Genomic DNA, 70778 nt, shown 5'->3' with positions numbered 1-70778 from the left:
TACACTCAACTCCTCCCAGAGCAGAAAACACAGACTGCAGTGCTATCATCACACTGATAGAAATAGTCCTGCTTTGATGTTATCTGGGATGTGAAAGGCGATGGCAAGAAATGCATAGATAGTGCCGGCTCAGACCTTAGCCTCTTCAATTAGACACTGTCAGATTTTAAAGCTCTCCTCCAGCCCCTGGTATCAGGTGAGAGTTAGCAGGTCTGCAGACAGTGTCGCTCTCGGCCTGCTGTTTTGCAATGGGCAAAGTACATATCATCACATTCCCAGAAAAGGACAGCATGACGCTTAAATAGGCAGCAGGCCCAATGCAACCGTTCCTATACATCTGTGCTCATCCACGTCTGTCATTGACAAATAGGCCCTAAGCCTCTATATATTCAAAGTATGTTACGTGTGGAACCTTGAACCACCATGAGTTGAGCTGAGTTGGCTGAGGCAGAGTGGTTAGATTCTGTCAGACCATCCTCATTGAGTAGAGTAATAATAGCAAGCTGATCTCCGCAGCAGCCAGTCATATGCTGTGAAGTCTGTTGATGTTGCGTGTGTGTGTGTGTGTGTGTGTGTGTGTGTGTGTGTGTGTGTGTGTGTGTGTGTGTGTGTGTGTGTGTGTGTGTGTGTGTGTGTGTGTGTGTGTGTGTGTGTGTGTGCATATCTGTGCACATGTTTGCATAATTTCTAAAGAAATCTATTGAGCAGTTCCCCCAAGTAAATGAATAAAATGACTGTATGGTATGTAAGGCTGGGGTTTTAGGTTTGACATTGTGGGTGACACACTTCACGCTTCTGTGACAAAAGCTTCTCAAGTGTTGAAGTGTAGTTTATTGCCCATGTCAGTTGTTGATGAGTCCAATCAATTTGAGGTTCACGGAAGACCCAAAACAACCAACAACCAAACTATGGAAACACATCACTAAATAGATAGCAGAAAGGCAGTAGTGGAAAGAACAAGCTGTGGCTAAACTCTCAGTGCAGCGTATAATTGTGGCGCCCAGCAAACAGCAGCAGAGCAGAGACACTGAGTCAGAGAGACTCAGGGATTTGACTCTTGCATCCAGGGGTCAGAGGTCAGACAGATCTGTGATGGAGCTGCCCTCCCCCCCTCCTCGCAGCTGTCCCAGGGCCCCCTTTTTCACTGTGCTGCTCTGAGCCTCCTTATGGGGGAGACTCAGCTTCTCTCTGTAGTCTCAGGGAGCTTGTCACTTTGAATTCACACTCTTAGGATATCTACACCACTGAGCATGTGGCTTCTTCAACTTAAGGAGCAATATTTCTCCGTTGTGAGCGGGCAGGCAGTTCTTTGAGAATACCAGCCAGTCTGTCAAATGCATGACACCTGGCAAATCTTGCTGGTGCGCCCCTGTGCTCAACACGTGATATATCTCAGCGAGAGCGTCCCTCGCCAAAATCCCCCCCCAAGAGGAGGAGTGATCATGAGCTGATCTTGTCATGGACAACAGCTGAGCTCCTGCCTCAGCCAGATACAGGGCAGGCCCCTCACTTAGCAGCTCTTCCTACTATAGCATCACTCCATTGTCTCTACGAGTCTGAAGGCTGCACATACACAGATACTGTAGTCCATCAAAGGAACGTTCAAATTTTAAGATACCCCTCAGTGTGGGGTTATACTTCCTATGGTATGGCTATGGTTTACTGTAATGAATGGATGTATACTATGCACATTACTCTACTGGTGCAGGGATACATGTCTCTTTAAGGCAAAGTAGTGACAGCCTAATGAGACATGGCTATTGGACTGACCTTGTTTCATATCAAGAGTCTAATAATAGCATGAATCTGGAGCTGTGCAGCAACCGGTAATGGGTTAGAGCTAAAAGCTCAAATTAGTCACTCCGACAGAGCAAACCATGGAAAAAGACGCCTGCCTATCCATTGTTTATTGTCATAAAAGGTTAACAACATACACGCCATTGGTGAGGCGGTGTATTAAGGTGATGGAGTGTGTTTAGTCTCTCTACCAAACAGCTGACCTGTCCACTCCTATGGGCTGCTAATTATTACCATGGCAACATTGGCACTGGCAGCTTCATCAAGAGCCCAGTGGACGAGAGGCACTCTCAGCTGTCTACTCCTCCATTTGTGTCTATTGGCTTATTAACAGCAGGAGGATTTGCTGTTCCTTATTTTTCTTGTCACTTCCTCATTGTCTGTCTGTCTGTCTGTCTGTCTGTCTGTCTGTCTGTCTGTCTGTCTGTCTGTCTGTCTGTCTGTCTGTCTGTCTGTCTGTCTGTCTGTCTGTCTGTCTGTCTGTCTGTCTGTCTGTCTGTCTGTCTGTCTGTCTGTCTGTCTGTCTGTCTGTCTGTCTGTCTGTCTGTCTGTCTGTCTGTCTGTCTGTCTGTCTGTCTGTCTGTCTGTCTGTAATTTCCTCAATTTCTCCATGACAGTAGACATATCAGTGGTTAACATTAATGAGTGGTTGATAATGGAGAATATATCAGAAAGCCTCTTGACTTCAAAGAGTCAAATATATCTCTGGGACAAAGAGACTGGAGCTTTCCCCTTTAGAGTTACTATTGGTTATATCTCCTATCCAGACTCCATTCCATTTAGCCTACCTTCATGACAACCATGTGATGAAAAGGGCAGCCACGTGATCGATCACTCAACCTGAGGGCTGTCGGGTCTTCAACCCTCAGTTGGAACTGAACCCAAACCCTTTTGATGATCAGTGGATGGGAGCCCAGTGGAGACATCTCTATCTCAGGGTTCACAGTTCACCAGACCAGCCCATTTGCCATGAACAGGACTTCAAGGCAGTCAAATCTGCATGCAGACAGGTTCACGTTTCACTTAACAGGTGTCATATATCTTGTTTCCCATCGGCCTCATATCCCCCATGACCCCAGAGTAAAACAACTAGTTACAGGAAATTAGTATTATCCATCCACAACATTGTAGCCAGTGTTAGTTGACAAACTACAGAGCGAATAGGAGCCCAGACCAAAAATACTGTAGATAGACAACCAGAGCCTCTGGCCATTGAAGACATAATCCTCCTTAAACCTAGTCCGCCATGGTTACCACTGTGGAGAGTTGGCACATGTACAGTGAGAGACCCTCCATTTTACACAGGAAGCCCTGGAGCAGCAGTGTTGAGTATCTGCAAGATGAAGCAAACAGAATAGACCCTCCAACCAGAGTTATAAATGGAGCTGTGTTCCTCAACTCTTCCCCCTCTATTTACACTGGAGACACTCATTATTAGGGTTTATGTTGCAGCTCTCCACTCACCAGAATCAGAAGACCAGTGAGGAGGTAAGAATCATGCTGCTGAGCTGAAACAAAACTATTATTTTAGCACACAATACAGTTGGTTTATAAGTTAACACAGGTGACCTGAAGTATACAATATACACACGTAGAAGGAGATGGCATTGGCATTAACATTGCAGGATTAATGCATTCATGTATTATCATAAAATGCAATAATAATTCAATGAGAGTGATTCTGCTTTGGTGAGATGAGGGCGTGGTGTCACAGGTGTGAATATGAATATTCAGCATCCAGGGAAGCTTTGCTGAGACCTGCATTTCTAACAAGAGTAGAATTACTCAGCTGTGTTGACTTATCACAGACAGACGTTCTCTCATTAAACAAATAGAGTGAAATAGCTCATCAAGCTTGTTGTAATCCTATTCCAAACACAGCCAGTGTCCCTCTCTCGCCTTGCCCTTCATGACCAGACAACTGTGTCGTACGTCTGCCCTCTGACAGACTCCAAGGCCAATCTACACCCACAGTAAGCATTTCAGCATAGCTGCTAATGGTCAATGATTTTGACCATGGAACTAGACTATGGTGGTTATGTCACCGAGCGACGAGCTACCACGACGGCTTTCTGGGATGCGCTTTAAATTTAGAGTAACAAATTAGGTCAAGGTCAGCTGAATGTCTAAAGTCAGCCCACTGCACTGGTCCCACTGGTCCCACTCCATCCTAGGCCCAGAGATAGTAAAAACTAAATGGCTGCCAATATACAATCTATTGGTATGGATGTGCTATTTTCTATACTTTAGAACCGGAACCCCCAACAGAAGCTAGCCAGCTAACTAGCTACTAGCTAGTAGTCAGTTGGCCACTGCTAGCGGTCATCAGCTAACCTCAGCACGGTCAGCTCCTGCCAGTCTGCACTGCGCGATTCAACCCAGAGCATACCGGACGGCTTTTTCTTCACATCTCCGGATTCCTACCGCAAGCTCTGAATCTTTTCACCTATCCGAGTGGCTATCCCTAGCTAACGTCTCTGTCCTGAAGCAAGCAAGAGCCAGTTAGCCTGGAACTAGCCTCGTGCTAGGCCCATCTCCCGGCTAGCTGAAGAGGTCCATCAGCCACTCCTTGAGCTACAATACCTATTTTGCCAATTGGCCTGGCCCATTTTACTGCAAAAAACGGTGCCCCGTCAAGGGTTTCAACAGGCTCCTCCGTCGCGACGTCCCCGAAGGCCCATCTGCTAGCCTGCTAGCCGTGGCCCGCTAGCTGTCTAGAGCAGCATATCGGACTGTTAGCTGAAGAGGTCCATCAGCCAATTTCTTGGGCTACAATACCTATTTTTCCAATTGGCCTGGACCCTTTTACTGCCTACACAGAGCCATGCCGATCCATCACGACTGGTCTGGCGACGTAACCGTCCGAGGGGGCTGCAACAGACTCTTGCGTTGTGACGTCCCCCTAAGGCCCTTCTGCTAGCCTGCTAGCCCCAGCCCGCCAGCTGTCTGAATTGCCGTGTCTCCAGCTCACCTAGCTACCCACTGGTCCCTATGATCACTCGGCTACGCATGCCTCTCCCTAATGTCAATATGCCTTGTCCATTGCTGTTTTGGTTAGTGATTATTGTCTTACTTCACTGTAGAGCCTCCAGCCCTACTCAATATGCCTTAGCTTACCCTTTTGTTTCACCTCCCACACATGTGGTGACCTCACCTGGTTTAAATGATGTCTCTAGAGACAAAACCTCTCTCATCGTCACTCAATGCCTAGGTTTACCTCCACTGTATTCACATCCTACCATACCCTTGTCTGTTATGCCTTGAATCTATTCTTCCATGCCCAGAAACCTGCTCCTTTACTCTCTGTTCCGAACACACTGGACGACCAGTTCTTATAGCCTTAAGAACCTTATCCTACTCCTACTCTGTTCCTCTGGTGATGTAGAGGTTAACCCAGGCCCTGTAGCCCCCAGCACTACACCTATTCCCCAGGCGCTCTCATTTGTTGACTTCTGTAACCGTAAAAGCCTTGGTTTCATGCATGTTAACATCAGAAGCCTCCTCCCTAAGTTTGTTTTATTCACTGCTTTAGCACACGCTGCCAACCCAGATGTCTTAGCCGTGTCTGAATCCTAGCTTAGGAAGGCCACCAAAAATCCTGAAATTTCCATCCCTAACTACAATATTTTCCGACAAGATAGAACTGCCAAAGGGGGTGGAGTTGCAATCTACTGCAGAGATAGCCAGCAGAGTTATGTTATACAATCCAGGTCTGTGCACAAACAATTCGAGCTTCTTCTTCTAAAATCCGCCTTTCCAGAAACAAGTCCCTCCCTGTTGCTGCTTGTTATAGACCACCTTCTGCTCCCAGCTGTGCCCTGGACAACATATGTGAATTGATTGCCCCCCCCCCAGCTTGTACTGTAAGATGACGTAAACTGGGACATGCTTAACACCCTGGCCGTCCAACAATCTAAGCTAGATGCCCTCAATCTCACACAAATTATCAATGAACCTACCAGGTACAACCCCAAATCTGTAAACATGGGCACCCTCATAGATATCATCCTGACAAACCTACCCTCTAAATACACCTCTGCTGTCTTCAACCAGGATCTCAGCGATCACTGCCTCATTGCCTGCGTCCATAATGGCTCTGCGGTCAAACGACCACCCCTCATCACTGTTAAACGCTCCCTAAAACACTTCAGTTAGCAGGCCTTTCTAATCGACCTGGAAGGATATTGACCTCATTCCGTCAGTAGAGGATGCCTGGTTATTCTTTAAAAGTGCTTTCCTCACCATTTTAAATAAGCATGCCCCATTCAAAAAATGTAGAACCAGGAACAGATATAGCCCTTGGTTCACTCCAGACCTGATTGCCCTTGACCAGCTTAAAAACATCCTGTGGCGTACTGCATTAGCATCGAATAGCCCCTGCGATATGCAACTTTTCAGGGAAGTTAGGAACCAATATACACAGGCAGTTAGGAAAGCAAAGGCTAGCTTTTTCAAACAGAAATTTGCATCCTGTTGCACAAACTCCAAAACAGTCCTGGACACTGTAAAGTCCATGGAGAATAAGAGCACCTCCTCCCAGCTGCCCACTGCACCGAGGCTAGGAAACACTGTCACCACTGAAAAATCCACTATAATTGAGAATTTCAATAAGCATTTTTCTACGGCTGGCCATGCTTTCCACCTGGCTACCCCTACCCCGGTCAACAGCCCTGCACCCCCCACAGAAACTTGCCCAAGCCTCCCCGATTTCTCCTTCACCCAAATCCAGATAGCTGATGTTCTGAAAGAGCTGCAAAATCTAGACCCCTACAAATCAGCTGGGCTAGACAATCTGGACCCTCTCTTTCTAAAATGATCCACCGCAATTGTTGCAACCCCTATTACTAGCCTTTCTAAGGTCTTCAAAAGCGAAGTTAACAAACAGATCACTGACCATTTCGTATCCCACCGTACCTTCTCCGCTATGTAATCTGGTTTCCGAGCTGGTCATGGGTGCACCTCATCCACGCTCAAGGTCCTAAACGATATCATAACCGCCATCGATAAAAGACAATACTGTGCAGCCGTATTCATCGACCTGGCCAAGGCTTTCGACTCTGTCAATCACCACATTCTTATCGGCAGACTCAACAGCCTTGGTTTCTCAAATGACTGCCTCGCCTGGTTCACCAACTACTTCTTAGACAGAATTCAGTGTGTCAAATCAAATAGCCCATCCAACTACCTCATCCCCATATTGTTCTTTTTTTTTTGCTTCTTTGCACCCCAGTACCTCCACTTGCACATTCATCTTCTGCACATCTATCACTCCAGTGTTTAATTGCTAAATTGTAATTACTTTGCCACTACGGTCTATTTATTGCCTTACCTCCCTAATCTTACTTCATTTGCACTCACTGTATATAGATTTTTTATTTTGTGTTATTCGTTGTACGTTTGTTTATTCCATGTGTAACTCTTTGTTGTTGTTTGTGTCGCACTGCTTTGCTTTATCTTGGCCAGGTCGCAGTTGTAAATGAGAACTTGCTCTCAACTTGCCTACCTGGTTAAATAAAGGTGAAATAAAATTAAAATAAAAAAAATATTGAGAGACAATGGAAAATGTATAGCGTATTTTGCAGGTATATATTACAAAGTGTTGAGTTTTATAGTGTAGAATACAACAAGCCAGTCTGAATGGGTATTCTCTCCTGCTACATGATGATGAGGTAATGTCAGTGCTGTCTCTGAACTATTAGGCTGGACGGCGAGGTGTGCTGTGTCAGAGAAGACAAGCCGACGACTGACGCTGTTCATCATGTGGAAATTGTCATCAGCCCGTGACCAGTGCTCACGCATTACATGTACCAAAGACTGTCTATTATATTGACAAGATAGTCAAGTGACCTCTCTAACAGTGGTAATACATGTCCTCAAAGATGGAAGGCAGGCGGGAGGAGGCGAGATCAGGTGGGACCATTCTAGCCCATAAGAGGGCAGATACTTACGTGGAAGACAGGCGATAGAGATAGAAAGATGACTCATCTTTGTATCTGTGCCATTATAGCATCTGTGAAAGCATAGGCAGTCCCTTTGAGGCTATCTCTATTTTAACATCATCCATTTTCTTTTTCTTCATTGGCTGATATCGCCCAACTCTTTGGAATCCCCACCCAGTTGACTACTTTAAAATGGTGGAAGCTCTCAATGGCAATGTCCATGCTAAAACAGGTTATATCCATGATGTGTCCTTTATCTATCTCTATGACAACAGGCACTGCTTCGATATAAAGTTGCGAAATGCCACGTGCGTTCACTTATATCAGTGCATTCGTAACAACCTAACCATTATGAAACTTCTATTCAATCAAATAAACCTCACATAGAAAATTCCTCACATTGTGGTATTATTTTCATGGACAGATTCCCTGTAGCTCAGTTGGTAGAGCATGGTGTTTGCAACGCCAGGGTTGTGGGTTTGATTCCCACGGGGGGCCAACACAGAAAAAAAAAAATGTATGAAATGTATGCATTCACTACTGTAAGTCGCTCTGGATAAGAGCATCTGCTAAATGACTAAAATGTAAAATCTCTCGCTTCCTCTCTGCCTGTACTAAGGGTAGGGTGGAGGACATAAGGTGTATTTTTGTGTATGAGAGGGAGGGATGACATGCAGCTTGTGGAGCCAGTCACTGTGTACCTCCCAGACACCCCTGGGCTCATGTCAGAGCTTCCCTAAATCAGATTTAGTCAAACACATTTACCTGTCACCCCAGATCAACTCAGCCTGCATGGTTTGATGCCTCTCTCTACACACACACACACATACAGGTCTCCCACGTGTTAATGTGTGCATGTAATCTCACACTCCCTCACAGGAGAGCATATACATCTCTCATGGCATGCTGTTTTCAGGATGTAATCATTACATAATGGACTTGTTATCTATTAAAAATAGGGGTACAATAATATAATATATCTACCGATAGAGAAAGTGACAACTAAACTAAAGCAGGGAAGTACTTATCATCCAATTCATATGACATGGAAATCATCCAGCCCATTAATGCTTGGCATATTTTCTGGTTACAGTTTTACATATGAATTTCATGCATCACCTCCAGGGAACTGAATATCAGCTGACTCCAATCGAGATCTACGCTATCCTGGAGCTAGACTTCCACATTATCATTGGAAAAGACACAGCAAAAGCAACCATTTTCAGGTTCTCAGCTCTGAAAATGGTTCCAATCCACACACCACATTATCCTCCGATCAACTCCGCATTTGGAAATCGTTCAAGGAAATGTCCTTGGAACTGTGACCAGCCTGCATGGAAGCCATCAAAAAATGCAGTTTAACAGACATGTAAACACAAACAGACTTGACATGGAAAGCCGGCGGGAGGTGCAACCTAAGACAAACAAACTGATTTATTTTCAGAGCCTGTGTGACATCATAATAACAACCTCCAGCAGCGGGGCCGGTGTCTAAAAATAGGGAAGACGTCAAAGCGCTGGTACATATATGTCCATAAAGTGTGCAGCACATTCCTCAGATAACAGCAGATGGCTCACAGATTTGGACGTTGCGGTGAGAGGAGGAACAGCCCACACACCCTTCAAACTAGGCATCACAGGCCCTTTGGTGCGGCGATTCACCGCGGAGAAAGCGAAGAGTGGAGACAGGGCTCCCAAATTGTTCTGTGTGGAGGAAAACGGGTTTAAAAGGGACCCTGGGTTCGGCCATGTTGTAGCATTGTGTACATGAAGCAGTCCTTGACCCCTATCAGTGAGGTCCTGGTGGAAAAAGTTGGACCCTCTGAGAGGCCAACAGCTGTTGTCTGAAGAAGACATCCGCTACTGAACATGTTCTGTGTTTTTTAATTAGTTGTTAGGGTCAAGATGTAGCTAAAGAGCCTTCCTGGTAACGGCATGAGAATTTCATAGCATGGAAATTATCACTTGATACATCTTGCTGATATTTGTATTGTTGGCCTAGATTAACACATACATACATGGTAGTTGATGAAATGTTTCTATTTTTCGTAGAAGGGGAACCAGCTATTGTTCCCATATATTTCTTGGCTCACTCCATGATCTTGTTTTTCTCTCCATCTTCAGTGGCCCCAAGACTGAACCATGCACATTAACAGGGGTGTCATACGGATGACAGTTGAATTAATGACACCCTTCTCCAGAGCCTTCAGCAGACTGTAAATGGTCCATAATGCTTGAGAACCCTGCCTCGGCGCATCATGTTGTCAACCATGTTCATGTCACATTCTATCAAAGTGGACAGCCCTCTCTTCCTCTCTCTTCTTCACTCTCTCCTTTAAACATGCCCTATCATGGAGAAACACGTACCTTTTGTGAGGAAGAGGAGGAGACAATTAGATTGCATTGCTGGAAATAACAGTTTTATACTACTCAGGGATTTATTGTACTTTTCTAATATCTAATAGAGACAAATATAAACATTGCCCCATTGAACGACTACACATACTGTAGCAATTTGTCCAATAAACCCATGGTCTCTGTGTGCACCAGTCAGAATATGATGGACATGAGGCTTACGTACTCCAGCCCTCTGAAGTCATCGATGTTGTGTGTGTATCTGATGTGCACGACGAGTTTCACAAAGCCTGCTGCTAGGCTTCTCTCCTCTTTAAGAAGGAAAGAAAAAAAATGAAAAGAAAAGAGTCCACAACGACATCATTCATCCTGGCCTTTTAAGGAGTGCTCCTGTGGAGGCCTTGTGAGCGCTGTGCTGGCCCACTTTCCCAGCAGCAGCAGCAGCAGCACACAGCTCCCAGCCCCATCCTATCTTCTCCTGGGGAGCCAGGAGCACAGACACTGACTGTACTGAGACACAGACACACACGGTGACGATACAAAGACGGTTACACAGAGACACTCCGTCAGGCTGCTTATGTCAGGGGTGTACAACCTCAGTCCTAAAGGGCCTCAGTCCTGATGGAGTTATTTTTGGTTTGGGAACTATATTGTTGATGATGTCATTGATTAGCTATGGTGAGGACAGAAAATGGCATACATTGCAGGCCTCGTGGATCGGAGACACCTATCCTATAGACACGCAGACATGCACCGGACTATAAACACAAAAACGCTGTACATTATGCAGAGGAACAGACAGTAAATCACACTGAGCATATGCATGCAGCCATACTACACAGACAGACACTAACAGAAAAACCCAAAAAATGAGACATAGACCAAAATGTATTTCCATGCATCTATTCAATCAAAACGCATCTCATTCAATAATTGATTTATAATGGTGGTCCATTATGCAACTGAGGTAGAGCAATAACACTACCGCTATCACTGTATGATTCAGTCTGGTGTTCATCAGCAAGGCCATGTTCAGAGTGTGGTGGTGGTGGTGGTGGGGGAAAGAACCTCCATGGTTCTGGCAGCAGTATTCATCATTGTATTTTCTCTCAGGTCCAGCAGATGTTGTCCAGGCTGCAGCCACTGTCCCAGAGCCCATCAGATAGACAGAGACGGACTGGAGAGGGACTGTGCTGTGGTGGCCCTCCCTGCCCTGACCCGAGCGCTGCTGATTGCCCCCACACACCCTCCACACTCTGCCTCTTGCATGAACCCTTACCAGAACCACAAAAGGAGGACAAAGGAGTGGGAGGGGGAGAGAGAGGAGGGGGGGAGAGAGGAGGGAGAGTGTGTGTGTGTGTGAGAGAGAGAGAGCGAGAGAGAGAGAGAAAAAAGAAAGTGAAAGGCTGAGAGAGAGGAGGAGAAAGATTGTGAATGTGACAGAGAGACAGTGAGGGAATGACTACTGCGTTGGCAAGTTTAGTTACTTTCCCATTATGCTTTGCTCTATTGCCAGGTCAACTTAATGTTTTCAATGTTTCAAGTATAGCTTTAAGACAGAACATTTGAATGATCCAGCCACTCTATAAACAATAACCCATTCTAAAATACATAATGACACTTTACGAGAAAGTGGGATGAAGAAATGTAGTTTATGTGAACAGAACACATTGGATATCACCTTAATGTCATGGCCGTTTCATCGCGCTAGCTTTTAACTCAATATTACAGTAGGGGAGGGTGGGGTAAGTTTATTATTTAAACAATTTTAACATAGGCCAGACCCTGTTGTTATCTCATATTCCAGTGATAATGCCTTGCATTACACCTGGGAAGAAAACATTTAAATTTGCTCAACAATAAAAATGTACTATCTTGAGCTCATATGCATGACACGTTCCAAAATATTATGCATATTATGCATTAAACTGACAAAATTGTATTATAATTTGTATGGAGTATGGTGGCCATTGGCTCAACTTACCTCAAGGCAAACATTTTGACTATATTAGCCCACAGAGCTACAAGGATGCACTTTCATGCTAGGTTTAGGACCTCATTTTGAAGCTTATCGAGACCCCAACTGATGTATAAAACAATCTTCAAAGTATCTACTTTTGTTCAGATACAAGCATCATGAAACCTCTAAAACAATACATTTATTTGACTTTGTGAAAATAATTTTTGGGGACCGAACTTACCACTTTTTCCATGTGGTTACTTCCTTCACAGACTCAATAGCATGATGACTTCCTAAATATTTGGTCAAATTATTCATTTTGTGTATGGTTTACTAGAAACAAGTGTGTCTCAACTTACCTCTTTGGCTCAACTTACCCCACTCTCCCCTACGTGCCTCTTCTCAAACATCTAGATGTTTACAAATGGCAGTTAAACATTACCCTGTTAATTAACCATAACATCCTCTTTAAGATTTTGGTCTTGGACACAATTTTCCCTACATTATAAAGCTAAAAAGCCAATCCGATTCACAGGCAGTGAACGACAGTGGTGACATTAACCACACATACACACACACACACTCTCTCTCTCTCTCTCTCTCTCTCTCTCTCTCTCTCTTTCTTTCTCTCTCTGCTGAAAAAGCAGTGTGTGAAATCAGTGTGTGTGAGTCTCTGTCTCTTCCTGGAACCTAATGCTCTGTCTAATGATGAGCATCTGGTCCTGTGTACAGGCCAGGGGACAATGCCTCCCACCCCAGTGGGCCAGAGGACAGCTGTCTGCAAGGCCCGCCACTATGCAGCCGATGCCTGCTAAAATAGCCAAATTAATGGAAGAGGCTCAAGTCCAAACGAGGGTTTAATACCAGGACACATTTTACCGGCCTGAGCTGTCACACACAGCAGCAGACATCAATATTTACCGCTGCCATGGCACAACGGTAAGAGGTGGAGATGGAGTGACGGCCATTTTGGTTGCCCTCCAGGGTAACTTTATACTGTGGTAAAGGGTGAGGAAATCCCCCCTTCAGTGGCCCACCGCTATGCACCCCTGGGGTTGGTGCTTCTAAGAAAGAGGTTGGAGGGGGCCAAACATACTGTAAATAACTGTCACTCAGAGATGTGTTAGTCCCTGGGATGTTGTGTAACGTGATAGCCTATCAGCATGTACACAACTGACACTGAGAAGCTCATACAATGTTTCTATGGACAAGCAAGAAAAGTGTTTAGATTATTTAGCAATATGATTCCACTTAAAAATTGTGGATGCATACAGTAAGTAGCCTATAAGTAGACTACTATTATGTCACATTGACAGACCTGTGCGTCACACAGTGATGTCATTTTGAATATTGAATAGCTCCCCGTGTGTTTATGCTAAAGACTTACTGTTTCTTGTTGTGGCTGCAGCTCAATCCCTTCTTTCCACCGATATAGAGTTTGAGCCTATTCCATAACGTGGGTTTGTGAAAGCGGTCTTTTTCTCTGCATGACAGGATCCAGACAAGAAAATCATCACGAAATCATGTGTAAAACCCGAAAGGATTGAGCTACAAACTAGTGTCACCACCATCGAAAAATGAGACTCACGAACACAACGGTTGTTCCACTCTACGACATCCACAAGCTTTACGTCAGTTGTCTGAACTTTCTGTCGCGGACATCCTCATTTCGAAGAGATCTTCTCACAGAACAAGTTGTCCAGACCGAACCATTGGAGCTACAAAATAATATGTCACCAATATAGAAAAGGGAGACTCTCACAAAGTTCTTATATTTCTCAGAAATAGGACAGACACCGTCTGTTTGCCATGTACAAATGTGTTATTCAATGCGTTTCTATGGGCTATAGCAGTAAAGGCCAAATTCAATGTTTTATCAAATATAGGTATATTTTTTTTATACCTGCAGGGGTCCTTAAAACAATTCCATATATTTGCTTAGTAGATATTGCGCTCTAAGGGCTTAGACCTAAAGGGGTTAATTGCATTGGAGTAAAGTTTTAAGGCTAGGCATTATGGGAAAATATATGGTTTGGATAGCTGTGTGCGTCAACTAAACAAGTCACATGCACACAGCTAGAGGAGGGTGGCCTGGTCATGTCGCTGTTACATCAACTGTCATTTTCCTCTTTTGTCTGACTAATCACAACCTAATCTTGGATGGCCTGCCTTTTACGCAGTGGAACAAGTCATTATGATGAAACTGGGAAAGTTGATGCATGTGACTTCTTTAAAGAGGAGGATGTAGGGTGAAGAGTGGGAATGACAGGGCCTATTCATGGACCCACAGACAGAGATATGAAAGGTAAGACCTGTGGCTCTAATCGTTATTTCCCTTGGCAGACAGGCAGACAGGCAGGCAGGCAGGCGCTGTATTCACTGCCCTCGCTGCGACCGTCGCTTTTCTTCTTCATAAGCAAGCCCTGAAGAATGCTTCCCTGTCTCCATGGCAACCGTACTACTGTATTCCTCACAAAACTCCAAAGAACCCCTCTCGCCCCCTCACCACCAGCACCCAGGGCTTGGCAGCCCTCTCTCTCCCTCTGCTCAGGGAAACTTCAATTACCAGCAACACTTTTTCTACCTCGCCTTTTCTACCTCGCCTCAACCTATTATGGTCAAATGAGAGTATAATATAACTTCGACCCGAAAAGCCCGCTCCTTTGCTGTAAATCTGCGAGCCATTGTCTCATGCTCGGGGTGCTGTGACAAGATAAGGTTACGGGGTTACACCTCCAGGTGATGTGTTTCCATAAGGCTGTGGAGAGGAAATGCACATATATGGTATTGTCTTTATTTAATGCCTGTTCCCTGGCTTTACTGCATGACTGGCTACAGACTCTTCACTCCCAGAGTCCTGCACTTCTGTTCTGACACAGTACAGTGGAGACTCAGCTAACTCGTCTAGCAATGCAGGTTTTAGTTAACCAACTCCAACACATTTACGTATGAAAAATGCCATTCTTTAACCTGTTATGAAGTAGTGCTGAGGTGATTCTGCAGGCCCCCGGTACCCTACAAATGCTGTGCTTGAAATACCATACCCAAGGCAGTAATCTGAGAGCGTTTAACTTGAGATCGCGGAGTGGCCTGGACAATGTAAGGAGAACTTGACAGTTGTGAACACAAAGGGATTGTGTGCTTTAGCGGGCCGCTGAGCGAAGCAGGAAATCGAGGACGATTCTGTGGCCCTAACGTGTTTCCTATGCAGACGGCGAGGGGGGCCCCAGCAACCCTCAACACGACCACACAGGTCTATCTGTCCTGCTTGATGTCCAGCCTGGGTCCTCTCCTCGCACAGCGTTTCCTCTGTCTGACACTGGGGTGTAGACATTGGCACGCTTACATGGTAGAGGAACATCCCTCCGAGTTATCTGTAGGCTGATTACTCTATGGGTTTGTCACGCATGAACCATGGCTGCAGCCCTGATGGAAAGAGCACAGTGAGCCACAGTGAACGGGGTTTGGAATCATACCTACCCCCTTAAGACATCTCACACACCACATACAGTGTTGACTGTGAAACTGAGTCCATCACATTATAACCCAGAAGTCAAACACATACTGTACGTCCTCATTCACTTTAACTGTCACTCTAAAACACAGAGGGCCTCTTTTCATTCCTCTCATCCAACTCCAACACACTGCATGAGAATAGCAGGCCCCTGGATTAAAAGTGGACGTATCCCAACTCAGAGGAGGGAAAAAAAACGCAATTTAAAAATGTCTGCATATGGTCCCCCTTTGCCGCCTGTGTGCCTAAATGGGAGAGCGGTGATGGTGCTATGAATAGACTGGAGACTGGTGAGGACATTGGCTGACTTAAAGCTGGCATGACTGGCACAGCTATGCCAACTCTACAGGAAATGTACAATCGAAATGTGTTGAAAAAATATTTATTGTAAGCAAACGCAAAAATATGGTTTGAAATGCATTTTTAGTTTGCATGTTTTTCACCACATATATTTAAAATATATTAACACATTGGAATGGCAAATGTAATTTATTCATCTTGTGTAAAATTTTCAGTAGGGTAACCAGAGCCAAGTTGAAGAGGACCCTAAGTGGAGGTCAGTCTAGGAGAAGTGAGGGGAACATCCGAGACCATCATTACCATCACTACACATCCACACTGCACTGGGTCATTGGAGCGGGGAAGTGGGAATTCTCCCTGACAATAAAAGAAGCCAGGTGCCTGTTCACCCGCGTCCGGCATTGTAAACACCACTCTCCCTGCTGTAAATGTCAGGCATAGGTAGGCGCTGCACAGCACTCGCATGACTCATGCCACTGTATACAGATTCCCAAGACGCTATTTATCTTCAGCCCTCCCCTGCCCCGGGTATGGCCTGACCGTTTCCCTCCTTTAAGGGTAAGAGTATGACAAGACGCAGACTCTACTTTCCTCTCTTCTCTCTGGTTCCAGACAGACAGAGTTGTCATTCATATAGGCTGTTCCACTGCTCTGTGTAATGTAACCTTCCATTCTGCCTTGTCATGTGCTCTGTTCCATACAACAGTGTGGTAACAAAGTGCCCAGGCCCAAAGTCACTGCGTTTACACAGGCAGCCCGTTTCTGATATCTTTTTCCACTAATTGGTCGTTTGACCAATCATATCAGATATTTTTTTCAGAGCTGATGTGATTGGTCAAAAGACCAATTAGTGGGCATTTGCATTTATTTATTGGGCTGCCTGTGTAAACGCAGCCTGTGAGTCTTCACACAATAAATGCTTCTGGTGTCAGTAGCAGAAAACACAGATTAACAAATTCTATAAAACCACTCTGACTGTTTATTTCTGTTGACATGCTGCTCTGTCAACTGCAATGCCACGATAAATCATGGGAAAGCAAACAACCACAGACTCAACCAATACACTGCAGGTCGGACGGTCGGATGCTTGATGTCAAAGAGGCTCCCCACTTCCTCTATCCCACGTGAACAGCAGGCCCATTCCCATCATCCCCAGGCCCAAAGCTTCTCGACACCACTGAGTCATGTGGCTCTCTGTGGTCAGCACTGACCTAAAGGCCAAATCTGATGGACATTCAACTGCTTGCAACAAATATGGTGGGAACACATCACTTTATGTAACTGTACTGAGTTTGCAATTTAGAGGTGTTTTTCTCTCATTATAAAAGTGACATTTTAGAATGTCAAAGGTTGAATGTGCTAATTGGTTGATCGTTTTCATCTTTGTCAATTGTCAGTCTGAACGTTGACGTCGCTGCTCAATTGTGTTTTCACCTTTATATTCTAGCCTGAGGATGCTGTTGAGCAGAGCTTTATAGCCGTGGATGAGATTAACCATTTTAGTGATTGAGAGACTTAACGTTATCAGTGCATTTGAAAGATAGACACTGATACGACCAGGGTTCCAAAAGATTTACACTGTTCTATAACCCAAGCAAGGTACTGCTACACATGGAATATTGCAACTAGGCAACCCGTTTCGTCTTTATCTTTGTTTATTTTGACTCGTGCGTCAAAGTTTAGTGTGCCTCATCTGGATTGCTCAGACTGTACAGGATGCCCTGTATCAGATCAACAAGGTATGTGCGTCAACATCCCAAATAAATAGATGTTGTGGCTGTTTTTCATTACACACATTGACATCTCTGTTCAATGACTAAGAGTCATTTCCTTATGCAACATTACTCCTTCAGGTTTTCTTTCTGAGCTTTTCTCACTGCTACTAGGCAGCAGTGTGTGTTTATATGTATGTGTGCGTGTGTGTGTGTGTGTGTGTGTGTGTGTGTGTGTGTGTGTGTGTGGGGGGGCTACCTAGTTGGTAAAGAGCTACCTCCTAATTCTATGAAAAAAATGAATTTAAAAAGTGTTAAAGACACAATCTAGTGGCTAGGCAAAGGGAGATGTAGAATAATGTATCTCAACGAAGCGTTGATGCAGGACATTGGATAATAAGGACTCCCTTTACACGCCTCTGTCTGGGACGCACGACTGCCTTTCATCAACTCAGTTTTGGAAGCAGCTAATTTCCCCTGGTCTCTGTGGAGTTCTGACCTCATTTCTCCCACAATGAATTGGACTGCTCTCTTTGCTTTGTCATCAAATGGGTTACGGGGAACTAAGGACAGACACACTGAAAAAATAAACATTACAGTAGGCTACTACAATGTCTGCACAATGTTGAAACTTGACGTGTACGTATATAGACGACCGCAGCAGTACATTCCAGTAATAGACACACTTTCTGTCTATGATGACCACTATCCTTAATCCAAATTGCAAACTCAATTGCCACAATCATTGCATGCACTCCTGTAACTGGAGCAATACAAATAAATGATGCTCAACATGCACACAGACAAATCAGAAATTGTCAGAATGTTTTTTTTTTTTTATTGGAAAATTGAATGCATCCCATAGAAGAGAGACATTTAGAGGACATTTTTGTGAGAAAGAGAAAGGCAAATGAGATGAACCCTAAACGCAGCAACATATTTTTTGCTTAAAAGCACCAATGGGGTCATTTTTGAGAGACACTGTCTGCCAAGCAGTAACACTTTTTCTTTTATTAACCTTTTGTAACACAAGTAAATGGTTTAAATCCCCCAAAATAAGTATATATTTAAAAAATGTCACATTTATAGTGAAATCTAATAATTCTAAATAAACGTTTTTGTATGTTTTGAACAGATAATTTGATCAATTTCATCCATAGACAATTGTTATGAACATTTGTCTGTTATTCATTCAAAGTGTTGTGTTTCTGTGATATTCAGAGGCAGTGGCAGAACTAGAGTTTTCTACATGGGGTGGCCAAGGCTACTTCAGTGGGTCCATAGACCATGACAACAAAATTACTGTGTAACCCTAACCTGGCATCTAAGGAGCATTAATGAATCCTATGATTGCTGATTAGAGGTAGAAGTGATAATTCACTTAACCCGGAGTTCTTCAATGTGGCAGATAGTGTGGTCCAAAAGGGTTACTTCACTAGAATCCTTTAACATACTATGAATAGTCAGTGTCTCTACCTCGGAACTGCAGCTCAATTTCTTACTCCTAGGTAGATTTAAAACAGAATAATTCTGCTGTTCTGGTGAGAACTGGCTAAATGTTTCACAAACTCATCCATACTGAGGGAGCGTGCTCACCTTGACTCAACACTGAGAATTCCAAGGTGACTTAACCTGTCATCAACCATTGTTGTCCTAAGGTGGGTTTTAATCCGATTTAAAGCTGAGAAGCTTCTCGCAAAAAGCACAGGTGTAACAGAAACCATCACTTTGGTCACTATTTTTCACAGTGCTCATCATCAATGAGTCGTGAAATTTTAAGCTTGTTTTAGGCTGTCTTTTACACACTGTTTGTAAACTTATTTTGCAGTGCTCTGCAATCTCTCTCAATAGTTCTCCAAAGTAACCCTCACTGTCTGTAAGGGCACCGACTAGATCCACAGCCCTTGCTAGGTCAAGAGAGCTTGATTGGAGCATGTCAGAAAGACATTTGGCATCACCAAGCACTTAACAAAAGGTAACCAAAAGCCCTATGTAATGTAAATCTATCTGAGAAAGAAGGCCCCTTGCCTCCACTGATCTATCACCTATAAGGGCACAAGGCGAGGCCCAGATGCAGACACGGGAGGCAGATGGTTTGAGTCTTTGATATTTATTGTATCCAAAAGGGGTAGGCAAGAGAATTGTCATGGACAGGCAAAAGGTCAAAACCAGTTCAGAGTCCAGGAGGTATAGTGAGGCAGGTAGGCTCGAGGTCAGGGCAAGCAGAATGGTCAGGCAGGCAGGTACAGAGTCCAGAAAACCGGCAAGGGTCAAAACCAGGAGGACTAGTAAAAGAGAATAGAAAAGGCAGGAGCACAGGAAAAACACGCTGGTTGACTTGGAACATACAAGACGAACTGGCACAGCGAGACAGGGGAAACAGGGATATATATACCAGGGATAACAAGCAACACCTGGAGGGGGTGGAGAAAATAACAAGGACAGGTGAAACTGATCAGGGTGTGACATCACCACTATTTTCAAGTGTGATATCCTGTAGCACTCTCAGAACTGCTGGAAGCCTGTCCCTCAGATTATGGCATGCCATGTATCTGCATGCCCACCTTACATCCGTAAGTCTCTGTAGTTCCCTGGGCTGCTGCTGTGGATACAGCTCTTTCTGAACGGTAAGTCACTTGAGATGAACGTACGAGCCAGATACAAAGTGATAAAGCTTCTGCAGGAGAGCAAAAAAGTGAACTGCCTCAGGCACTGATTTTACAGCATCGACAAGAACCAAATTCAAACAATGTGCATTACAGTGCACATGAAATGAAAATCTTGCACTGTTTTTAATCCGTGCAGACACACCAGAATGCTTTCCGCTCATGACGGATGCAGTGTCACAGCCTTGCCCCACAAGATTATTTCTGTAGTCCAGACCATGTTTTTCAAGGCAATCAATGATCATTTTTGTGAGGCCTGCTGCATCTAAGCTTTCAGCTGACTGAAAGTGTAAAAATCTTTCGTGGATGGCCCCATTTTAATAGTACTAAATACATTATTTCACTTTTACCATCTCAGCTAAGCCCTCAAGAACTTCGTTCTGGATTTGGTGGCTTGTGTACTTAGCATTGCCACATGCATTCATTCTTTTCTCTATGAGAGGGTCAAAATTACCCTTGTTGTGAGAGTCATCAGACTCTCGATGACTGCGCTATATTTTGAGTGGCAGTTAATAGGAGCACATCTGCAATTGTTTTAATGTAAGTACAGTTTTCCTCCTTTCTTTTTCCAGTCCTCATTTATGACATCTAACATTGATGAGTTGCTGGCACTAGCCCTTTTATGCTGATTCCAAGCATACATAGCATTGATATGATGCTCTGCCTTCGAATGGAGCTTAAATCCAGAATCTTTAAACAGCGCCAACAATAAGTCGTTATCTTGACATACAGAATATTCCAGTCATGAATTGTCCTTATACCAGGAGCTGTTGAAAGCCCTTTTCCTAGTACCATGCTGAGTTCTGGGAAATGTTTTCAAACACGGCTGTACAGGACCCTCTTCTCTGGATCTTGAAACGTCTGAAATACACGTTAAATAATGTGTCATATCTCTATGGAAATGTAGAATTAAGAGATTCACAAGATTAGATACTAACAGCTGCTAAATAAAATGTGTAGTAGGCCTGGCCTACCACTGGGTCCTTTTGGAACAGCATATCTGGTGCTTGATGCAGTTGGGAGGGGCTCGATGACATCTCCTGGCAGCTCTGGCTCACTGCGTTGCTCAGAGCCAGATGTCTCTGTCATCCCTTGATACATCTATTACATTAAAATAACACAAGAACCATTAGTGTATAATCACAATACAAATGACACAGCCATCAAAACAAGAACACACAAGAATCAACAACCAACATTTTAAAGTGAGGCTTAATCTGACAAAATCATCTGTTACAAGCTGAAGCTAAATTTAAACTCTGAACTGGGCATGTGACTGATGCTCTGACCTGGTGGTGGTAGACTGGGTCCTTGTGAAGTCTGACCACACTGACTCTGACTAGCTTCAGGTAGGGAGCTGCTCTGGGGTCCAGTGGTGATGCAAGGGCTGGGGTCTGTTTGCACCTGATCTGCCTGTTTGTGCTTCTTTAAAAAGAAGTTTGATATCTCTCCCTTTCTTTTCATGTTTAATTGACCCTATGCAAAAATAAGACCGTCTATGGATACATCTAAGCATCCAATCCACATTTTAGTCCAATCTCAATTACAAATCCCCATTATCATAACTGTACCTTAAAACCAACTACCAGCCTAAGTTACTAGATAGATCATGCCAAGGTTAGCCCTACTCTGCAGTAAGTAACTTAGCTAGCTATAATTTCTTACACATTTACGATAGCAAACAGGCTATCTGCAAATTCTGGTCAACTTTTGAGTAACGTTAACAGATTGATAATAACGATTGTTCGTTTTGAGTTCAAGTACAAAAATCGAACTGAGTTAATGGATTTCAAATGACAGGGGTGTCCAATGCCACCCCGACACCCCTCTGGCTCCGCCCCTGCTCAAAAACTAAGACGTTGGTGCTTGAGCTAACCTGACATACAGGTATGACCCTAACCCTAAAATGGCCACCGATATGGGCGATATGTTCAAATCCCAGAGCCAACTAGGTGTGGGAAAATCTGCCAATGTGCCCTAGTGCAAGGCACTTAGCCTTAATTGCGCCATGGTTGCAGTTGATAATGTCAGACCCTAACTGTGACCCAGACCTGGCGGCGAACAAATCAGTTCGACGAGCCTTTGATTTCCATAGAGGGCGTGTTTTTTCACGGGACTTAACGTCTGTAATAGGCAACTCGTGAGTTTCAGGTTTGGGGAAGTTAGTTACCATACCATTTCTACCGTTATGATTATTTTTATATGCACATTTTCTTGGAACGGTTTAATTTCAATAATAACGTTTTGTTTTATCAAAATCATTGTCACGTGGTTAATCATAAAAATCGGAAGTAAAATTATACAAATCTAAACATTTAAATTCAACTATGCGAGAGCACTAGCCTCTGCCATATGGACACATTGATACGGTGATCCATTGAAAAGTTAAAGAAATGACAGTATAACTCAGAGATGCAGCAGTAGGCCTCAACTAAGTAAAATACATAGGCCTAAAACCGACAAATAAAAACAGTAGAAAATATCCTGATGAAAATCCCGGTTCTTTCAATAACATTAATCTACCTAATCCGCCTGTCTGCCTCTTTTCTATCTGTCTTGACTTGAGCTATTGCTAGTGAAGTACAACGTCAAATCATCACTTGGTCCGGACCGAAGCTGTCTCTAGCGAAAAAAAAGTATGAAACATTGTACTAGCTAGCTATTCCGGGCCCTAGAGTTTCCTGCGCCAGTGAGCTCGGGATAGAAAGCTGTTTTTAATGACGTTTACACTGGATATATGGGATCATCAGATCATTATATTTTGCGTTTTCACACGGCTTGGTGATTATCGAGTGTTGGAAAGATTTTTCGAATACTGAGGAACTATCATTCGCAATGGATGTTTAAAAAACAGACTTCGCTGACGTGTCAGGTGAAGAAAAAAATTATGCTGTAAATCAGAAATTGCCAAATGGACACGTTCCTACATATGCATGCATTCTAGGGAGGAACGCGCCTTATCTTCGCCACAACCCTCTCATTCTTATGTTCACTGACAGCGCCATATCTTCGCCACAACCCTCTCATTCTTATGTTCACTGACAGCGCCATATCTTCGCCACAACCCTCTCATTCTTATGTTCACTGACAGCGCCATATCTTCGCCACAACCCTCTCATTCTTATGTTCACTGACAGCGCCATATCTTCGCCACAACCCTCTCATTCTTATGTTCACTGACAGCGCCATATCTTCGCCACAACCCTCTCATTCTTATGTTCACTGACAGCGCCATATCTTCGCCACAACCCTCTCATTCTTATGTTCACTGACAGCGCCATATCTTCGCCACAACCCTCTCATTCTTATGTTCACTGACAGCGCCATATCTTCGCCACAACCCTCTCATTCTTATGTTCACTGACAGCCGCAACTCAATCAGCTAGACCTATAGCCACGCCCACTACCCAAATCGCGGGCTTCTCAAACACACCGGTGATTTAAAACAACCACAGCAAACCTTTTTTTGATTAAGCTAATTATCCTATGTGGCTAAGTAATGCTCACTGGTGAAGTATTTTGAATGATTTTATTTAGACAGGATAATTATATAATTTTGGCGGAACATCAATTTACTTTAGGGCAATCCAGCATCTTAACAGTGCACTGTACACCCGCCAACTTTCCTTTCCAATTCCGAAGAGGCTGACACCAGATATCTGCATATAATGACGAGATGCTCATGTCTCCGCCCTAACAATGAGTTTTTGTCCCAAAGGCAGGCGACAAGTTTAGGTCTGCATATTATTCCCATAGAAACGCATTTGGTTTATACTGGCCAGAATTGAGAGTGAGCCCTCGCCTCTTCCTCTCTGCTGAAACTATATCACCGAAGAAAGTATCCGAGCGAGGAGAGATACATGGGCTACATAGGGGCGCTATATCTGGTGCTGTCTGGACAGAAATAGTATGACATGCCATACTCTTTTGGTCCAGACAGTATTAAATACACGGTCTACATACTGAGACAGAGGGGCGCTGTTTCGCTTGTTCGGATGCTTCAACTGAGATTGATGAGTCTTTCTGTTGGCGCGCATCTCCGTCAAATAAATTATGCATATTTCAAAATTGTATTTGGACGGGCAACGAGGTAAGGTAGGGCGGAACAGGCCCCCCAAATCCCGCCCATAACGCCGGCCCCACCGTGACCCCACTCTCTGAGGGTGTCTGGGAGAGTTGGGATATGCGTGCGTATTATACATGCGTATAATACACACTTGTAGCCTACATGTGTGAAATAGGACAAATATAAGCACCCACCATATTATTGTTAATTACATTGGGAATTCATATTGGAGTTCCCACAATTTAATAATCTGCGCAGCACAACAGCAATATAGGCGGACGGGAACAAAGCCAATCACACGCGTTATGAAACATGTGAGCAGAGGGCGTTTAGAATCTTTCATAGTGGTACAAATGCCTGCCCTGAACAACTTCCAGCGTCAACTTGTGTATTCCTCTGGACAATAAACTGGTAAACATCTGGTTTTATTTACAATATAGAATGATTAGCCTGTATTTGTATTACTATAGTTGATTCAGATGTTTACAATATAGAATGTATAGCCTGTATTTGAATTACTATAGTTGATTCAGATGTTTACAATATAGAACGTATAGCCTGTATTTTTATTACTATAGTTGATTCAGATGTTTACAATATAGAATGTATAGCCTGTATTTCAAATACTATAGTTGATTCAGGTGGTCTCTGTCCCATGTGCTGAAAGACAGTTGTTACAGCAGCATAGACCTTTTACAAACTAGATAATTATAGACCTATACTGACTTGCTACCGTCGGTAATATAGAGGGCGCATTGGTTATGAGTTTAAGTACACATTCTCCACCACCCAGTAACACGTTTAGTACATAGTGTTCCCACACCAACACTACTCTGATATCTACTGGCCAAATATACTTAAATTTACTGATGTTGCCCTCAATAGATCAGTTCAACATTGTTTGATTTTGACAGGCTTTGCAGTGAGGAAAGCAATGTTTGTTATGTGATCATCCTAAATAAAATGTATCTTACCGTTAAGTAAACAGTCTAATTTAGAGCAGTAGAAAACAGTCTATGTACTGAAAGCATAGAACAGTAGTATAGGACTAACTGGTACACAATACTGACAAAGGACGTAGTGGTCTTGTGCGATGTAACTCTGCTCAGTGTGTGTTTTAGTCTTATACAGGTCGTCTGTACTTTAGTGCCTTAACAATGCTCCGTGCCACCACTGCCTTCCTGTGCGCCTATTGCCAGAAGAGGAGCGTCTTAACCCCTCATATGGGCTTCTCCGCCTCTACCCTCGCCAACAAGCGGCCAGAGAACCAGCAAACTGTCGACTCCCTTTATGACCCATCGGTGGACATCCGTAAAGTGCGTAAGTTCAAGGGATGGGTGCTGTCAGAGAACTCTGTGTACATGTACGACACGGCGGATCTCCTGCGGGACATGGGCGCCGACACTGCTTCCATTGCCCGTGTGCTGGAGACCCACCCCGAGGATATCCTGAGTCGGCCCGAGGACGTGGCAACTCAGCGGGACCTCTGGTCCTCCGTATGCCCCAACCGGCATGAGCTGGTGGGCATCATTGAGAAGTTCCCTGCCTCCTTCTTCACGCTCACGCACCACACCAACCAGCGTGACAACATACACTATCTCCAGAGCCTGCGCCTCAGCAAGCGCATCATCGGGAAGCTGATGGCCAGCGCCCCCCCCAGAGCTTCAGCCAGCCTGTGGAGAGCAACCAGGAGGTCATCCACACGCTGCGAGAGACTTACCTGGACCTGGGAGGGGACGAGGGAAACCTGCGCTTATGGTTCCAAAAGCTGCTCAGCCAGAACCCTTACATCCTGATGCGGCCGGCTGAGGCGTGGAGGGACAGTCTGGGCTTCTTGAGGGAGAAGGGCTTCACCACAGAGGAGCTCCTGGTCCTGGGCTCCAGCCTCAGGGCCTCCATCGCAGAGCTGCAGCTTGAGGCCATGCAACAGGCTCTGGACTACACCCAGGAGGTGCTCGTGTGCTCAGATGAGTCCTCCGCTGCCCTGCTGTACTGTACTACTCAGTGCCCACCCTGGTAGGCCGGTTCAAGGGGCTGCTGGACGTGGGGGTGAGCATGGACCAAGTGAGGGAGACGCCCAACGTGCTGGAGCTCACCACTCAGATTGTGCTCTACCGCATCCAGAAACTAGCCTCCTACGGCTATGACGTGGCAGCCTGGACGTTGTCGGCACCAAGAAGGACTTTGAGATGACCTATGGCAAACTGCAGCCAAGGCAACAACGACCACTCTTCAACCGTTGCCCCTCAGGACCGCAGAGGAGTGAATGTTAATGGTCCACATCTTGATGTTTTAAGGGGATGGGATGAATGCTGCACAGTTGCAGAACACGCTATGGGTTTTTTACTGTAATTACTGATTGGAGACTGAGGTCTTATGACGTCTCTGTTGGCATGAGCTATACATTTGCCCAATGACTCAGTGTATTGCGTATAATGGGTTTGCAATGGAGACCTCTGTCTCCAGAAGTAGGTGGATCATCCAATCATTGTCAGGAAATGGCTGTGTTTGTTTCAATTAGCCTGAGTCACCCATCAACAGCCACTGTTCTATACTCTATAGCATGAGATGAGAAAGAATAATGTTCAAGTTTTTTATATTTGTATCCATTGATGAAATGGTATCCCTTGCACCTTATGGTTTAAATGTGAATGAACTCTACTGACAGCATTATGGAGACAGTGTGAAAGATCCAAGTGTTTCACACTTATGCTAAACACTAAATGGAATCATTGATGTAAAGAAAAGTGCTGTGTGTTATTTCTACGTTTAAGCTAATTGGCACACATTTTGGTATAGGTCCTTGTAGGCTGGATTGACTTGATAACATCAAGTTTAAAAAATAAAACTTATAACAGATGAGTCCTCTGGAGTGCCATTTATTTGTGACTTGCCACCGCATAGCTCTTTACCTATACCTACACTCTTAGAAAAAAAAGGGTTCTTCGGCTGTCCCCATAGGAGAAGCCCTTGTTGGTTCCAGGTAAAACCTTTCCACAGAGGGTTCTACATGGAACCCAAAATGGTTCTACCTGGACCAAAAATAATTTTACCTGGGAACAAAAAGGGTTTTACCTGGAACCAACAGGGGTTCTTCAAAGTGTCCCAGTCCCTGCCACTGAAAACATCCCCACAGTATGATTGTGCGACCACCATGCTTCACCGTAAAGATGGTGCCAGGTTTCCTCCAGACGTGACGCTTAGCATTCAGGCCAAAGAGTTCAATCTTGGTTTCATCAGACCAGAGAATCTTGTTTCTCATGGTCTGAGAGTCTTTAGGTGCCTTTTGGCAAACTCTAAGCGTGCTGCCATGTGCCTTTTACTGAGGAGTGGCTTCTGTCTGGCCACTCCACCATAAAGGCCTGATTGGTGGAGTGCTACAGAGATGATTGTCCTTCTGGAAGGTTCTCCCATCTCCACAGAGGAACTCTGGAGCTCTGTCAGAGTGACCATCCGGTTCTTGGCCACCTCCCTGACCAAGGCCCTTATCCCCCGATTGCTCAGTTTGGCCGGGCGGACAGTTCTAGGAATAGTCTTGGTGGTTCCAAACTTCTTCCATTTAAGAATGATGGAGGCCACTGTGTTCTTGGGGACCTTCAATACTGCAGAAATGTTTTGGTACCCTTCCCCAGATCTGTGCCTCGACACAGTCCTTTCTCGGAGCTCTACGGACAATTCCTTTGACCTCATGGCTTGGTTTTTGCTCTGACATGCACTGTCAACTGTGGAACCTTATCTAGAAAGGTGTGGGTCTTTCCAAATCATGTCCAATCAATTGAATTTACCACAGGTGGACTCAAGTCGTAGAAACATCTCAAGGATGATCAATGGAAACAGGATGGACCCAAGTTAAATTTCGAATCATAGCAAAGGGTCTGAATAGTTATGTAAATAAGGTATTTCATTTAAAAAAAAAAAATTATAATACATTTGCAAACATTTCTAAAAACCTGTTCACCCTTTGTCATTATGGGGTATTGTGTGTAGATTACTGGAAAAAATATGTAATCCATTTTAGAATAAGGCTGTAACGTAACAAAATGTAGAAAAAGTAAAGGGGTCTGAATACTTTCCAAGGGCACTGTACTGTACATTCATAGTTTTTTATGATGTTTAGTGTCACTTTGTCAGACTTGTGACATTCACCAGGAAGAGCATTCCTTCTGGGGAGGGACAGTAGTGTATGACCTGGTTCAAGTTGTTGTAACATGATCCCCAGCCACATGGTTATCATTCCCCCACAACTTAATTCAAGGCTAAAAATAGCATAGCATGATAGAAAAGGTTGAATCATAAAAAGATATCCATCTGTTTGCACTGTTACTTAAAAGTCTGCATAAGGTAAATGATACTTACTATAACACATACTGAAAATGAACAGAGTGTTAGATAAATTCTCATATAGTTATTAAGTAGTTCTATTAATACATATTAATGCAGGGTTCCCCAAGTGGCGGCCCGCGAATTTGGCCCGCGGGTGGTTTTATTAGGCCCCCCAAGTTTCCTGAGCATATATCTTATTTATTTTTGTTACATTTTCATTGTTGGATATAAAAACTGTAAAAACATCAGGAAATCAGCTTCAAGTGATTTTAATTAGGGAAATCTGTTCCCATGTATTTCCACTAATAATGATCATAAAAAAATGTAAGCAAAGTTTGAAATTATTACGTTTTAATCCAATATTATATCTGTTTGGGCTTCTTGCGATTCATTTGCAGTCTACAAATTACTGTTATATATATTCCGGCCCCCCGACCATCTGCTCAAGAAAAAAAATCGGCACATGGCTGAATGTAGTTGATGATCCCTGTAGTAACACATCTAAGTAATATACTGTAACAAAGGTTATGCACAAATCAGCTGTGAAGACTTTGAGGTAGGCCTACTGTAAGACATGTGTTGTGTACATTTCAACAATATTGGTAACCAATGAAATAAAGCCGGTGAGAAAAATTGAAGTGTCTAGCCATCCATAATCACAAATGTTGAGGAACACTGAACAAAAATAAACACGTGTTGGTGGCATGTTTCATGAGCTAAAAGAAAAACTTTTCCATACCCAAAAAAGGCTTATTTCTCAATTTTTGTTTACATCCCTGACTGCAAGAATGTTCACCAAAATGTAATGTTAATTTCTCTACCATAAGCTGCCCCCAACAGCGATTTAGAGAATTTGGCAGTACGTCTCACAACTGCAGACCACATGCATGGCATCAGGTGGGCGAGCAGTTTGCTGATGTCTACGTTGTGAACAGAGTGCACATGGTGGCGTGGGGTTATGGTATGGGCAGGCATAAGCTACGGACAATGAACACAATTGCATTTTAAAGATGGCATTCTGAATGCACAGACATACCGTGATGAGATCCTGAGGGACATTGTCATGCCATTTATCCGCCGCCATCACCTCATGTTTCAGCATGATAATACAGAGCCCCGTGTCACAAGGATCTGTACACAATTCCTGGAAGCTGAAAATGTCCCAGTTCTTCCATGGCCTGCATACTCACCAGACATGTCACCCATTGAGCATGTTTGGGATGCTCAGGAACGACGTGTACAACAGCATGTTCCCGCCAATATCCAGCATCTTCGCACAGCTATTGAAGAGGAGTGGGACAACATTCCACAGGCCACAATCAATAACCTGATCAACTCTATGCGAAGGAGATGTGTTGTGCGAGGCAAATGGTGGTCACACCAGATACTGACTGGTTTTCTGATCCGCGACCCTACCTTTTTTTAAGGTATCTGTATTCCCAGTCATGTGAAACTCGTAGATTATGGCCTAATTAATTTATTTCAATTGACAGATTCTTATATTAACTGTAACTTAGTCAAATCTTAGAAATTGTTGCATGTTTCATTTATATTTTGTCCAGTATACAGTCGGAAGTTTACATACACTTAGGATGGAGTCAATAAAACTCGTTTTTCAACCACTCCACAAATTTCTTGTTAACAAACTATAGTTTTGGCAAGTCAGTTAGGACATCTACTTTGTGCATGACACAAGTAATTTTTCCAATAATTGTTTACAGACAGATTATTTCATTTATAATTCACTGCATCAGAATTCCAGTGGGTCAGAAGTTTATATACACTAAGTTGACTGTGCCTTTTAAACAGCTTGGACAATTCCAGAAAATTATGTAATGGTTTAGAAGCTTCTGATAGGCTAATTGACATCATGTCATCAGGTGAGTCAATTGGAGGTGTACCCGTGGATGTATTTCAAGACCTACCTTCAAACTCAGTGCCTCTTTGCTTGACATCATGGGAAAATCAAAAGAAATCAGCTAATACCTCCATTTTTTTTTTTTAGACCTCCACAAGTCTGGTTCATCCTTGGGAGCAATTTACAAACGCCTGAAGGTACCACATTCATCTGTACAAACAATAGTACGCAAGTATAAACACCATGGGACCACGCAGCCATCATACCGCTAGAGGTGAACGTACTTTGGTGCGAAAAGTGCAAATCAATCCCAGAACAACAGCAAGGGGCCTTGTGAAGATGCTGGAGGAAACAGGTACAAAAGTATCTATATCCACAGTAAAACGAGTCCTATATCGACATAACCTGAAAGGCCGCTCAGCAAGGAAGAAGCCACTGCTCCAAAACCGCCATAAAAAAGCCAGACTACGGTTTGCAACTGCACATGGGGACAAAGATCATACTTTTTTTGGTCTGATGAAACAAAAATAGAACTCTTTGGCCATAATGACCATTGTTGTGTTTGGAGGAAAAAGGGGGAGGCTTGCAAGCCAAAGAACACCATCCCAACCGTGAAGCACGGTGGCAGCATGTTGTGGGGGTGCTTTGCTGCAGGAGGGACTGGTGCACTTCACAAAATAGATGGCATCATGAGGCTGGAAAATTATGTGGATATATTGAAGCAACATGTCAAGATATCAGTCAGGAAGTTAAAGCTTGGTCGCAAATGGACAATGACCCCAAGCATACTTTCAAAGTTGTTGCAAAATGGCTTAAGGACAACAAAGTCAAGGTATTGGAGTGGCCATCACAAAGCCCCGACCTCAATCCTATAGAAAATTTGTGGGCAGAACTGAAAAAGCATGTGCAAGCAAGGAGGCCTACAATATGACTCAGTTCCAGCTCTGTCAGGAGGAATGGGCCAAAATTCACCCGATTTATTGTGGGAAGCTTGTGGAAGGCTACCCAAAACGTTTGACTCAAGTTAAACAATTTAAAGACAATGCTACCAAATACTAATTGAGTGTATGTAAACTTCTGACCCACTGGGAATGTGATGAAAGAAATATAGTAAACCATTCTCCCTACTATTATTCTGACATGTCACATTCTTAAAATAAAGTGGTGATCCTAACTGACCAAAGACAGGGAATATTTACTAGGATTAAATGTCAGGAATGTTGAAACATTTAGTTTAAATGTATTTGGCTAAGGTGTACGTAAACTCCCGACTTCAACTGTATATGCTACATATAACACTCATGTGCAACTTTAGGTATGTTCTCTGAACAACAGTGTCGTTTTCTATGTTTACTAAGTGACACTGCCTTATGGTAGCCTACTGGTTAGAGCGTTGGGCCAGTAACCGAAAGGTTGCTGGATTGAATCCCCGAGCTGACAAGGTAAAAATCTGTTGTTCTGCCCCTGAGCAAGGCAGTTAACCCACTGTTGCCCGGGCTCCGAAGATGGGGATGTTTATTTAAGGCAGACCCCGCACCGCTCTGATTCAGAGGTTATGCAGATGACACATTTCAGTTGAATGCATTCAGTTGTACAACTGACTAGGTATCCCCCTTTCCCTTATGGGAAGTGACATACTTCAGTACAAACACCAGAGAATTAAGGACCCCAATGGAAACGAAACAAATATCAGGACAGTCCACCTGTTGCTTCTGGCATGAGCAACTGATCCTGTCGATATTGTAACTCAAAGACTTGCATGACTTTAATAGGGTATAGTTAGAGATTTTTGCCATTAAGCCCTATTTTCTATTTACCCAGCGTCAGATCAACTCATGAATACAATTCTTACATCTGTGTGCAGTTTGAAGGAAGTTAAAGGTCAATTTGTTTCTGGAGCCATTGCTAACTAGCGTTAGCACAATTACTGAAAGTCTACAGGGAGCACGTAGCATGCCATCTTCAACTTTTAAAAGGGTTTAGTTGCCAACATCTTGAATAATGCCTTTAAACCATGTTAGTAAAAATGATGGCTCAATAGTATGTGTTATCTACACTACAACCTGTAACTTTGTATATTTCCCAGATGGGACATAGTACTCCATGTAATACTCATCATCCAATGTCCGTCTGCATCTCCACCCACTCCTCATGGATGTTTCTGTAGGCCTCTGGAAAGTCTGTGCCAAATGCCATGGTTCCAAGAACGACCCTCAAAACAGGATGCATTGTGACTTGAATGACTTGAAGAAACCAGCCTTTTACTTTGGGATTCTCAACTGCAGGTTTGGGCTTTTTCTGGTCTGTAAGAAAAGGCAGATGGAAGTCAGTGGTTATCACTTTTAGATAGGTACGGTATAGTTATTTTCATGGTAACATAACTCCACAATAAAGCATTTTGATTTAAGCTATGATTTATTTTAGCTATGATTGCTTTGCTCTGATTTGTTTGAGTGAGCTCAAACCTCTGGTGATTTACATAAATGTTTTTTGAAATAGTCATGCTTGCTCAAAATAGACTCAAGAAAAAAACATCTATAGAAGTATTGATTGAGTTAAAAACGTATTTTAAATTCTTACCACAATATTTGACTATAATGAATGTAACTAAAATCCCCCAAATAACAAAGGGAATCATCAATGTTGAATATTTTGCCATTTGTATTTATTGATGAGTGTATGTACTTTCCATCAACTTTTGAAGCCATCTGTAACAAGAGCTACTCATGAGAAACAGCAATCAAGAATTTAATCAGTCAAACATCTACAGTACCTTGCAAAAGTATTCATACCCCTTGGATTTCTTCACATTTTATTGTTACAAAGTGGGATTAAAATGTCATTTTTTGTCAACAATATACTCAAAATACTCTAATGCCACATTTTGATAATTTTTTAAGATCAATACAAATTTGATAACTAAAATAGTCGTTGCATACGGTAAGTATGAAGCCCCTTTGTTCAGACAAGCCTAAATTAGTTCAGGAGTAAAATTTGGCTTAACAAATCACATAAATACATTTCATGGAATCACTGTGTGGGAAAAAATTGAATTGACAGTTGTTGTTTTTTTACTTACCCTTCCTCTGTCCACATGCATACAATATCCGTAAGGTCCCTAAGTCAAGCGTTGAATTTCAAGCACAAATTCAATTGCAAAGACTTGGGAGCTTTTTGAAAGCCTCATAAAGAAGGGCAGTGATCGTTAGATGGCTAACAATAACAAATCAGACCAACACTGAGATGCAGTGCCGTAGACCGCGGCGCCACTCGGGAGCCCCTACACCGCAATTAGGTTGATATAAATCCCTATCATAAATTTGAGTGTCATTTTTATATAGCCTTCACTTTCTTGTTCAGAGCGTAAACATGGGTGGGATAAGCGCGGGTGTGGTTTCATGACAATGACCGCAAGAGCAGCTAATCAGTTATTTGATAAGCTCTTCCACCTCTGACACAGCCTAAACAAAAGCAAAGAAAGGCTGTGCTTTGTTGGCGAACAAGGCTTAAGCCTACTGTTGATTCAATTGAATCCTGACCTTTTGTTCGTATGAGGAATGCATGTGATTGCATTCATAGTTGTTATTTAAGTAATGTGTAATAGTGTTATTTATTAGGAATTCATACTTCTCAAAATAAATTACTATCAGACTCACTGCTCTTCCTCTTAGGACCACAAGGCATGAGGAATGACATGAGATTAAACAAAAAGATGTGGGATTGGGAGAACAACATTCAACAAGATCAAAATGTAATCTGTTCAATTCTGAAAAATAACGTATTCCTGTATAACAAACAAAAATATTTTCAAAGACGGCTGGAATTCTGTCGGACCTGCATTGCAGTACAGTAGGGTACCGTAGCTCTTTTTCCCCATGCACAAATAAATAATGTATGACCTAGCCTATTAGATTTCCCTCACAGGTAGATGCTTACAGTTTCCAGAATAACGCATTTGTGCACAGGTTTTCTTAATTTTGTTGACTGCAAGTGTAGTTTTGTGGACTATTGTTTGCCAGAGAAATGTGTGAAATACATTAAAAGATAGAGATATGTCAGTAATTGATATTTTGGAGTGAACCAACATTTCACACAGAAAAATGACAGACATCTGTTGCAATCTTGTTAGCTATAACTATTAAAACAATATTAACTTTGTGTATTGCTTACCACAAAATATTGTTGATGTCAAAAGACTGAGGCAAACTGACATCCACCGGTTAAATCTCATGATTCATAAAAAAATATAGAAATGACAACTCCAGCATAGCCATAACACGTATGTTCACACAATTTCTGATGTGCCCACAAGAAGGGTAATGCTGCATTTGGAAGAAGAAAAAAAACTCTCTCTCTGGAGGTTTAAATGGCAGCTACAGTAAATAAATGTTGCAGAACAGGAAATGTGTGGCACACACTTGTTAGGAGACCGTTTTGTGTCCAAAATAAACACCACAAATGAATGTAGCCTATAAGCTTTTGAATTAAACAAGAACATTGCAATAGAACAAGAAGCACAAATTGAAGAACTACATTCTGTTGGAGTTCAGACCCTAAGATTGTCACTCTACCCCATAATTACACCTGCAACCCTTTACATGTGACTATCAAACACTGATGATTATACTGCGAGAGAAGCCATGAGACTGTATCCAAACCAGGGTTGGATTCAATGACATTAATTCAGTCAATTCAGGTAGTAACTTAAATTATTTTCTATTAGCAAGATCCTGAATAAAATGTAATTGACCCCCAATCCTGATCCAAGTCAACATATTAAAACCACATTCTCTTGAGAGCTTACTGCACCTGACAGTGGTTGTTTCACTGGTTTACCAAACACACCTCACTGAACATAGTTCCACAGATTCCCAATATGAATTGCAGGTCCACAGATTTTCTGGGAGCCTTCAGACGCACAACCGGTTTTGTATACATGGGTGTTAGGACAGCAATGCTGGTACCTCCCAAAATAGACTATGTATGACATCCCATGATTTGAAATGACTTTAGAACCTGTACTTGATATGCTGTGTATCATGTAATAAGGCCATGTATAGTCCCAGTATGTCTGATCAGAGGAGGGAGGATCATAGAGGGAGGGAGCTAAACTCAGTGAGCAGCAGTCCTGAACAGCAGAGACCCTCTTCTCCATTCAAGTCAATTATCTCACCATCCCCCATCATGTCGCCCCTCTGCACCACAGAGATGTCACAGAATGGGGGAATGGTGGGATAATGCAGCATTCCTAAGACAACACAGAGGAACCCTGGGCTGCCCTACATAACAACCCTACAGCTAATGACATGGAATTGACAAAGTTGAATACGGTTGTATATTACTGTAGCCACAGTAAAGGGTGTGCAGATGTGAGAAAATCAACTCCTTTTGGAGGAATGTCTCCTGTGACGGCTGGTGTGACTGTTTCGCCGTGTGAGCTCAGATGGCTCGGAGTGCGACCGCTCGTGCGCCTTCAGGAGACGCAGGTACCTGAAGGCTTTTCCACACTGGCCACAGGTGTGGCCCTCCCCCGTGTGTTTAAACTTGTGCTCCCTCAGGTGCGTGTGTAGTTTGTAAGTCTTCCCACACTCGTCGCAGCTGTAAGGGCGTTCGTTCGAGTGCAGCCCCCGCTTGTGTATGCGGAGGCCCCCGCTGTCTTTAAAGGTCTTGTCGCATATGTCGCATCTGTAAGGTTTCTCTGAAGAGTGCCTGCGTATGTGGGCCTGGAGTAGGCTGTTGTTGCCAAACATCTTCTGACAGACGGGGCAGGGGAGTTTGGGACTGGGGTCATGGTCTTTTTGGTGTCTCTTTAGGTCAAACTCATAGACAAAGGTCCTTCCGCACTGGGCACACAGGAACTGGCGGTTCCCGATGTGATAGCCCATGTGTCTCTTTAACAAGCTTGGCATAAAGAAGCGCAACCCACACTGCTCACAGGCGTACGGGCGGTCCATGGTGTGCCAGCGCTGGTGGGCGGACAGCTGGAATTGGGTTGGGAAACTCTTCGGACAATGAGTGCAGAAATAGGTATTCTCACTTGTATGACAATCCATGTGTCTTTTGCAGTACTGTACTTGGGTGAAACCCTTTCCACAGATGGTGCATTTGTATGGTCTAGCATCCGTGTGGACGCGATGGTGATTCTGAAGGCCAACCTTTCTCCGAAAGCACTTGCCGCACTCGTCGCAGCTAAAGGGCCGTACGTCAGAGTGAATTTTCATATGGTTGGTCAGGAGTGCCAACGTCCTGAAGAACCTGCTACAATCGGTGCACTTGAAAGGTTTCTCTCCGGTGTGTATGCGGAGGTGATCCTCTAGCCGTCCCCGAGACAGAAAACGCTTCCCACACTCTTGGCAGGAGTTGGTTGCAGGGTTTCTCTTTTTCGAGCACGCTACTCGTAGTGGCTTTTGCACCCTCTTCCTTTGGATAACGGAACTCTCAAAGAGATCGACCTCTGTTTCCTGATCCCCGATCACCACACTGCTTCCGAGACCTGTGTCGGCCGACTCCATCTCCTTGTCCAAATTATCGTTTTGTGGAAGGGGTGGCAAGGAATGGAGCGATAAAGTGTAACTTGCAATATGGGAGACCCACTGGTCGACACTCGTTAGCTCGACCGGCTGGTTATCCGTGGCAGGGATGACTATCTGTGAAGGAGAGGTTTCAGTGATGGAGGTATTCATCAGTGATACAAGCTGTTGCTGTCTCATCGTTTGCAGCATACTCCTTACTGTTGGTGCCCCTTTTGATGGTGCCCCTCCCACCAGTCCGCTAACACCTTGAGGACAAGAGAAGACCACGGCGCTCTCTGGCAGTGCATTCTCTTCCTCACCGCCACGCACTGCATCCTCTTCTCTCCCTACAGTAATATCTTCTCCAGCATGGTCAGAGTCATCTGACATCATTCCCAGATCCTCCAAGTCACTGAAGGAGGCAGGGTTCATGAGGCTTAGAGCTGCATCTAATGATTCTGATGGCTTGTCAAGATCTGCCTCCATTGACGGCCTTCCACAAGCGAGGCGGAAGGATAGCGAGGACAGCACACAGTCACCAACAGAAGACGTGACAGGTACTGAGGAAAAGGGACAAATATAGAAAAATGACATTCTGATTGGTTAAATTTGAAAGCCTAGGAATGAGCATGTTTACATTAATACCATTGAAAAGCTATTTCACAATCCTGAAAATACAGCTAGTTCAAAGCGATCCATGACAGTTTGGGGAAAACTACATTGTTCTTTGTTTATCTCTTGATAATTCTACTTAACATTAACAGGAAAGAGAATATATAATTAAAGTAAGCCTACCAAACTGAATCTTATTCAGCAGGTTCTGGTGCTGGAGGAGGATCTTCAGGTGCTCAGGGTCAGACACAGACTGTCCACACTCCTCCAGGTCAGAGGGGGCAGCACTGATAATGGACGCTATCTGAGAAGAAGAGTTAGAAGCTAAGATCAGCAACCAGGGGGTTTCTTAGAATGCGCAGGATAAACAACATTACGGCATGTGTTGGCACGTATACAGTTGTCTAACAATGTCAACATTAGATATAATTGGTGAATTGTTAGTTATAGACTTGTTGTGTACCAGTTCATTACCTGGGAGAGATCTGGCACAGATAGCAGTCGTTCCAGTCTGAGGACCAAGCCTCCCACAAGGGCCTGCAGTGCTGTGTCATACTTGGAGCCATACTGTATGTGGAACTCCTCCTACAGGGAAGGAAAGAAAAGGTTAAAGTCAGTGTCTATGACATGACAAAGTGGACAGTGTGAGAGGAAAGGGAGAAAGCCTGCCGAACCTGGAAGAAGTGCTTCCTCTCATAAGGGTTTTTCAGCAGGGTTTGGACCAGTGCCACAAAGTTAGCCTGCGACTCCTCCACTTCTGCATCTTGCTGCTGTAACACAGATTAGGAATCATTTGATACAAAGTACAGCCACTTCCGTCATCAGAATTACATGTTACTAAAAAGAGGGGCATTGAGTGTAGAAGTCTCAAGTCTAGCCTGAAAACAACTTATCTCTTACCCCATCCGTGTTTTCACTTTGCAGATCTAAGGAATCAGATGAGTGACAGCAAAGCAAGACAGATGGCAGAAAGCTCCCGCAACCACACTGGAAGGTGTTAACACTTGTATGTCGTTAACACTTATCCAGTCCCCTCAGATTTGTACATTACAGAACTAAAGGCTATTTTCAAATCAGAGTACAGCGCATAGTTTACCCTCTTTTAAGTGATGTCGCTCCAGCCTTGGTTTTTCTGGATTAATGCTATCAACAGTCATTCTTGAATATGTTGCGTTACATGTGAGTTGTTCACTGGTATGGGGCGGAATTTCCACTTTCACACAGGAGATAAATATTCTTACCCCCAAGATGTTCATCTTTTCCAGGAGACGTTGGATGTCCTGAAGGTTGGGTGGGTCCTTGCGGAACAACTCCAAGATCATCTAAAATAATGGGACAAAATTGTATATGATTTTTCTAATATACCGTTTCAAAACCACCTCTCCCATGACCACACATCATGCCACTCACCCTTGCTCTCAGGCCCAGGATGAGTTGAGCCCTCTGTTTGTAACTCAGCAACTTTGGAACAGCTTCAGTCACCACAGTTACAAATTCCTCGACCTTCCCATAGTGCATCACATTGCGTTGATTCACCACATGCCATACAAATGAATACATCAGCCGCAGGGGAGAAACCAATAGTCGCAAAGAGGAGAGAGGAAGTGGGGGACCTATAGCAAGACGATAGAACAAAATGTTAGCTTGTGTGGCTTCATCCTCTTTCTTTAGTAACAAATACCTCCAGCAACATGGCTAACTAGCAAGCAAACGTAATTTAGAAGGCAAGCCGAAACGGACATTAGTTTTATACTTAGCTACCCATTGAAGATAGTGGCTAGCTAGCTAGCGCTCTGCACTGCAGTGACTCGGGTCTAGCCAGGTTCACATTTGTAAAATTGGTTAGATTGCTAATACATGGCTAGTAAGTGTCATATAATGTAACATACCCGTACTGGCTGTACTCTTCTTGACTCGTTTGTCCATGCCGGAATATTAACAAATATGTACGATAAGCAGAAATCTAACAGTAAAGATAACTAGCATGACAGAAAGCTATCATCAACTCACTGACGAAAAATTATGAAAATGGCGACAACAACAGATGGGAAAGGAACCAAAACCAGAACACAGTTTTGACCGGACTATTTAACAGTAAGATTGGCAGCTTAACATCATTATCGCCACCTATCGTGCTGGAATAAGAGCCGCAATTGAAACCTTTGCTCTTTTCTTGAAATTACATTTTAGGTAAAAACACGAATTTCATCATTTTCTGTACATATATATATATATTTGGATGAGTATGAATCTCTTTTGTGGCTTAATTAACTTTTGTGAACACTTTAAATGTATTATAAAAAAGTTATCACACAGTACCATTCTAGCATACATTTGGTTTCCCTTGCTGTGAATAAAATATCAAAACAAGAAAGTAGTGGCACACAATGTTGACTTTATTTGCCTTTATCCAACACCAAATGTTGTGCATATTTTTTGTAAAGGCTCCCTGCAATCATTGACTACTCTCAAAAAGAGGAATAAGTGAGTAGCTATCAATTTACATCTTGTCATTGGAATTTCAATAACCTATCCAAAAAAAGAAAAGCAAAACAAACAAATATGTTTTAATGACACAATCATTCATTGTTATCTAACAGCAGAAATGTTTGTTGCTGCATTAATTAAGCCAGACATTATACAACTTTTTAATGTTCAGTCTATTAAGGGAATCCTGAATTCTGGTCCAAAATCTAAAGTCTACAACAAAAAATGTGAAATATTATTACAGCTAATGGCAATTTGTCAGGACATTAAAAATAGCATCCCAGTCGGTGGGTGTGGAAGGCAGCCACTGTGCAGTAAATCAACTCATTTTGGAGGAATTTCTCCTGCGACGGCTGGTGTGACTGTATTTCCTTGTCTGCTCAGATCGCTCTCCTGAGTGCAACCGCTCATGCGCCTTCAGAAGACGTGGTAACTTGAAGACCTTTCCACACTGGTCACAGGGGTGCCCCTCCGCCGTGTGGTGGATAATTATGTGCTCCTTCAGGTGCTGATTCAGCTTGTATGTCTTCCCACACATGTCGCAGTGGTAAGGGCGTTCGCCCGTGTGCAGACGTTTGTGACTGCTCAAGCTGCTGCTCTGTTTAAAGGTCTTGTCACATATGTCACATCTGTAAGGTTTTACAGAGGTGTGCGTAAACATGTGGGCCTTAATGAGTCCGTTGCTGCCAAAAACCTTCTGGCAGACAGGGCATGGGATCTTGGGCTTGGGGCCATGGTCCCTTTGGTGTTTCTTCAGGTCGAACTCATAAACAAAAGTCTTTCCACACTGGGCACACAGGAACGGGCGGTTCCCAATGTGATAGCCCATGTGCCTCTTCAGCCCACTGGGATGAAAGAAGCGCATCCCACACTGCTCACAGATGAACGGGCGCTCCATGGTGTGCCAGCGCTCGTGGACAGACAGCTTGTATTGGGTTGGGAATCTCTTCTGACAATGAGTGCAGGGAAAGTTATTTTCACTTGCATGAGACTGGATGTGTATTCTGCAATAGAATGCTTGGGTGAAGCCCTTTCCGCAGATGGTGCATTTGTGTGGTTTCGCACCCGTGTGGATGAGCTGATGCTTCTTCAGGTCAGCCTTTTTCCGAAAGCCCTTGTCACACTCATCACACTTAAATGGCCGCGCTTCAGAGTGATTTTTCATATGAGTGGTCATGCCTCCTAAGGACCTGAAGGCCCTGCCACACTCAGTGCACTTGAAAGGTTTCTCTCCTGTGTGAATACGGAGGTGATTTTCCAGCTGAGACGGATAGACAAAACTCTTCCCACACTCCTGGCAAATGATGGTTGCCTCAGGGATTTTCCTTTTCGAGGGTACCGTTATTCTTTGTGGCTTGGGCAGTCTCCTTCGGATAACAGCCCTCTCAAAGAGATTGGCTTCTGTTTCCTGACCCCCAATTTCCACACTGCTTCCAAGACATGTGTCACCTGACCGGATCTCCTTGTCTACATCATTGTTTTGTGGAAGGGGTGGCAAGGAAGGGAGTGAGATCGAGTTACTTGCAATATGGGAGACCCACTGGTGGACACTCGCTAGCTCGACCGGCTGGTTATCTGGCTGGTTCCCATTAGTGACCGTGGCAGGGGTGACAATATGTGAAGGAGAGGCTTCGGTGATGAAAGTACTCATCAGTGTTGCAAGCTCTTTGTGTCTCTCTGTTGGCAGCATGCTCTCTACTGTTGGTGCCCCTACCACTGGCCTGCTTACACTTTGAGGAGTAGATGAGACTACGTCGTTCTTTGGCAGTGTATTGTCTTCTTTACTGTCGAGTACAGAATTTTTCACCCGACATCCGTTATCCCTGGCATTCTGCTCTTCTCTCTCCACAGTAGTTACTGCTCCAGCGTGGTCCGATTCAACTGACATCATTCCCAGATCCTCCAAGTCACTGAAGGAGGCTGGGCTCATGATGCTTAGAGCGGCTTCTAATGATTCCGCTGGTTCGTCAAAATCTGTCTGCATGGACTGCATTCCACAGGTTAAGCGGAAAGACAGCGAGGACAGCACACAGTCCCCTACAGAGGACATGACAGGTACTGAGAAAAAGGGACAAATACAGAAATTTATGAATATTTTATATTATACCACATTCTGATTGTTTGAATTTGAAAGTATTGGGCATGTTTAGATTAATACCATTTCAAAATAATTAATATTCCTGTAAATACAGCTGGTTCAAAGTTATCAATAGATTGAACCATGGCAGTTTGACAAAAAGGGAAAACTACATTGTTCTCTGTTCAGCTGTTGATAATTCCACTGAACATTAACATGGAGAAGATATACTAATTAAAGTAACCCTACCCAACTGAATCTTATTCAGCAGGTTCTGGTGCTGGAGGAGAATCTTCAGGTGCTCAGGGTCAGACACAGACTGTCCACACTCCTCCAGGTCAGAGGGGGCAGCACTGATAATGGACGCTATCTGAGAAGAAAAGTTAGAAGCTAAGATCAGCAACCAGGGGGTTTCTTAGAGTGCGCAGTACGAAAAATATTATGGCATGTGTTGGCACGTATACTAATGTTAAAAAGTTTAGGGTCACTTAGAAATGTCCTTGTTTTGAAAGAAAAGCTGATTTTTTTTGTCCATTAAAAGAACATAAAATTGATCAGAAATACAGTGTAGACATAGTTAATGTTGTAAATGACTATTGTAGCTGGAAACGGAGGATTTTTAAAGGAATATCTACATAGGCGTACAGAGGTACATTAACAGCAACCTCTTGTGTTCCAATGGCACGTTGTGTTAGCTAATCCAAGTTGATCATTTTAAAAGGCTAACTGATCATTAGAAAACCCTTTTGCAATTATGTTAGCACAGCTGAAAACTGTGGAGCTGATTAAAGAAGCAATAAAACTGGCCTTCTTTACACTAGTTGAGTATCTGGAGCATCAGCATTTGTGGGTTCAATTACAGGCTCAAAATGGCAAGAAACAAATAACTTTCTTCTGAAACTCATCAGTCTATTCTTGTTCTGAGAAATGAAGGCTATTCCATGCGAGAAATTGCCAAGAAACTGAAGATCCCGTACAATGCTGTGTACTACTCCCTTCACAGAACAGAACAAACTGTCTCTAACCAGAATAGAAAGAGGAGTGGGAGGCCCCGGTCCACAACTGAGCAAGAGGACAAGTACATTAGTGTCTAGTTTGAGAACCAGACGCCTCACAAGTCCTCAACTGGCAGCTTCATTAAATAGTACCCGCAAAACACCAGTCTCAATGTCAACAGTGAAGAGGCGACTCCGGGATGCTGGCCTTCTAGGCAGAGTCACAAAGAAAAAGCCAAATCTAAGACTGGCCAATAAAAATAAAAGATTAAGATGGGCAAAAGAACACAGACACTGGACAGAGGAAGATTGGAAAAAAAGTGTTATGGACAGACAAATCTACATTTGAGGTGTTTGGATCACAAAGAACATTCGTGAGACGCAGAACAAATTAAAAGATGCTGGAAGAGTGCTTGACGCCATCTGTCAAGCGTGGTGGAGGCAATGTGATGGTCTGGGGCTGCTTTGGTGGTGGTAAAGTGGGAGATGTGTACAGGGTAAAAGGGATCTTGAAGAAGGAAGGCTATCCCTCCATTTTGCAACGCCATGCCATACCCTGTGGACGGTGCTTAATTGGAGCCAATTTCCACCTGGACAATGACCAAAAGCATAGCTCCAAACTATGCAAAAACGATTTAGGGAAGAAGCAGTCAGCTGGTATTCTGTCTATAATGGAGTGGCCATCACAGTCACTGGATCTCTTGCCTAGTTAAATAAAGGTTACACATCTCAACCCTATTTAGCTATTGTGGGAGCAGCTTGACCATAAGAAGTGCCCATCAAGCCAATCCAACTTGTGGGAGGTGCTACAGGAAGCATGGGGTTAAATCTATTCAGATTACCTCAACAAATTGAAAACTAGAATGCCAAAGGTCTGCAAGGCTGTAATTGCTGCAAATGGAGGATTCTTTGACGAAAGCAAAGTTTAAAAGGACACAATTATTTTTTCAATTAAAAATCATCATTTATAACTTCGTAAACGTCTAGACTATATTTCCAATTAATTTTGCAACTCATTTCATGTATGTTTTCATGGAAAACAAGGACATTACTAAGTGACCCCAAACTTTTGAACGGTAGTGTATATAGTTGTCTAACAACGTCAACATTAGATATGACTGGTGAATTGTTAGTTATAGACTTGTTGTGTAACAGTTCATTACCTGGGAGAGATCTGGCACAGATAGCAGTCGTTCCAGTCTGAGGACCAAGCCTCCCACAAGGGCCTGCAGTGCTGTGTCATACTTGGAGCCATACTGTATGTGGAACTCCTCCTACAGGGAAGGAAAGAAAAGGTTAAAGTCAGTGTCTATGACATGACAAAGTGGACAGTGTGAGAGGAAAGGGAGAAAGCCTGCCGAACCTGGAAGAAGTGCTTCCTCTCATAAGGGTTTTTCAGCAGGGTTTGGACCAGTGCCACAAAGTTAGCCTGCGACTCCTCCACTTCTGCATCTTGCTGCTGTAACACAGATTAGGAATCATTTGATACAAAGTACAGCCACTTCCGTCATCAGAATTACATGTTACTAAAAAGAGGGGCATTGAGTGTAGAAGTCTCAAGTCTAGCCTGAAAACAACTTATCTCTTACCCCATCCGTGTTTTCACTTTGCAGATCTAAGGAATCAGATGAGTGACAGCAAAGCAAGACAGATGGCAGAAAGCTCCCGCAACCACACTGGAAGGTGTTAACACTTGTATGTCGTTAACACTTATCCAGTCCCCTCAGATTTGTACATTACAGAACTAAAGGCTATTTTCAAATCAGAGTACAGCGCATAGTTTACCCTCTTTTAAGTGATGTCGCTCCAGCCTTGGTTTTTCTGGATTAATGCTATCAACAGTCATTCTTGAATATGTTGCGTTACATGTGAGTTGTTCACTGGTATGGGGCGGAATTTCCACTTTCACACAGGAGATAAATATTCTTACCCCCAAGATGTTCATCTTTTCCAGGAGACGTTGGATGTCCTGAAGGTTGGGTGGGTCCTTGCGGAACAACTCCAAGATCATCTAAAATAATGGGACAAAATTGTATATGATTTTTACATTTAAGTCATTTAGCAGACGCTCTTATCCAGAGCGACTTACAAATTGGTGCATTCACCTTATGATATCCAGTGGAACAACCACTTTACAATAGTGCATCTAAATCTTTTAAGGGGGGGGGGGGTGGTTAGAAGGATTACTTTATCCTATCCTAGGTATTCCTTAAAGAGGTGGGGTTTCAGGTGTCTCCGGAAGGTGGTGATTGACTCCGCTGTCCTGGCGTCGTGAGGGAGCTTGTTCCACCATTGGGGTGCCAGAGCAGCGAACAGTTTTGACTGGGCTGAGCGGGAACTGTGCTTCCTCAGAGGTAGGGGGGCCAGCAGGCCAGAGGTGGATGAACGCAGTGCCCTTGTTTGGGTGCAGGGCCTTTTTTTTCCTAATATACCATTTCAAAACCACCCCTCCCATGACCACACATCATGCCACTCACCCTTGCTCTCAGGCCCAGGATGAGTTGAGCCCTCTGTTTGTAACTCAGCAACTTTGGAACAGCTTCAGTCACCACAGTTACAAATTCCTCGACCTTCCCATAGTGCATCACATTGCGTTGATTCACCACATGCCATACAAATGAATACATCAGCCGCAGGGGAGAAACCAATAGTCGCAAAGAGGAGAGAGGAAGTGGGGGACCTATAGCAAGACGATAGAACAAAATGTTAGCTTGTGTGGCTTCATCCTCTTTCTTTAGTAACAAATACCTCCAGCAACATGGCTAACTAGCAAGCAAACGTAATTTAGAAGGCAAGCCGAAACGGACATTAGTTTTATACTTAGCTACCCATTGAAGATAGTGGCTAGCTAGCTAGCGCTCTGCACTGCAGTGACTCGGGTCTAGCCAGGTTCACATTTGTAAAATTGGTTAGATTGCTAATACATGGCTAGTAAGTGTCATATAATGTAACATACCCGTACTGGCTGTACTCTTCTTGACTCGTTTGTCCATGCCGGAATGTTAACAAATATGTACGATAAGCAGAAATCTAACAGTAAAGATAACTAGCATGACAGATAGCTATCAACTCACTGACGATTTTTTGTGTGAAGATGTTGACGACAGGACAGAGGGAAACGGAACCAGAACAGAGTTTTGACCAGACTATTAACAATAAGATTGGCAGCATAACATTACCGCCACCTATCGTGCTGGAATAAGAGCTGCAAGTGAATCCTTCTGCTCTGTTCTTTAAATTACAGTTTAGGTAAAAACATGAATTTCATTTCTCTGTATAACGTTATATATCTGGATGAGTATGAATCTTTATTAATGAACTTTTGGGGCTTAATACAATCTTTAAATGTATTATAAAAAGTAATCGCACAGGACCATTCTAACAAACATTTGGTTTCCCTTGCTGTGAATGTTTTCAACTTAAACAGCAAAACAAATGAGTAGTGGCACACAATGTTGACTTTATTTGCTTTTATCGAACACCAAATGTTGTGCATATTTATTGTAAAGGCTTCTGGCAATCTCTCAAAAAGAGATATGTGAGTAGCTGTCAATTTACATCTTATGTCATTGGAATTTCAACCTATCCAAAAAAAATCATCACAAACAAATGTTTTAATGACACAATCATTCATTGTTGTTATCTAACAGGACATATGTTTGTTTCTGCATGAATTAAGCCAGCCATTCTACCATTTGTCAATGTTCAGTCTAGGGAATCCTGGATTATGGTCCAAAATTGTCAAGTTTACAACAAAAAAAAACAAGGACATGATTACAGCCAATGGCATGGCATTGTGACAAAGTTAAACTTGTGTCAGAACAATAAAACTAGCATTCCAGTCATTGTGTGTGTGGAGGGCAGCCACTGTGCAGTAAATCAACTCATTTTGGAGGAATTTCTCCTGCGACGGCTGGTGTGACTGTATTTCCTTGTCTGCTCAGATCGCTCTCTTGAGTGCAACCGCTCATGCGCCTTCAGAAGACGTGGTAACTTGAAGACCTTTCCACACTGGTCACAGGGGTGCCCCTCCGCCGTGTGGTGGATAATTATGTGCTCCTTCAGGTGCTGATTCAGCTTGTATGTCTTCCCACACATGTCGCAGTGGTAAGGGCGTTCGCCCGTGTGCAGACGTTTGTGACTGCTCAAGCTGCTGCTCTGTTTAAAGGTCTTGTCACATATGTCACATCTGTAAGGTTTTACAGAGGTGTGCGTAAACATGTGGGCCTTAATGAGTCCGTTGCTGCCAAAAACCTTCTGGCAGACAGGGCATGGGATCTTGGGCTTGGGGCCATGGTCCCTTTGGTGTTTCTTCAGGTCGAACTCATAAACAAAAGTCTTTCCACACTGGGCACACAGGAACGGGCGGTTCCCAATGTGATAGCCCATGTGCCTCTTCAGCCCACTGGGATGAAAGAAGCGCATCCCACACTGCTCACAGATGAACGGGCGCTCCATGGTGTGCCAGCGCTCGTGGACAGACAGCTTGTATTGGGTTGGGAATCTCTTCTGACAATGAGTGCAGGGAAAGTTATTTTCACTTGCATGAGACTGGATGTGTATTCTGCAATAGAATGCTTGGCTGAAGCCCTTTCCGCAGATGGTGCATTTGTGTGGTTTCGCACCCGTGTGGATGAGCTGATGCTTCTTCAGGTCAGCCTTTTTCCGAAAGCCCTTGTCACACTCATCACACTTAAATGGCCGCGCTTCAGAGTGATTTTTCATATGAGTGGTCATGCCTCCTAAGGACCTGAAGGCCCTGCCACACTCAGTGCACTTGAAAGGTTTCTCTCCTGTGTGAATACGGAGGTGATTTTCCAGCTGAGACGGATAGACAAAACTCTTCCCACACTCCTGGCAAATGATGGTTGCCTCAGGGATTTTCCTCTTCGAGGGTACCGTTATTCTTTGTGGCTTGGGCAGTCTCCTTCGGATAACAGCCTTCTCAAAGAGATTGGCTTCTGTTTCCTGACCCCCAATTACCACACTGCTTCCAAGACATGTGTCACCTGACCGGATCTCCTTGTCTACATCATTGTTTTGTGGAAGGGGTGGCAAGGAAGGGAGCGAGATCGAGTTACTTGCAATGTGGGAGACCCACTGGTGGATACTCGCTACTTTGACCGGTGGGATACACGGTTGGTTCCCATTGGTGACCGTGTCAGGGATGACTAATTTGACTATCTGTAAAGGAGACGATTTGGTGAAGGAACTACTCATCAGTGATACAAGCTGTTGGTGTCTCTCTGTTGGCGACCCTTTTGATGGTGACCCTCCTACTAGTCCGCTAACACCTTGAGGACTAGACACGCTCCCTGGCAGTGCATTGTCACGTACTGCATTTTTCACCCCACTTCCGTTATCCCTGGCATCCTCTTCTCTCCCTACAGTAATATCTTCTCCAGCATGGTCAGAGTCATCTGACATCATTCCCAGATCCTCCAAGTCACTGAAGGAGGCAGGGTTCATGACACTTAGAGCGGCTTCTAATGATTCTGATGGCTCATCAAAATCTGGCTCCATTGATGGCATTCCACAGGCGAGGCGGAAGGACAGCGAAGACAGCACACAGTCACCCACAGAGGAAGTGAGAGGTACTGAGAAAAGATAAAAAATATAAAAAATATTTAAGTACATCACAGTTAAGGATATTCTACGAATTAAAAAAATACTAAGCTTTTTATTTCCATTCCTGTTTAAAAAAAATCATATAATGGTTCGTAATGAACTGTAAGGTCCCGTATGTTCGTTTTTTGTGTGACCCAACCAAATGTACATGGAAATATGAGTTATAGATCTGTCTTTCTCATTGTAAGCAAGTCTGAAAAGTGCTATATCAGTGTTATGCATGCTATTTCTATGCCTTCCATCCTTAAGTTTAGCTTTTTAACCTTTTAATTTAAGGATTTGTAAACTAAATTCATACAGCTAAAAATATTATATTCGTGATCATTGAAAATATATTTCACAGTGGTTTATATTGTACATCCATTATTTAAATTGCTTGTTTTGTCACTAACTGAAAGTAGGAGAACACTACAGAATTTTACCAACCAGGTAATGGCTGAGCGATTTCTCCACATTGTCCTTTTAATTATAGATGTCAAAAATAAAACTTGTAATGTTCTTTGTTTAGCTGTTTATAGATCTACTGTACATACACAGAGAGGATAACAGATAATGATTTAAGTAGAGACTCCAAAGCTTTCTATGGACTGTTTTCAAGCCTACCATTTTTGTTTAACTGGGTTTTATTTAGCAGGTTCTGGTGCTGGAGGAGGATCTTCAGGTGCTCAGGGTCAGACACAGACTGTCCACACTCCTCCAGGTCAGAGGGGGCAGCACTGATAATGGATGCTATCTGAGAAGGAGAGGAAGAACCTGAGATCAGCAAAAGGGGGGTGGCTTAGCATGTGAGGACAAGACAATAATATGGCATGTGTTGACATAAACTGTTATCTAATAATGACAAAATTAGGTATGATCAGTGAACTGTTAGTTATAGACTTGTCATGTACCAGTTCATTACCTGGGAGAGATCTGGCACAGATAGCAGTCGTTCCAGTCTGAGGACCAAGCCTCCCACAAGGGCCTGCAGTGCTGTGTCATACTTGGAGCCATACTGTGTATGGAACTCCTCCTACAGGGAAGGAAAGAGTGACAGTATCTGAGAGAACCTACCTGAATGACGAGCCACTAAAAGCAAGTCAGATGAAAGGGAGAGAGAGAAAGTATTTCAAACCTGGAAGAAGTGCTTCCTCTCATAAGGGTTTTTCAGAAGGGTTTGGACCAGCGCCACAAAGTTAGCCTGCGACTTCTCCACTTCCATATCTTGCTGCTGTAACACAGAATGTGAATAATGTGAACAAGTATAACTTTTCTGGTTATCTGAATTGAGCTATTAATATGAGTAGCTGTTACACCCTTTGAATGTATGCAGGAGAGAGAAAAATATTCTTACCCCTGCGGATGCACTGATGTTAATCTTTCCCAGGAGATGTTGGATGGCCTGAGGGTTAGGTGGACAATCCTTGCGGAACATCTCCAAGATCATCTAAATAATGGGAATCATGGCGATATTGAGTAAACTTGCAACTTCCCTGCCCTCCTTACACACATATAGTTTCTACTGGCATTGATATAAATGTGTCAATCAAAGCATAATCAACCACCCCTCCCATGACCACACATCATGCCACTCACCCTTGCTCTCAGGCCCAGGATGAGTTGAGCCCTCTGTTTGTAACTCAGCAACTTTGGAACAGCTTCAGTCACCACAGTTACAAATTCCTCGACCTTCCCATAGTGCATCACATTGCGTTGATTCACCACATGCCATACAAACGAATACATCAGCCGCAGGGGAGAAATCAATAGTCGCAAAGAGGAGAGAGGAAGTGGGGGACCTATGGAAAGAAGAGGGAACCAATAAATATTTAGGCTGTACTGGTTGTTGCATAACACATTTTTTTAATATTCATCTACAACATCAAGGATATACAAAATATTATGATAAGACTATACCACAGATGAGTTATAATCTCTGGTTTTACTATATTTAGCAGCAATAGCTAGCTACATTTAGAAAGAAAGCCAACATTATATTGACATGAAATGAATGTTGTTAGCTATATTAATAAGTTACTTTACAGTTCACTTGGGGCTGCCTTTATGTTAAATTTGAGCTACTCTAGCTTACGTTAGCCAGGGTTAATAGCATAGACTGTAACGTTGCTTTTAGAAACAACCCCTACCCGTACTGGCAGTCGCTTTGACTCGTTTGTCCATGATGAAAAAGTTGTTATCAAATGTATGTATGGATAATTAACAGCATACAACTGTATATCAACATGCAATAAAATAAATGTGGAAATGGAAACAACAACCGTACATTCAGAAAGTAATTAGTGTCTCGTCAGCAACACTAGAAAAGTATTTCCGGGTCACTGTGTCTGGAAATTTCAAAATAAAAGTAACCACGTAATAGTAAAAAAGTAATTAGCCTCTATTTCAGTGGCGATTTTAGCATGTAAATCTTGGTGTGGCAAACACATTTTTTGGGGGATGCATGCCAGCAAAGCCACTACACAACACAACACTAAACAATACATTAATTGCACTATAACGGTGACAAACAGTGCCCCCAAGCTGTTAGGGCCTACACAAAGCTGTCCCAACAGCAGTCCCGACACCTTAGCACTGCTACACCTGGCTTTCAGCAGAGCCTTGTCTGGCAGCGAAACAGTTCATTCATACTCATTTACTGCCTTTTAAAAAAACATAGCTGATATGGCTGATTTGGTTAAACAAATGTGATTTCTACTGACAATTGAGATGTACACACTATGGCATAAGGGGAGGACAAGCGGATAAGAGGCAATCCGTAATTTCGATTAAGACATTAATGAGCGAGCGACGACAGACGTAGTCAATATAACTATTTGTTCAGCCTTTTTGAAATGTGCAGCGACTGGTTCTTACAGTGTACTCCCTGTACAACATGTCAGAACCGTAGGATAAATAAAGGGGGCATATAAACAGACAATTAAATGATTTAATGATTTATTCAATGATTACATTCCTCTAAAACAGGTTATAGGCTACATGTGCACCACCATGTTAGAATAGTAGGCGAAATTAAGAGGTGAAAATAGACCAAATTATTAGGGTGAGGCACATTGAACACCATTTGGGCTCCCGAGTGGCGCAGCGGTCTAAGGCACTGCATCTCAGTGCTAGAGGCATCACTACAGACACCTTGGTTCGATTCCAGACTGTATCACATGATGGCCGGTGTAAGCCGTCATTGGAAATAAGAATTTGTTCTTAACTGACTTGCCTAGTTAAAAAGATTGTGTCTTTGTGTGTCAAAAAACATATATGTCATATAACACAATTTGACATGTTAAATAACACAATTATATTATAGAATGTTGTGTGTGCTGAATTTGCACATGCAAACCAAGCACCACCACTACTATCAGTAGCACGCGCTGTACAAAAAAAGTTGGCAAACAAGCACACACCGGGCACGAACGATGTGTTTACAATATCACGTTTGCGACCAAGCTTTAACTTCCTGACTGATGTCTTGAGATGTTGCTTCAATATATCCGCATAATTTTCTTTCCTCATCATGCCATCTATTTTGTGAAGTGCACCAGTCCCTCCTACAGCAAAGCACCCCCACAACATGATGTGGGTCACCACTTCCAGCCATGATAAAGAGGTGGAATAGCAGCTCCATCTTGTCTAGATTGAGTTTGAGCGTGCTCAAACTCTAGGTTGAGTTTGAGGTGGTGTGCCGACATCCAAGCTGAGATATCTGCCAGGCATGCAGAGATGCGTGTCGCCACCTGGATGTCAGAAGGGTGGGGCGAGAAAAGTAGTTGAGTGTCTTCCGCATAGCAATGATAGGAGAGACCATGTGAGGATATGACGGAGCCGAGTGACTTGGTGTATAGACAGAAGAGGGCCCAGAACCAAGCCCTGGTGGACATCAGTAGTGAGAGTACGTGGTGCAGACAAAGATTGTCTCCATGTCACCTGGTAGGAGCGGCCTGCCAGATAGGATGCAATCCAAGACTGTACAGAGCCTGAGACACCAAGATCTCTGAGGGTGAAGAGGAGGATCTAATGGTTCATATTTTCAAAGGAAGAGGATAGGTCTAGAAGGATGAGAACAGAGGAGAGAGAGTCAGCTTTGGCAGTTCGGAGAGCCTCCGTGACAGAGAGAAGAGCAGTCTCAGTTGAGTGACCCGTCTTGAAGCCTGACTGGTTAGGGTCAAGAAGATCATTCTGAGAGAGACAGTGAGAGAGTAGGTCTGAGACAGCACGCTCAAGTGTTTTGGAAAGAAAATTAAGAAGGGATACTGGTCTGTAGTTTTTGAGGTCAGAGGTGTCGAGTGTTGGTTTCTTGAGGAGGGGAGCAACTCGGAACATTTTGAAGTCACAGGGGATGCAGCCAGTGGTCAAGTATAAGTTGATGAGGGAGGTGAGGAGTGGGTTAATCAAATCAAATCAACGTTTATTTGTCACGTGCGCTGAATACAACAGGTGTAGACCTTACAGTGAAATGCTTACTTACAGGCTGTAACCAATAGTGCGAAAAAAAGGTATATGTGTGTGTGTGTGTGTGTGTGTGTGTGTGTGTGTGTGTGTGTGTGTGTGTGTGTGTGTGTGTGTGTGTGTGTGTGTGTGTGTGGGGGGGGGGGGGGGGGGGGGAGGTAAGTAAAGAAATAAAACAACAGTAAAAATACTTTTCAAAATAACAGTAGCAAGGCTATATACAGACACCGGTTAGTCAGGCTTATTGAGGTAGTATGTACATGTAGGTATGGTTAAAGTGACTATGCATATATGATGAACAGAGAGTAGCAGTAGCGTAAAAAGAGGGGTTGGCGGGTGGTGGGACACAATGCAGATAGCCCGGTTAGCCAATGTGTGGGAGCACTGGTTGCTCGGCCCAATTGAGGTAGTATTTACGTGAATGTATAGTAAAAGTGACTATGCATATATGATAAACAGAGAGTAGCAGCAGCGTAAAAGAGGGGTTGGGGGGGGGGGGGGCACACAATGCAAATAGTCCGAGTAACCTGTTCAGGAGTCTTTTGTCTTGGGGGTAAAAACTGTTGAGAAGCCTTTTTGTCCTAGACTTGGCACTCCTGTACCGCTTGCCATGTGGTAGTAGAGAGAACAGTCTATGACTGGGGTGGCTGGGGTTTTCGAACATTTTTAGGGCCTTCCTCTGACACCGCCTGGTGAAGAGGTCCTGGATGGCAGGCAGCTTTGCCCCAGTGATGTACTGGGCCGTACGCACTACCCTCTGAAGTGCCTTGCGGTCGGAGGCCGAGCAATTTCCGTACCAGGCAGTGATGCAACCGGTCAGGATGCTCTCGATGGTGCAGCTGCAGAACTTTTTGAGGATCTCAGGACCCATGCCAAATCTTTTTAGTTTCCTGAGGGGGAATAGGCTTTGTCGTGCGCTCTTCACGCCTGTCTTGGTGTGTTTGGACCATTCTAGTTTGTTGTTGATGTGGACACCAAGGAACTTGAAGCTCTCAACCTGCTCCACTACAGCCCCGTCGATGAGAATGGGGGCGTGCTAAGTGCTCGATCTTAGTCCTGTATTGACGCTTTGTCTGTTTGGTGGTTAGTCTTAGAGAATAGCGGGATTTCTTATAAGCTTCCGGGTTAGAGTTCCACTCCTTGAAAGCGGCAGCTCTAGCCTTCAGCTCAGTGCGGATGTTGCCTGTAATCCATGGCTTCTGGTTGGGGTATGTACGTACGGTCACTGTGGGGACGACGTCATCGATTTGTCCTCAAAGCCATCGGACGAATCCCGGAACATATTCCAGTCTGTGCTAGCAAAAGAGTCCTGTAGCTTAGCATCTGCTTCATCTGACCACTTTTTATTGACCAAGTCACTGGTGCTTTCTCTCTTTCTCTCTTTCTTTCTTTCTCTCGGAGGATCTGAGCCCTAGGACCATGCCTCAGGACTACCTGGCATGATGACTCCTTGCTGTCCCCAGTCCACCTGGCCGTGCTGCTGCTCCAGTTTCAACTGTTCTGCCTGCGGCTATGGAACCCTAACCTGTTCACCGGACGTGCTTGTTGCACCCTCGACAACTACTATGATTATTATTATTTGACCATGCTGGTCATTTATGAACATTTTAACATCTTGACCATGTTCTGTTATAATATCCACCCGGCACAGCCAGAAGAGGACTGGCCACCCCTCATAGCCTGGTTCCTCTCTAGGTTTCTTCCTAGGTTTTTGGCCTTTCTAGGGAGTTTTTCCTAGCCACCGTGCTTCTTTCACATGCATTGCTTGCTGTTTGGGGTTTTAAGCTGGGTTTCTGTACAGCACTTTGAGATATCAGCTGATGTACGAAGAGCTATATAAATACATTTGATTTGATTTGATTTGATTTGCTTTCTGCTTAAATTTTAGCTTGTAAGCAGGAATCAGGAGGATATAATTATGGTCAGATTTGCCAAATGGAGGGTGAGGGATAGCTTTGTACGCGTCTCTGTGTGTGGAGTAAAGGTGGTCTAGAGTTTTTTTCCCCTCTGGTTGCAAATTTAACATGCTGATAGAAATTTGGTAAAAAGGATTTAATTTTCCCTGCATTAAAGTCTCCAGCCGCTAGGAACGCCGCCTCCGGATGATCGTTTTCCTGTTTGTTTATGGTGGAATACAGCTCTTTTTGTGTGGTCTTAGTGCCAGCATCGGTCTGGGGTAGAACGTAGACAGCTACAAAAAATACAGATGAAAACTCTCTAGGTAGATAGTGTGGTCTACAGCTTAACATGAGATACTCTACCTCAGGCGAGCAAAATATTGAGACTTCCTTAGATATCATGCACCAGTTGTTGTTTACAAATATACATAGTCCTTCCCCCCTTGTCTTACCAGACGCCGCTGTTCTATGCTGCCGATACAGCGTATAACCAGCCAGCTGTATGTTGATAATGTCGTCGTTCAGCCACGACTCCGTGAAGCATATGATATTACCATTTTTAATGTCCCGTTGGTAGTTTAATTTTCCTCGTAGGTTGTCGATTTTATTTTCCAATGATTGCATGTTAGCTAGTTGAACAGAGGCAGTGGGGGTTTGTTCGATTGCCAACGAATTCTCAGAAGGCAGCCGACCTCTGTCCTCTTTTTCTCCGTCTTCTCTTCACGCAAATGACAGGGATTTGGGCCTGTTCCCGGGAAATCAGTATGTCCTTCATGTCGGGCTCGTCGGACTTGTTAAAGGAAAAAAAAGCTTTTTCCAGTTTGTGGTGAGTAATTATTGTTCTGATGTCCAGAAGTTATTTTCTGTCATCAGAGATGGTACCAGCAACATTATGTACAGAATAAGTAAAAAAATAAGTTACAAACAACGCAAAAAAATGAACAAAAAAACACATTTGTTTAGGAGCATGTAAAACTTCAGCCATCTTCTCCGGCGCAATGATACAATCGCAATCCGGCGCCATCCTGTCACGCCCTGACCATAGAGAGCCTTTTTATTCTCTATGTTGGTTAGGTCAGGGTGTGACTAGGGTGGGTTATCTAGGTTGTTTTATGTCTATGTTGACCTGGTATGGTTCCCAATTAGAGGCAGCTGTTTATTGTTGTCTCTGATTGGGGATCATATTTAGGCAGCCATTTCCCCACTGGTGGGATCTTATTTTGAGTTAGTGCATGCTGCACCTCTTATGTTACGGTTCGTTGTTTATTTGTCACGTCCTGACCAGTATAGGGGTTATTTGTTATCGTAGTTTGGTCAGGACGTGGCAGGGGGTGTTTATTTTATGTGGTTCAGGGTGTGTTTTGTGTATGTGTTTAGGTAGAGGGGGTATTTGATTTATTAGTCCGGGGTTTGTTAGTCATTGTTCTATGTTAGTATATTTCTATGTTCTATCTAGTCTTTTGTAGTTCTATGTTTAGTTAATTGGGGTTGGACCTTCAATTGGAGGCAGCTGGTTATTGTTGCCTCTGATTGAGGGTCCTATAATTAGGAGTTTGTTTTTCATGGGATTTTGTGGGAGATTGTTCTTGTTTAGCTGTTTGCCTGACGAGACTGTCCAGTTCGTTTTGTATACGTTTCATGTGTTTTCCTTCTTCACCAAATAAAAAGATGAGTGTACATTTTCCTGCTGCGTCTTGGTCTCTACCCTACGACACCTGTGACATTATTTCCTTTTTTGTTTTGTAAGTTTCACAAAAATAAAGATGTGGAACTCAGAGCATGCTGCGCCTTGGTCCGTCTCTCCACACAATCGTAACACATCCTCGACTTTCGTCTGCAGTCGCTTGCTTCAGAATCCTTACCACTCAAGCAAGACCATTAACATTTTATATTCATCCAATGTTTGCTATATTTTTGGATGACGTGATGATGTCGTCGCTGCTCATGAATATGATGTTGGTGACCCAGTGGATTCTGCTGAGGGGTGGCTCATAATAATGGCTAGAACAGAGTTTTTGGAATGACATCAGACACATGGAAACCATTTCACTAATTCCGCTCGAGCCATTACCACGAGTTCATCCTCCCCAATTAAGGTGCCACAAAACTCCTGTGGTTGGTCCATATAAACTGGATGCAACCCGTACAGACAGTCCATGAAGCGGTGTATGTGAACGTGAGTAGATTACCTTGAAAACAACGGTTGGACATCTTGGACGTTGTCCCCAGTTCTTATTAAACCTCAGTGATCCAGGTAGTGTTGCTGCCGTGAATCAGAAAATATTCGAAACATCCAACCAGAAGTTTTTTTCGGGCAGCATAGAAGTTGGCAGCATTACCGCCACCTAGCATGCTGGAGGAATTTGACGCGTAGACTACAAAAAACATTGAAAATCCTATAGCGCAGGGTAGGCCTACTCTTGAATACACATATACTTTTTAGGCCTACACAAATGTCTGGATGGTTTGTACACTTTGCACACTGTCAGTGCTAATTGTCTGCGTTCTGTCTGGACCAACCATACCTAAATAGGCATAAACACACCAACAAACAGGCGCATTAACTGATATTATATTCAAATTGGGCCTTGACCTTACCTGTGTTTGTCATGATAATCCTTGTCATGATAAATGTTAATATTATATTTCAACACATTTGTGAAAGTCCCCAGTAGGCAGATTTAGATCACTTCCTCTACAGCTGAGGGAGGTTTGTGTACAGCTCTGTATCACTGTGTGAACGGAGTAGCTTCATGCTGCTGACAGTAGTAATCTCCTGCATCTTCAGCTTGAACTCCACTGATGGTCAGAGTGAAATCAATATCATATCCAGTGCCATGATATCAACCAGATGTTAAACCTCTGTCAAAGTTGATGATGAATTTAGGAGCTTCTCCAGGTCTCTGATGGTACCAGGCTAAATCATTGTCAATGGCACCGCTAGCTTTACAGCTGATCGTGGCAGACTCTCCAGACTGTGCCATGACAACTGCAGGAGTCTGGGTCAATAAAATGTCACCTGCATAGCCTGGAAGAGATAAAACAATATGAATTTGCAGTCTTTGATTTAGATTAAACCTTTTTCAGTTCAAATATGGATATTAGAATAAATAATTGTTGTTTAAAATAGGATAATGATATTAAAATCGATAGCTTTAAGGTTAATTACTGAAGTAATTCCAAACTTACCATTTGTGTAAAATGCAAGGACCATGATAGTTACGGAGATAAAAGCCATTTTTTGTCTTATGTTGTGTTGCTTCTATAAAGGACACGTTTAACTCACAGGGCTATAAACACTTTAAGCCCACTGAAGCATGTGCTGTCAATGCAAATTGTCTTCATATGCAAATGAGCAAACAGTCTGATGATACATGACACCTGTGATATGAATGCTCTTGACAAATCATCAGTGAGATTATCAGAATTTTTGTGTGGTTTATTTATTCATAAAAAAACCCAATATCAATACTGTCCAATATTGTAAGACAGACACTAATATAAAAACATTGTCTAGATATATTTTTGTTCACTTTAGAGTTACAGTATTTCCCTCCCCTTGTAAATATATCTGTCCCCTATTGGCTCCTAACATCCTACACAGACAAAATGTACTTTGTTAAGTCACCTTGTGTGTGCCTGATCAAAACCTTACAGAGAGTAACAAGTGAGTGACTTGTCACGAGTTGTACGTTCATCCTCCTCCATGTTGTCTGACTCGTATTTGCTACCAACCACTCTCATCGAGCAGCTTTTGTTGTCACGCTCTCACTCTCTCTCTCTCTCTCGCTTGCGCACACACACACACACACACACACACACACACACACACACACACACAGACACACGTGCACACACACACACTATGTGACTGGGTGACAGTGGACTGGTACACAATACTGTCCTTGTGCCGTACACAAAAGGTCAGATGAATCAAAGCATATGAATCACAGACAGCTGTCTCTCCTCTCAGGCTCTCAGACGCACTTCTAATCCACATCACTGCCAAATATCCTCCTCATATTCTTGGATACTACACTGGATATTGATTCACAATCCATTTGATAACATTTATGATAAATATTTAGCTGGAAATGTTAACGAAACAGCACAGAGACGTTTTTGTGAGATGACGGCATGGGGCTTGAAGAGGCTCAGGGCAGGTTATGAATGGGTAGGGGACAACAACTCTTTAAAAAAAAAGTTATGTCCCCATTTAGATAGAACACAAATATCAAACAAGTAAGAGTTTTTAAAATGTGTGCGTGCGGGTAAGTGTATGAATGGCAGTGACAGACAGTAGTGCTCACAGGCGGCCCTTGCGACATTAGTCCGCCGGACTCTCGTCTATAGTATTTACATGTCATCATGACAAGTCCTCTGCCTGAAGGAAGAAACATTGGATTTCAAGTCTTCCTTCTTAACTTCTCAAGTTCCATATGAAGAGCAAAGTGAGTAAAAATCCATATTTTTATGTATGATATTATCAGATTTTCCTTTTGTGATTTTTTTTTTTGAACGTTTCTAGAATTAACTTGAGGGTTGATGAGAAAGTGAAGCCATATACAGATTCAGAAAAGAAAGCAATGTACGGAGGGGTTGGGAAAGGAAAGTCTTCCCTTTCTGATGTGCTTCCTCTGTCAGATTCGGACGACCACGTGTGTCCTCCTATTTCTATTCACAAGTCTTGGAGTATGCTCCGGAGGATTTGGGAATCCTGTAACAGATGATGTGAGCAGGCTGATGTTATTGGTAAGAACTTCTACATACTCTAACCTGAACTGTACTATGCAAAACTAGTCTGGTGATTATTTAGAGTTTATTTAATCATTAAAACTACATTAAATCTCTTCTTTTGATACAGAAAATGGGTCAAACTGGGCAAAAAATAAATGACCAAATAATCCTAATTTATTTTTACAGAAACACAATATTCCGAAGGGTTATAACATTTCTATACATTATCTTCCCAAAGAGAGGGTGAGTAGAATTTCTCAAAAACAAAACATCATGCAGAAACTATTAGAAGGAGAGAAGTTGTGCTGGGTGGTCTTAAACTTTGGCAGCATTGTTGTTGATGAACATTTTTGTTTTATCTGGAATCTGTGGAATGGAATTATATGTAACCTAGTCGGTTTTCTTCCTTTTTCTTTCTCCAGAGTGGTGTGTGCTGGGTTCTACTGAATATCTATCCACTGGAACAAAGCCTTAGGGAACTGGCCCGGGTGTTTGGTGCCATTTCTTCCAACAAAGATAATATTATGATCTTCATCACCATGCTGCAAAATCTACGTTTCCAATTTGATCATGAGGAGCTGGTAATGCCTGTCAGTTCTCCCAAATGTAGATCCAGATACTTTAAACCCAGTTACTGTAGACCCAGTTACTGTAAACCCAGTTACTGTAGACCCAGTTACTGTAGACCCAGTTACTGTAAACCCAGTTACTGTAGACCCAGTTACTGTAGACCCAGTTACAGTAGACCCAGTTTATTCACTGTATTAAGGGGTGCAACCATCCTGATGTTTACTTTGTTTGTCTGCACTTCCAGGAGGCAACAATGCAAGTCTTTAAATGCCACTATAGGGCGGTCAAATGGCCATCTGGGCTGTATTTTGACTATATCAGAGACATTTTGAATTCTGCAACTCACCAAGAAGGAGGATTCCGCTGTGTGCCTCCACCCTGCCCTGCCCCTACTACACCAGGTAAGAAACACGCCCCAACACACAGTATCCATTCAGCCCCCACATACAGCATTCACAAGTCTCTTCCTCACAGAGCGTGTTGTTGTCGCTCTCAGGAAGTGAAGCACAGGACCATGAACAGACTCGGTCAAGGGGGAGTCTGCTGTCCCTGCTTCCGATCCCAGTCACAGCCTGCGTGTTCCTCATTGTGTGGGTGGTAAGTTAACAATGTGGATGGCTTGCTCAGGCTGTATGACAGTGTCTGGTCCAGAAGACCTACAGGGTATGCAGACTCTTGTTCCAGCCCAGCACTACTACTACGCACCTAAATCAACACTTCAACTAATCATCAAATGTGTTAGTACTCACCAACAAACTAACATGGTCCAAGCACACCAAGACAGGCGTGAAGAGGGCACGTCAAAACCTATTCCCCCTCAGGAAACTAAAAAGATTTAGCATGGGTCCTCAGATGCTCAAAAGGTTCTACAGCTGCACCATCAAGAGCATCCTGACTGGTTGCATCAGTGCCTGGTATGGCAACTGCTCGGCCTCCGACCGCAAGGCACTACAGAGAGTAGTGCGTACGGCCCAGTACATCACTGGGGCCAAGCTTCCTGCCATCCAGGACCTCTATATCAGGCGGTGACAGAGGAAGCCCCTAAAATTTGTCAAAGACTCCAGCCACCCTAGTCACAGACTGTTCTCTCTGCTACCGCACGGCAAGCGGTACCGGAGCGCCAAGTCTAGGTCCAAGAGGCTTCTAAACAGCTTCTACCCCCAAGCCATAAGACTTCTGAACACCTAATCAAATGCCAACCCAGACTATTTGCATTCCCCCCCCCCCCCCCCCCCCCCCCCCCATTTTACACCGCTGCTGCTCGCTGTTGTTATCATCTATGCATAATCACTTTAATAACTCTACCTACATGTACATATTACCTCAACTAACCGGTGCCCCCGCACATTGACTCTGTACCGGTACCCCCCTGTATATAGTCTCGCTATTGTTATTTTACTGCTGCTCTTTAATTACTTGTTACTTTATTTCTTATTCTTATCCATATTTTTTTAACTGCATTGTTGGGTATGGACTCGTAAGTAAGCATTTCACTGTAAGGTCTACACCTGTTGTATTTGGCGCATGTGACTAATACGATTTGATTTGATACATGGCTAGAACAAAAGCCTGCACACTGGCTCTCCAGGACTAAGACTGAAGAGCACTGGTGTATGGTTTTGGATTCTTCAACATGATACTCTGTTCCACAGATTAAATCTAGAAGAGGAGGCTCCCCAGAGAGTAACCTTGAGAGAGGCCATAGAAGGCTGTCCACTAATGTGGAACGGACCATAACCATCCCTATTCCACCAGTCACCAGTACAACTGAGACACCAATAATGGGTGAAGCCTGATCACCACTGAGGGAGCAAATGAAGCCAACATCAAGAACTGCATAGAGAGCAGAAAGCTCCCCCTCTGGACTGGTGTCACTCTGGACTGGTGTCACTCTGGACTGGTGTCACTCTGAACTGGTGTCACTCTGAACTGGTGACACTCTGAACTGGTGACACTCTGAACTGGTGTCACTCTGAACTGGTGACACTCTGAACTGGTATCACTGATTCTTCTTGGGTGATATCCCTGAGAGAACAGAGCTGACATCTCTTATTTGGTATCTTTGACATATCGGAGCTGATATCTCTAAAATATATGGGCTGATATAGGGGTCTCACTTAAACAAGGGACAACGGTGATAAGACATTAATCAACCGCTTACTAAAACTATATCATTTGGACTGTCATATATTTTGATACAACACCATGTATCACAGGTTCCTACCTTGTCTATGTCTGTCTAATCAGAGATTTTGACATGACAACATATCAGAGACATTCTCTACTGAGACTGAACTTTGTTGTGGCCTAAAGATCTATTGCTGCTGTGTGGCCACAGTGTGTGCTGTCTCACCCCCTCTTTGAGTCACATCATCAGTGTGTGTGTGACTACAGTATGACAGTTTAACTGCCTGCTGTGTGTGTGTGTGTGTGTGTGTGTGTGTGTGTGTGTGTGTGTGTGTGTGTGTGTGTGTGTGTGTGTGTGTGTGTGTGTGTGTGTGTGTGTGTGTGTGTGTGTGTGTGTGTGTGTGTGTGTGTGTGTGTGTGTGTGTGTGTGAGAGAGAGAGTAAGCTACCCTGCTCTGGATGATCTCAGTGAGGGCCATAAGAGGGGCTTGTTCTCGCCACAAAGGAAATGAGCCGTAGGCTGAAGGAAATACCAGTTCCATGCTAACTGACAGAGACGGATCCATATGAATCAAAAACCGTTTGATCCTCAATCCCCAGACAGCAGGAAATCAGGATTATCTGCCATCTCCTCTCATGCTGCACTATCACACGCATCATGAAGCCTTCTCACTGGGCACAGACGTCAATTCAACATCTATTCCACGTTGGTTCAATAAAATTTTATTGCAATGACGTGGAAACAACTTTGATTCTACCAGTGTGTACCCAGTGGGTTAGGACTAACTGATTTCAAGCATAAGTTATGGCTGCTTTTTAACTCCCCTCTAGTGGTCAGATACAGTTACTATACTTGATTCCCTCAGCACCTGCAGTAGGTCCCAGCTGTAGCAGTACAGTCACTGTGCAGTCTGACTGAGGGAGGTTTTTGTATGGCTCTATATCACTGTGTGAACACCTAGACACTTTGTGTATATAGTGTAGTGTAGATTGTGTAGTGTAGCATTGATAGTGTATGTAGTGTAGATAGTGTATGTAGATAGTGTATTTAGTGTAGGTAGTGTAGTGTAGATAGTGTATGTAGTGTAAATTATGTAGATAGTGTATGTAGATAGTGTATGTAGATAGTGTATGTAGTGTAGATAGGGTATGTAGATAGTGTACAGTGGGGGGGGAAGTATTTGATCCCCTGCTGATTTTGTACGTTTGCCCACTGACAAAGAAAGGGTTAGTCTATAATTTTAATGGTAGGTTTATTTGAACAGTGAGAGACAGAATAACAACAAAAGTATCCCGAAAAACGCATGTCAGAAATGTTATAAATTGATTTGCATTTTAATGAGGGAAATAAGTATTTGACCCCCTCTCAATCAGAAAGATTTCTGGCTCCCAGGTGTCTTTTATACAGGTAACGAGCTGAGATTAGGAGCACACTCTTAAAGGGAGTGCTCCTAACCGCAGCTTGTTACCTGTAAAAAAGACACCTGTCCACAGAAGCAATCAATCAATCAGATTCCAAACTCTCCACCATGGCCAAGACCAAAGAGCTCTCCAAGGATGTCAGGGACAAGATTGTAGACCTACACAAGGCTGGAATGGGCTACAAGACCATTGCCAAGCAGCTTGGTGAGAAGGTGACAACATTTGGTGCGATTATTTGCAAATGGAAGAAACACAAAAGAACTGTCAATATCCCTCGGCCTGGGGCTCCATGCAAGATCTCACCTCGTGGAGTTGCAATGATCATGAGAACGGTGAGGAATCAGTCCAGAACTACACGGGAGGATCTTGTCAATGATCTCAAGGCAGCTGGGACCATAGTCACCAAGAAAACAGTTGGTAACACATTACGCCCTGAAGGACTGGAATCCTGCAGCGCCCGCATGGTCCCCCTGCTGAAGAATACATATACATGCCCGTCTGAAGTTTGCCAATGAACATCTGAACGACTCAGAGGACAACTGGTGAAAGTGTTGTGGTCAGATGAGACCAAGATGGAGCTCTTTGACATCAACTCAACTCGCCGTGTTTGGAGGAGGAGGAATGCTGCCTATGACCCCAAGAACACCATCTCCACCGTCAAACATGGAGGTGGAAATATTATGCTTTGGGGGTGTTTTTCTGCTAAGGGGACAGGACAACTTCACCGTATCAAAGGGACGATGGACGGGGCCATGTACCGTCAAATGTTGGGTGAGAACCTCCTTCCCTCAGCCAGGGCATTGAAAATGGGTCGTGGATGGGTATTCCAGCATGACAATGACCCAAAACACACTGCCAAGGCAACAAAGGAGTGGCTCAAGAAGAAGCACATGAAGGTCCTGGAGTGGCCTAGCCAGTCTCCAGACCTTAATCCCATAGAAAATCTGTGGAGGGAGCTGAAGGTTCGAGTTTCCAAACGTCAGCCTCGAAACCTTAATGACTTGGAGAAAATCTGCAAAGAGGAGTGGGACAACATCCCTCCTGAGATGTGTGCAAACCTGGTGGCCAACTACAAGAAACGTCTGACCTCTGTGATTGCCAACAAGGGTTTTGCCACCAAGTACTAAGTCATGTTTTGCAGAGGGGTCAAATACTTATTTCCCTCATTAAAATGCAAATAATTGTATAACATTTTTGACATGCGTTTTTCTGGACTTTTTTGTTATTGTTTGTCACTGTTCAAATTAACCTACTATTAAAATTATAGACTGATCATTTCTTTGTCAGTGGGCAAACGTACAAAATCAGCAGGGGATGAAATACTTTTTTCCCCCACTGTATGTAGTGTAGATAGTGTATGTAGATAGTGTATGTAGTGTAGATAGTGTATGTAGATAGTGTATGCAGTGTAGATAGTTTAATATGTAGATAGTGTATGTAGTGTACAGTACATGTGTCTCATGTTTGAGTCCAGCATCATTCACAGTCTCACTCACAGATCTAACGGTCAGTAATCTGCTCATGAAAATAGTTAATATAATGCTAGAATATTGCATCAATTTAATCGGCCATTTGGTTGTGAGGTCCATATGAGGACTTGTTTTGGGGGGCTAAAGTGATTGTAACTTTGAAGTAATGTTGAGGTCATAACACCTTTTGTTTAACTTCTGTAGATCTTGCTTTATATATGGACAGATAATGTGTTTCAAAACTTCAAATGATTTTTATATATACACTTAAAGACCATGACAAATACTATAAGTCATAACCATGATGATGATGATGGTCATGTGATCTGAATGACTGCTTTCTAACCATATTGTAACATGTAACAGTTGACCTCATCTGGTGACCAGTGTTCCATGTCACTGTCTCTTCCCTCTCAGACACTGCAATCTGACTGAGGGAGGTTTTTGTACAGCTCTTTATCACTGTGTAAACACATTGGGATTGTGGTAACTCTGACAGTAGTAATCTCCTGCATCTTCAGCCTGGACTCCACTGATGGTCAGAGTGAAGTCACTCCCAGATCCACAGAAAAGGTTCACCTTGAAAGCAGCAAGCAAGTGTCCAGAGGAAGATGGTGATAAAAGTCATGGTTATTGTGGGTTCTGTTGTCATGAAGGACAGCTCTCAGTCATGAAGTGTTAAACTCACAGGGATATAAATGCTCTTAGAGCAGCGGGGCAGATGCATTATGCAAATGGAGGTTTCAAATGTATTTCCGTTTCCAGGAAGGCTCACATCTTTAGAATGTATTTTATCCTGCATGTGCTAATTTTTATAACATCAAACAGCAACTTTTTAATCACATCACTAATGTATGATGTTTTTTAGGCACATCACCATTATATTTTTATTCTGATGATGATCAGATATAATGAACTGTCTGTTCACTCATGCTTGGTCTCTCATGTAAGTTCCTCTAATCAGTTAGTGAACACTTCTCTAAACTAAAGCTGGTGGGATTCCTCTGGTAGTGTTGTCTGTCCTCTGTGACTTTACCACCACTGTTAAATCTGAGATCAACATGTTTAATAAAGGAATATACAACATGGATCACTATCACTACTGCAGCTGTTGTCTTTCATATGGACAGTATGGAGGAATACTAGCAACTGGATCTAATGCTGGACTGTACCTACAAACTAGGAGGACCTGATACACAGAAGAAGGAAAAAATAGTCATATCTGGATTTAAGATTAAATTAATTTGTATTATCTAGAAACAGTTTGTTCTACCTGGAAGATGGTCAGGTGTATTAGTGTTGATTATGATTCTGTATGACTGATCTTCACTGTAACAGCTGCAGCATCATAACACAGAGAGGTTTTTGTACCAACAGTAGTAGGGATTGTATCACTGTGGTGGACTTTTGGTAGCGGCACCAGACTAGATGTTGGAAGTAAGTAAACAACTAAATTAACTGTTTTATTCACCTTTTGATGTCGTGTTTCAATATTTCTATAAATTTAGCCTCAATATTGAGGATTTTTTAACTAACTTTTTTTAACATGATTTTGGGAAACAAAATACACATAATATAGCCAGTTAGAATATGAATGTTATTACGTCTAATCAAATTTGACCTGTCTTTAAACTATGAAAGTGATTAGCCTACATTCTAGATTAGTTGTATGAATAAACATACTGCACCTTGTAGGAAATGTTCAATAAACAGTAGTTTCAGCAACGTCTTTAGGAAAACAAAACAAAAAAACACTTTATTTCAAATGAACAAGATAAAATCATCTTTGGCAAGTATTCATACCATATTAGAGTCAATGATTTGAACCACAGTCTAAAGAAATTCAGCTTGTCCAATGGTCAGGAGGTTTTTGTACAAGCAGTAATAGGGATTGTATCACTGTGGTACACTTTTGGTAGCAGCACCAGACTAGATGTTGGAAGTAAGTAACAAGATCTCTTGATATTTCTTTCTGTTTACACTAAGTATATTACTCTTACACTCTGTCTATATGAAAATATAGCGATTTTAGATTTTCAAAATGTTTTCATTGCTTTTGACTGGGCCTTCTTTCATTTTGTTGAATCAAAATGTTAAATTGTAGGGTTATTTATGTCTGATTTGTATATTGCAGAATATAACTCTTAGTTCTGGTATGACAATTTTCAATAGTATTGGATATAGTAGTCATTATTGTTGCACTGAGTTCATGGTATCGTTCACTGTTAGTGTGAAGACAAAAGGTCTCAGTTATGTTTGTAACCAACTTCATGAACTAACATGGTTGATATGTGATTAAAAATAATTTAGGCTCAAATTCTGCAAATACTATGAATATGACTAGGCCATTCTCATCAGATCCATTCCTAAATAATATCTGTATGACATGTATAACTGACGTCGAATAACTTGTAACTCTACTTATTTAATACTTGTTCAGTTCATAAATCTGCTTTATCATATTACTAAACAATCTCACTAAACAATCTAACTTTTACATTCAAAATTAGAAGGCATTTCCAATTCACTTTACTTTGACATGTACTTTGCTGAAAATGAGCTCTTACTGTAGTTGTACTTGATGTAGTTAATAAGTTGATGTCTTCTGTTTGTTCCAGGTAACAGTGCCCCCACCCTCACCGTCCTGCCCCCCTCTAGTGAGGAGCTGTCCAGTACAGCAACAGCCACACTGACATGTCTGGCCAACAAGGGCTTCCCCTCAGACTGGACTATGAGCTGGAAAGTGGATGGGACCAGAAAGGGGCAGGAGGCCAATCCCGGGGTCCTGGAGAAGGACGGTCTGTACAGCTGGAGCAGCACCCTGACTCTCACTGCCCAGGAGTGGACCAAGGCAGGAGAGGTGACCTGTGAAGCCCAGCAGAAATCCCAGACTCCAGTCACCAAGACCCTAAGGAAGGCTGACTGTTCTGGGTAGGACCCACCAGCCACACACCCCCGTGGAGAGAGATTGCTGGTTCCTCTGCTTTGACTTGCTTCGTTCTCTGATTTAGTGATCACTCTCATATAGACTAACAGGGGTCTTGACTTGAGTTCATGTGTCAATCCATTCTGTAGACTGAGATTTTGTTAGTTTTAGATTTGATGTGATCTGTTTTATTCACTGTCATGTTTGCTTTGACGCTTCAGTTGTGTAATAATGGATTCAAATAAAGATGTATTTTTGCAATGCATATTTGTGTTGTTTCTATTAATTAACTGGATCATAGATATATTTGGAATAATAAATGCATTCAAGAAGGCTGATTCATGGTGTCTTTGAAAACTTTCAGTCCTAAACCTCATTCTCACTGAACATCATCACTGACCAGTATTTAAAACTATCACAATATACTATGATATAATAGAAGAGGTTCTGCCATGGAAGTAGTTGATGACTGTCTGTATTCATCAGGATACTGAGTCTGTGTCAGACCTGTTTAACTTGACAGACTTTACAGCAATAAAATAAGAACTATCACAAAGTCTTCCGGTATCTTGGACGTGTGTTATAGTCTGTGATTTGAAGCTAAATACATTATAAAAATGACTAATATTACAAGTGCCACTACTTCAAGATAGAGAGTAGAGTTATAGTCTTCTCTACCTCCAAGCCCCTGGGGACAGGGCGAACATCTGGTGACAGTGCTGCTCTATTCTGGGACACGCATAACCACCAAGCCCAGTCTATGCAAATCTGTTTCACTCCCACAGCTACCAGTCTAGTTTCAGTTTCACTGCCTGGACTGGGCCAGATTTGAGTGGGTGGACAGGTTTTACTGTAACCTCTATGGGGGATTCAAGGAGGGGGACTTTCTTACAATGAATAAACCAGCATGTAATAGATTACATATAAGATGGATATTACTAAAGACATGACTGCTAGGCGGCAAGATGGCGGACTGAACACAGCACTGCTAATCACCTCAAGATAAAAACTTAATATACAGTATCTGTAAGTTAGACTCAATATTAGCCCTTCACATACTGGTGGGTAATAACCTTCAATCTAGATAACAACACAAAACAAATCACAAGGCTAGAAAAATGTATCTACAAATATTAGGAAAAAAAGCAACACCCAAACATGACGGAGGGTAAACAAGGAGAACCAATATCAAAAGAAAAGGCCACTCCTCGATGAACACAGACAATTTAAGCTTTTCACCCCGGGAATGGTAAGGGTGGAAACTGAGGGATAGGGGGCAGTATTTTTGCGGCCGGATGAAAAACAGAATCAAATTAAACTGCCTGCTACTCGGGCCCAGGAGGTAGGATATGCATATTATTAGTAGATTTGGATAGAAAACACTCTGAAGTTTCTAAAACTGTTTGAATGATGTCTGTGAGTATAACAGAACTCATATGGCAGGCAAAAACCTGAGAAGAATCCAACTAGGAAGTGGGAACTATGAGGTTGTAGTTTTTTGAAGTGATTGCCTTTACAGTGTACAGTAACTTAGGGTTCATTTTGCACTTCCTAAAGCTTCCACTAGATGTCAACAGTCTTTAGAACATTCTTTGAGGATTCTATGGTGAATTTGAAGGGAATAACAGCCCAAGGAAGTAGGTGTCCCATTATAAGGCATGGGTTCATTCACGCGCGTCGCCTTTGGGAGCGAGCTGAGTTCATATTCATTCCTAAAGAGAACGGATAGGTCCGGTTGGAATTTTATTGAAGATATATGTTAAAAACAACCTAAAGATTGATTCTATACATCGATTGATATGTTTCTACAAACTGTAGTATAACTTTTTGACTTTTCATCTGGACTAAGTAAGCACGCACGTTGTGGATTTGGATAGTGAACCTAACGCGCGAACAAAATGGATGTATTTGGACACAAAGATAAACTTTATCGAACATTTATTGTGGCGCTGGGATTCCTGTGAGTGCATTCTGATGAAGATAATCAAAGGTAAGTGAATATTTATAATGTAATTTCATAGTTTTATTGACTCCAAGATGGCGGGTTTCTGTTTGGTTGTTGTTGGTGTCTTCTGGGCTGTACTCAGATTATTGCAAATTGTGCTTTCACTGTGAACCTTTTTTTAAATCTGACAAAGCGGTTGCATTTAGGAGAAGGTTATCTATAATTCTCTGCATAACATTTGTATATTGATCAAAGTTTATGATGAGTATTTCTGTAATATGTGTGCTCATTGTGCCCATTCACCGGGAGGGTTAGAGGGAAAACATTTCTGAACATTACGCACCAATGTAAAATTGAGGTTTTGGATATAAATATTAACTTTATCGAGCAAAACATACATGTATTCTGTAACATGAAGTCCTGTGAGTGCCATATGATGAAGAT

At 43.0% G+C, this 70778-nt stretch overlaps 4 protein-coding genes and 2 pseudogenes across 8 annotated transcripts; 3 read left to right on the top strand and 3 right to left on the bottom strand.

Annotated features, from left to right (window-relative positions):
• The first annotated feature begins 24396 nt into the window (after positions 1-24396).
• On the top strand, positions 24397-27171 carry LOC106576310 (transcription termination factor 2, mitochondrial-like; annotated as a pseudogene).
• Positions 27172-33138: 5967 nt separating this feature from the next.
• On the bottom strand, positions 33139-39817 carry LOC106576308 (uncharacterized). 2 transcript variants are annotated; one of them, XM_014153409.3, is made up of 7 exons: positions 39504-39817; positions 39025-39227; positions 38856-38936; positions 38289-38381; positions 38089-38199; positions 37798-37918; positions 33139-37562 (listed from the first exon to the last, which is right to left on the bottom strand). In XM_014153409.3, exons 1-7 carry the CDS (start codon positions 39538-39540, stop codon positions 35869-35871), a joined length of 2340 nt encoding a protein of 779 aa, XP_014008884.1. In that variant the 5' UTR covers positions 39541-39817; the 3' UTR covers positions 33139-35868. The 2 variants fall into 2 exon arrangements, with proteins under 2 accessions (XP_014008884.1, XP_014008882.1); XM_014153407.3 differs by having other exon boundaries at positions 38289-38384; positions 39504-39737.
• Positions 39818-39989: 172 nt separating this feature from the next.
• LOC106576305 (uncharacterized) lies at positions 39990-46301 on the bottom strand. Of its 2 annotated transcripts, none has more exons than XM_014153402.3 (7): positions 46130-46301; positions 45651-45853; positions 45104-45184; positions 44537-44632; positions 44337-44447; positions 42428-42548; positions 39990-42159 (listed from the first exon to the last, which is right to left on the bottom strand). In XM_014153402.3, the coding sequence occupies exons 1-7, from the start codon at positions 46164-46166 to the stop codon at positions 40421-40423; spliced, it is 2388 nt and encodes a 795-aa protein (XP_014008877.1). In that variant the 5' UTR covers positions 46167-46301; the 3' UTR covers positions 39990-40420. The 2 variants fall into 2 exon arrangements, with proteins under 2 accessions (XP_014008877.1, XP_014008878.1); XM_014153403.3 differs by having other exon boundaries at positions 44537-44629.
• A 312-nt stretch (positions 46302-46613) lies between these two features.
• LOC106576307 (uncharacterized) lies at positions 46614-58427 on the bottom strand. 2 transcript variants are annotated; one of them, XM_014153405.3, is made up of 8 exons: positions 58329-58427; positions 57738-58167; positions 50377-50579; positions 50135-50227; positions 49916-50011; positions 49703-49813; positions 49405-49534; positions 46614-48770 (listed from the first exon to the last, which is right to left on the bottom strand). In XM_014153405.3, exons 2-8 carry the CDS (start codon positions 57763-57765, stop codon positions 47053-47055), a joined length of 2379 nt encoding a protein of 792 aa, XP_014008880.3. In that variant the 5' UTR covers positions 57766-58167; positions 58329-58427; the 3' UTR covers positions 46614-47052. The 2 variants fall into 2 exon arrangements, with proteins under 2 accessions (XP_014008880.3, XP_014008879.3); XM_014153404.3 differs by lacking the exons at positions 57738-58167; positions 58329-58427 and adding an exon at positions 50928-51114.
• Positions 58428-59578: 1151 nt separating this feature from the next.
• On the top strand, positions 59579-62242 carry LOC145861334 (uncharacterized). The gene is made up of 6 exons (XM_082963336.1): positions 59579-59590; positions 59784-59891; positions 60299-60457; positions 60691-60847; positions 60943-61043; positions 62099-62242. The coding sequence occupies exons 1-6, from the start codon at positions 59579-59581 to the stop codon at positions 62240-62242; spliced, it is 681 nt and encodes a 226-aa protein (XP_082819462.1).
• A 4132-nt stretch (positions 62243-66374) lies between these two features.
• LOC106576340 (Ig kappa-b4 chain C region pseudogene) lies at positions 66375-68654 on the top strand (annotated as a pseudogene). The gene is made up of 3 exons (XR_014381064.1): positions 66375-66409; positions 66821-66900; positions 68082-68654. The product of XR_014381064.1 is annotated as an Ig kappa-b4 chain C region pseudogene (transcript).
• The last annotated feature ends 2124 nt before the right edge of the window (positions 68655-70778 follow it).

This window comes from Salmo salar, chromosome 17 (assembly GCF_965601325.2).
Source record: "Salmo salar chromosome 17, fSalSal1, whole genome shotgun sequence".
Lineage (NCBI taxonomy): Eukaryota > Metazoa > Chordata > Actinopteri > Salmoniformes > Salmonidae > Salmo > Salmo salar.
Note: the sequence above shows the minus strand (reverse complement) of the source record. Positions and strands in the feature narration are given on the sequence as shown.

What these genes read in the sequence shown, in the direction of transcription:
- LOC106576308 (XM_014153407.3), bottom strand. Translation starts at nt 39,540, where the DNA reads ATGGACAAACGAGTCAAGAAGAGTACAGCCAGTACGG. An exon ending in TCCTGGGCCTGAGAGCAAGG is followed by an intron (nt 38,937 to 39,024) that starts GTGAGTGGCATG and finishes CCATTATTTTAG; the next exon opens with ATGATCTTGGAGTTGTTCCG. An exon ending in AGAGGAAGCACTTCTTCCAG is followed by an intron (nt 38,200 to 38,288) that starts GTTCGGCAGGCT and finishes CCTTCCCTGTAG; the next exon opens with GAGGAGTTCCACATACAGTA.
- LOC106576305 (XM_014153402.3), bottom strand. Translation starts at nt 46,166, where the DNA reads ATGGACAAACGAGTCAAGAAGAGTACAGCCAGTACGG. An exon ending in GAAGAGTACAGCCAGTACGG is followed by an intron (nt 45,854 to 46,129) that starts GTATGTTACATT and finishes GTCTTGCTATAG; the next exon opens with GTCCCCCACTTCCTCTCTCC. An exon ending in CTGTGCCAGATCTCTCCCAG is followed by an intron (nt 42,549 to 44,336) that starts GTAATGAACTGT and finishes TTTTCTTCTCAG; the next exon opens with ATAGCGTCCATTATCAGTGC.
- LOC106576307 (XM_014153404.3), bottom strand. Translation starts at nt 50,961, where the DNA reads ATGGACAAACGAGTCAAAGCGACTGCCAGTACGG. An exon ending in CAAAGCGACTGCCAGTACGG is followed by an intron (nt 50,580 to 50,927) that starts GTAGGGGTTGTT and finishes TTCTTTCCATAG; the next exon opens with GTCCCCCACTTCCTCTCTCC. An exon ending in ACATCAGTGCATCCGCAGGG is followed by an intron (nt 50,012 to 50,134) that starts GTAAGAATATTT and finishes TCTGTGTTACAG; the next exon opens with CAGCAAGATATGGAAGTGGA.
- LOC145861334 (XM_082963336.1), top strand. An exon ending in AATTTGATCATGAGGAGCTG is followed by an intron (nt 60,458 to 60,690) that starts GTAATGCCTGTC and finishes CTGCACTTCCAG; the next exon opens with GAGGCAACAATGCAAGTCTT. An exon ending in CCCTGCCCCTACTACACCAG is followed by an intron (nt 60,848 to 60,942) that starts GTAAGAAACACG and finishes TGTCGCTCTCAG; the next exon opens with GAAGTGAAGCACAGGACCAT.